The sequence below is a fragment of the Hippichthys cyanospilos genome, chromosome 18 (genome assembly GCF_059441005.1).
Source record: "Hippichthys cyanospilos isolate Australia breed blue-spotted pipefish chromosome 18, RoL_Hcya_1.0, whole genome shotgun sequence".
Taxonomy (NCBI): domain Eukaryota; kingdom Metazoa; phylum Chordata; class Actinopteri; order Syngnathiformes; family Syngnathidae; genus Hippichthys; species Hippichthys cyanospilos.
In genome coordinates, this window is record NC_142386.1 from 15,190,184 (window position 1) to 15,248,698 (window position 58,515).

Sequence of the window (58,515 nt, forward strand, 5' to 3'; positions counted from 1 at the left end):
ATATAATAAATTATTTCATTGTTTCCCATAACACAGAAGCTTTATTAATCTGGAAAAAAAAATCAAGTCGTTCGGAGACAAAATGAACAAAGATATCATCTAGTAATAAATAAGCAGCAAGGCGCCAATGGGGCCTAGCATTGATATAATGAATGAATATTCATAGAAACCGAAGCATGAGCCAATACTACAATAGAGTCATATTTACAGCCTGAAACTAATTTCAACAATTTGTTTTCAATTAAAAAGAAATCGATACGAGTATATGTATGATGAATATTTGAAAAAAAATGAGTATGTTCTTTCACTTGGATTGAAGAAATGCCACGGATAAACAACATATTCACTCATAAAAGCATGAATAATCTTGGCTGACTTGGACAGGGTAGCTGGGGTTGAGGACGATCGACCCAAAAAAGGGTCCATCCAACAGTTAAAATCCCCTCTCATAATAAGATAATATTCGGACAGGTCTGATAGCTTTGCAAAAAAAAAAAAACGCATAAAAAATGATTCGTTGTCCCAGTTAGGAGCATAAACATTTGCAAGAGCCACCTTAACATTGCAAATGTGCCCTAAGACAATTAAGAATCTGCCAGAAGGGTCAGTAATTGCCTTTAAATGAGCAAATGGAAGACCCCTATGCAGCAGAATAGCTACACCTCTCGACTTACTCGAAAAAGAAGAAAAAAATACTTCACCAATCCAGCTTTTCTTCAGTTTAACACTGTCTGTCTCTCAAGTGCGTTTCCTGCCTTCAGCAAGTCAAGAGGTAATTAAGCGTATGTATCCATGACACACTGAGGAAGAGAAAAATAAGAAACAAGAACGTTTTTGACTCTGGAGGAGGTGCCATCCATGACCAAAGTAAAACACAACTCCCCCATGTCCCTCCTCCCCTAGCATAAGCATCGGAAGACCAATGTGCGCTACCGCCCCTGGGCCTCGAGCAAACCCCACCTTGTCGCTACATGTAGCATTTCCAAAGTACAAGTCCTAAGTGGTCCAATATATAAGCACAAATCAAGCGTTCGGTGAAATAGAACAGAGTTAACATAAGACCCAAACAAGCAATATTTAGGACGAAATAAGGTCATCAAACTTGGCGCCAAAACCTATTAGCTAAACACCTGGTCCAAACAAATAAAGTCCACAGCTGACTCAAGATAATATCCATACCTGAGAACGCAAGTAAACTAGAGCATTGCTGTGACGGCGTCGCCTTGAAAGTTACTAGTCTCAATATCACGAACCAGTCCAGCAGATTTCCATAGACGATTAGTCCGCGTCCGGTGCAGGGATCTTCTTGAGTTTCTTGCGTGCAAAGTCCAAAGCCAAATCCAGATCTTAAAACTTATGGGTCTGGCCTGAAGCCGTTGTAATTTGCAACGTAGCTGAATACCACAAGCCTAATTTAACATCAGCGCAGCTGTGGAGGACCCTCTTTACCAGGATGAAAGCCGCCCTCTGCTTTGCCGGCATAAAGTCCGGTAAAATATGAATCCTCTTCCTATTGTGGAGCAAGGGGAAAACCTCCCCAGCCGGGTGAAGAATCAAACTCCGAGACTGAAACCGCTTCACCCTGATGACCATCAGACGCGGCGGCTCACCCGCCTTCGGTTTCGATAGTAATGTGCGGTGGGCCCTCTCCAGCGCGGGTTTCTCATCCAGAGCCAATAAATCCTTTCGGAATTCAGTGATGAATTCTGTTGGTCTCGGTCCTTCTGATCCTTCAGGCAGGCCCTCTAACTGAATGTTGTTCCACCGGGAGCAAGCCTCCAAGTCCTCGCACTTTTTATTTAGCAAGTTGACCGCGGCCGTCAGACTAGCTACATCAGCTTGTACGTTCGCAATGTTGTCACTGTGTTTATTAGCCAAGTGCTTCAAATCACGAATTGCAACAGCCTGCAGAGCAAGTGCTTCTTCCAGTGGTTTCAGAGAGGCCGAAACAGCCTTCTTGACGGACTCACATATTATAGCGTTGAATTTGCAGACAATCTCCTCTCGTTGCTCATCCATCATGACTTTGATGCCGCGAAGCATGTCGTCATTGTTAGCCTCCGGCTTCCTGGGGGACTCAGGTTGCTGGTGCGGTCTACCACGGCCAGATTTAGTGGACTCGGACTTTGCGCTAAGACTCGACATATCTGAAATTTCGGTCCGGGTGTTATACGGAAACGAGTCAGTATCCAAAAACTCAAAAAAGGAAAGTTGTGAACCGGGTCTTAAATATCAACAAACATATATTATAACCACGCGCCTTACGTTAGCCACGCCTGGAGGCGGAGTCCCAAGGACACATTTTTTTTAAGAGTCCAGACATTCAAACCCAGATACTTGATTCATTCAATCACAGGAGTGTATTTTATCTCATTTATTATCTTATTTTTATTTATTGATTTATTTATTTTTTAGGGATCTAGGTTTGAATGTCTGCACTCTTAAAAAATCTGTCCTTGGCATTGAAGGAGTTAAGTACAGTCGGCCCCCGGTTTACGAACCCCCTCTTTTACGAACATTTCGGCTTACGAGCGTGGTCCGCGGAGTTTTTTGTCCCCCACTTACGCACAGACCGTTCGCCTTACGAGCAATCTGACATGCCGGCCATTGTATTTGTTCATATATTTTCGCCTTGCCACGTCTCCAAAATCAGTAATTAAATCTTGTCACATCAACGAAGAACGATATTGCTCTTACAATGTCACAGTCACTGTCTCAGTCACGGTGTCAGTCACGGTCGCACTCACGGAGATGCTATTGGCCGGCGTCACGTCAGTCACAGAAATGCCGATATGCTATTGGCCGAACGCCTTTATCTAGCTTGATGGCACAGCTGGTCGGGATGGAAGGAAGGAGAGAAAAAGAGTCAAAAACGGAAGGAAGGAATGTTGTTAAGACTTTGCAAACTTTATCTGTTAGACACGGCTTCTAAAATTGCTAGTGGCGGTAAAGGAAGAAGTAAGAGGATGATGACAATAGAAACCAAGCAGGAGATAATTAAAAAAAAAATAAATAAATATGAAGGAGGCGCACGCATGGCTCGTGAGTATGGCCGTAACCGCTCGGCAATCTTCTAAGGGCAAGACTCTCCTTGCCGGGGGATGGACCTCGATCGACAACAAAATTGAGAGGCTGCTACTATTATGGATTAAAGAGAAGGAAATCGCCGGTGATATGTTCTAGTTTTGAGATAAGTTCCCGTTCAAGAAAATAAATCAATAAATTCTGCGGGTTGGTCTCTGCTCCCCTCCGCCTCCACCCAGCTCAAGTCACGTCGCCCCAAAGGTAAATGTCATTTTTCCTTTGTATATTTATGTTATTTAATTTACCTGTACAGTAGATTATGTTACTCATTTTTAATATGTGTATAAAGTCGTGATGTTTTTACCTAAGGTTTTTGCACGTGTTGCACGCATTCACGAATTAACATAGGTTTGGATTGCCCGTCATACGAGCAGTTCGAGTTACGAGCGTAGCCGTTGAACGGATTAAGTTCGTAACACGGGGGCCCACTGTATATGGGTATGAATGTCTGAACCCTTAAAAAAAAAAGTGAAAACACATCCCTGACATTGAATGAGTTACAAATAAAAGACATCAACATAATCCCCCATAAGTTCACTTTTCAATTATCAAAAAGTGAAAATAATGAAAGCCCCCCCCCCCCCCAGTAAAATAAATCTTTGAGCACTTGCCCACTTCTGACCATGAACATGTGACAAAAGACATCCAAATAGATTAAATGACAGCTAGATGAAGTAAGCAATTGTTTTTTTTTTCCCTCTCCAGCTGCTCTGGATGTGAGGAAACAAAAAGATCTGAGTGGTTTTTACAGACATCTTCTCAACCAGACGATCGGAGAGGAAGCCATACCGGATCGCTTGGCCAACAAGTACGTCTGTGTGTCTTCAAAATCACACTCGTCACTTAATACGCTTACTGACATTCATTAATGTTTGGGCTTTTGAACAGAGATAAAAAATCAGAAGAGGGAAGGTTTCCAGAAACCTCTCAAAGTAGTCGTGACATCACGTCAAGTCCCACAAGTGACGGGGAAGACGCACGCCACAAGAAGCGTGGAAGCAGCCTGTCGCCCCCCTCGTCCTCCAAACATCATTACAGACATAGGTCACAGTCTTCAGGCAGCGACAGCGAGCAGGAGAGAGAGACGCTAAGGAAGAAAGAGCCGGAGACAGGCAAGCCTCGCGACAGGAGGAGCGACCACCATGGAGAGAGCCAGAGGGAAGGAAACGAACGCTGCAACAGACTGCCAGAAAAAGATGGCGGGAGGCAGTTAAACAAAGACAAAGAAGTGCATGAAGTGGTCGGAGAGGAGGATATTGGTGAGGAGGAAGGTAGGGCGGAGAAGAATGAAGGCCAAACGGAGGAGGCTAAAGTCAACAAGTTCGCTAAACGCTCCAACGAGCAGACTCTGAGCTCGGCCAGAGAGCGATACCTCGCCCGCCAAATGGTTCGTTCGGCCTCAAAGAGCCACATCGAGCGTGACGAGGACTGAGATGTGACACGTGCACCTTCTCAGCAAAACCTACAAACACATGATTTATTTTGACAGTAAAATGGGCAAGTATTTGAATGTGGCACTCATCAACATTATGAAGACTGCAACGTCATTACAATTGAACGGCAAGTTCTTAAAAAGGGACATCAAGTTCACTTCTACTAGTGTAAGGATAGCTTCTAAATTTCTGGAGCATGAATGAAACTGCAAAATACACACGTTTGGCGACCAGGCGGGTAGAATGTCGTTTGAACTGGGTGATTGGGGAGAGGAACATCCGCATAAAAAACACATATGGTATGCATTCACTCATACTGTTTCTGATTAAATTGTGATTCATTTCATAACACACGAAATAAAAAAATGTTTGCCAATTGGTGGTTAAATGGTAAATGGTCATTCACATGCTTCTGGGTGTTGGTTCAGTGTCTTGCTCAAAAATGCTTCGACATGATCACAGTGGTCAGGGAATTTGAACCCACAACTTCTCAGTTGGGAACTAATTACTACACTACCATTTAACCATGTTGTCCCCAACAAAATATTGTGACATGACAATCATGGACAATGCGCTTCAGAAATTTAATCGCGGAATGCTTGAAAAAAAGAAAAGGACAAGAACAAGAAAAATGAAGGTACTATGGCAACACATAGTAACTATTTCTGATATCTTTAATGGTGTTTCAATAAATGTCTTATTTCTTCAGATGAATGCTGGCAATTTGAAGATGAGTGGGGGTCCCCTTAAAGCAGTGACAGGGAAGTCACTTCCACCTGAGATTCAGCCTCACTGGTCACCGCAACAGATTTTGGCAGCTGCTGTAAAAAAATAGATTAATAGTGCCTTCTTATCAAGATAATATTTGGATTTCTACATCAAACCCACAATCGTAGCGATTTTGGTTTTAACTTTATTGCTGTGAGATAACCAAGACATTTTATCTTCAAAAATGTGTGTACATGGACTCTTTCAATTTCAACGTCCTTGATCATAGTATGTGATTATAAAGTAATGTTTTCCTCACCTTACCAAAGAACATAATCTTGGTTTTTAATGTGTTTAGTGACAATTTATTTCAGAAAACCAATTTTGTAGCTTGCATAATTCATTTGTGGTTTCTGTAATAAGTTTTTCAACATTTTCACCTGAGTGCATGATTGTAGTATTGTCTGCAAACAAGATACATTTTAGTTTTTCAGACGCCAAATATATATCATTAATATATAAGTTACCTGCTGTTAGATGTTATTATGTAATACTGTGAACGACGAAAGCGAAGTGTTTAAACAGATTCAAAGCAAAGCGTACCTTTTCTTTCTAAAAGAGCCGGTTAATGAAAACACTTTGCACCGAAGATCTGGTCCCACTATGGCTTTCGTAGTGACCTCTGGTGCATTTCCATTTTGTGAATCGCAACCTGCAGTTGTTTTTCACCCGGTGTGTGTTTGTTGTGGCATTTGCAGCGCATTTTCACCCTGTGTGTGTGTTTCGTTTTGGTAAATGTATATCCGGTTTGTAGCGCATTTCCGTTTTAGTAAATGTGTTTCCGTTGTGGCATTTGCTGCGCATTTCTGTGTTTCCGTTGTGGCATTTGCTGCACGTTTCTGTTTCCGTTGTGGCATTTGCTGCGAATTTCCGTTTTGCTGCGCGTTTCCGGTCTGCAGCGCGTTTCCGTTTTGGTAATGTGTTTCAGTTTTGGGAAGTGGAAAAAAAGAAGATGGCGGATGGGACAAGTCAAAGTCTACAAGTCCTAGCGTCAAAGCCCTGAAATCTACTAAGGAATTTTGCAGTATAAAACCAGGCTTGGATTGATATTGATGTGAGTGTTTGTGTCAACATTTACTTCATCAGGAATCGCGTGAGAATTTTTAATTATCTTTTGAGCCGACACGCCCTCTGGAAAGCTTCAAGCTAAGCTAATGGAAACTACAGCCTTGGATAAAACCAAGTTGAGAGACCACGATTACTTGGAGATGGAGGGTACAGCCGCAGGTGCAGGGAAAAGAAAAGAATCTCCTGGTACCCCGACCAAAAGTCACCAACCTCTTGCTAAATTAAATTTCTCCCAAGAGTTGTCTGCCGTATCAAATGAAGCTCTTCTTAAGGCTATAGAAAAGTTGACAGATAAGATGGATATCTTTGGGGTTCAGCGAAAAGAAAACTCCATCATGGTGGCCAACATCTCCAGAGCTCTTGAAATAAATGCAGCTGAAATTAAAGAGTGCAAAGAAACTATTCAAACCGTACAAGAAGTTATGCCACGTCTCATTAAAGAAAATGAGGAACTGAAAGATCATGTGTTGGATTTAGAAAGGTATAAGAGAAGATGGAATCTTAAAATACATGAGCTGAAAGAAAAGGATGACGAACGCCTCCGAGACATTATCATGGAGGTCCTGTCCAAGATTGCACCACAGTGGGTGCCTTTGATTCAGACTGTAGTTGACTCCGTTCATTGCCTTCAATCAATCAATCAAATTTTATTTATATAGCCCTAAAGGGCTGTGAAGCCTCAAAGGGCTTCACAGAATGAAAAGAGGTCGTACAGAGACATCTTTTCAGTATAAGGTACACAACAGCATCCCTTGTCAAAGCTCCCGGAAGGGGAAGGAAAAACTCAAAAAATCCCAATTTGGGAAAAATCAGAAACCTCCAGAAGGGACCACAGGTGGGAGGAGCCCCCTTCCAGGCCCACAGGTTGAAGTGGATGCTGCATGTACCAGACACAGAAACAATATAAATTACAGAAAACATATTGTGCTATATAGTGCAGTGATGTCTTGACAGCAGGCAAAGCCATTGGGCAGGAACCATCCCACATTCCAGCCAGGTGGACCGCAGACGGCCAAACTCCTAACCCGTGATGGTCGACCAGCGCAGGACCCAATGGAGGCGGTCAAGTCAACCCTCACCATCTAGCTAGCCCCCTCTCCCAGCCGGAAGAGGGGGGCAGGAAAAAAGAAGAAAAAGAAGGCTGCAGACAGGCTACATTAACTAAATGCTTTTGAGTATAGATGTGTTTTTAGTCGAGATTTAAAGATTTCTACTGAGGTGGCTGCGCGAACTTCCATAGGTAGGGCATTCCATAGTACTGGCGCGCGAATGGAAAAAGCCCTTGATCCCGCAGACTTCTTTTTAGCCCGTGGGGTCGATAGCAAACCGGCATTTTGTGATCGAAGTTGTCGGGACGGAACATAAGGTGATACTAAGTCGACGAGATAGGAAGGAGCTAAACCGTGTAAAATTTTATAAGTTATTAACAGCACCTTAAAATCACATCTCACGTGTATTGGAAGCCAATGCAGATCAGCTAGAATCGGAGTAATATGATCAAACTTCCTCGTCCTTGTCAATAGTCTCGTTGCTGCATTCTGTACACACTGCAGGCTTTTAATGTGGGACACGGGAAGTCCAGAAAACAAAATGTTGCAATAGTCTAAGCGCGACGTAACAAATGCATGAATTAATGTTTCTGCATCGCTAAGAGAAAGAATAGGGCGAATTTTAGCTATATTGCGGAGGTGAAAAAACGCCGTTCTTGTCATGTTATTAATATGTGTTCGAAAGGAGAGAGTTGAGTCAAATATCACGCCGAGATTTTTTGCAGAACTACTTTGGGAAATAATACAGTTTTCTAGGTTCAGCGTGGTATTCTTAAGCAAGTGCTGATGATGAGCAGGGCCAATAAAAAACATCTCAGTTTTATTAGTGTTGAGAAGCAGAAAGCCTTGGAAGAAAAGAGGAGGTGAAACACCGTCAAGTCATCATGCAATGCTCAATGAGGCACTACAGGGATACCGTCTGCTGTCTTAAGAACTATCAAGTCTGCAAAGACATGGGAATCCACTTCAAGCAAGATTTCTGCAAAGCTGACCGGGAGGCTCGGGCCGCTGCATGGCCAAAGATGGAACAAGCCAGGGCAACAGGAAAGGATGTATATTTCAGAGGTCATGTGGGCTACATTAATGGCATCAGGGTTGCAATAGACTAAAATTCTACAAAATGCTACAGGGTATGTGCGCTCTCTTTTTCTCCCGGGTAGTTGAACCTTTTCGAGGTGAATTCATTTGAACACTGTGCAGGTTATTTGAGGACCATTTTATACACAAGAGTGTTTGTATTGGAATTGGAACAAACAGATCGGCTGGTGTGGCGATATTGCTGAATAACTTCCCAGGGAAAATCTTGTACACACAGAGGGATCCTTTAGGTCACTGGATAATTTGTGTTTTGGAGTCGAATGAGGATTTTCTCATTCTGGGGAACATATATGGATACAATAGCCTTAACAAGTTTTTGGTGGTGATTTTAATATGGTTATGGGTGAGTGGCTAGATAGGTATCCCTCCAAGTACTCCAAGTCATTTTTATAATTCTACTTTACTTGAATTTTGTGAGGCGTTCAATCTGAAAGACAAGTGGTGTGTCGATAATCCAGACTCTCAAATGTTTACGTGGTACAAACCTAATGGATCAAGTAAATCTAGAATTGATATTTGGTTGGTATCCGATGTTAGCCAGGGGCTTGAATCCAAGGTTTCCATGTCGGCAGCACCTTTGACGGATCATCGTATGGTTCAGCTCAGCTTTAGGTCATCACGTACGGGTTTCAAAAAGGGGTATTGGAAATTTAATTCATGTTTACTGGAAAATGAACCTTTCTGCCAGGATGTAATTGCTATGATACGCAATGTGATATCTGACACTAGCATTGAATCTTATAGTGGAAAATGGGAATATTTGAAGTATAAAGTACGTCAGATTTCTATCTCAAAAAGTAAATCGCTTAGTAAAAAGAGTAAAGTCAAGCAGCTTGAAATCATCAAAGAAATTAATAGAATTTGCAATACACCTTCGATCAGTGAGGATAACAGACAAAAACGTTTACTTTTGCAATCTTCGTCAGATAATATCAACCTTTGTAAGGCTAATGGGGGGGGGGTTGTCTTAACTTCGTATTTACTTTTTATGATATGCGTAGACAGCAAAATAAGAATTTCATTGTATGGTGAAACTTGTTTCTACTGTGCACACTTTTTTGCATGTGTCAAAATAGCCGCCGATATGGATTTTGATACTTCATATTCCACAGCCACAGTACTACTCAATCGTTTAGTACAAGCACATAACATATTGATACCATATCACACAACACATGGGTGACCTGCCCTTTTAACACGTTTTTGTGACACTCAGATGATGGCACATCACCAAGCTCCACAAGTTTGCTCTCTTCATTTGCAATGTCGTCACAACAGATGTTTTCCCAATAACATTTATTCTAAAGCAAAACTTAAGAGGAAAAAAAAACACAAACCCTGCAGAAAATTGGCATATAATGTTGACTAATGCATTGCTGAAATGCTGAAATTATGATACAGTAATCCCTCGCTGTATCGCGGTTCATCTTTCACGGGTTCGCTGCTTCACAGATTTTTTACAGTGTGGAGATACACACATATATATATATATATATATATATATATATATAATATATATATATATATATATATATATATATATATATATATATATTTTTTTTTTTATTTTTTACAGCGCATTGTGCTCTGAATCCTGAATGGCTCAGGGGCTTTACTGTTGTCTCAAAATAAAATATAGACGCTGTACTGTATTGGTTTTTCACTTGTAAATTTATTACAAAAGGCAAGAGGATCCAAAAGCTTGCTTTCGTCTCTCCTCTGCCATGTGTGAACGTGCTCGTAAACACATTGACAGCTTGGTCTCTGGGAGCCGATCACGTGACTCGTAGGCTTGCCGAGAGCAAACGCACACACTATGTAGACACACAGACAGTAACTGAGAAATGCGCAGCTTTGGAAATCTGACATTTAATAATAAACTGAAATTTCAAGTGTATTGTTATGATAAAGGAGGCTTCACTTTAATTCAATGTCCGGGCATATCAGTTTATAAAAATCTTCTTGCTCAGAAAAAGAGCTTAAAACTACTCATAACAATGTGCGGGTACAGGACAAAAAGGCTTAGCTGGGACTGTGAAATACCTGAGTGACAATGTTTCCAACTTTGTATTACTATATTAAAATGGTCGTTTTAAACAAATTTGGGGCTTTAAAACAGGTTTGATTTTATTCTTTAGTAATGCATTGTAAAATAGAAAAAATAAAGCTGGCTACTTAAATGATTTCACTTTGCGCGTGTTATTTTTGGAACGTAACCCCCGCAATAAACGAGGGATTACTGTACTTTGTTGCTGGAGACCAGATTGTTCTGATTCATGCTAAAATTAAAACCTAGCGAAAGAAAGTGTGGGATGAAGAAAAGTCTTGAGTATATTTTTTTTTAAAGTTTTTATTAATTTGCACAAGCTGGGAACATGTGTACACCGAGAAACGCATGCAAGGGTTTGCATCAGTGTCTTCACCGCATTACAAATTAAAAAAAATAAATAAATCTGAAGAAAAATCAGTCACAGTTCAAGCAAAAAAAAAAATCTGAAGAAAAATCAGTCACAGTTCAAGCAGTCTATATTGAATGTGAGTAGGAACTATATAAACCATCCAGCTCTGCTTAATTACAACAACAGTAATATGCATCCAAAGTAAAGCAAATGTATACCTCCTACAGACTCTCATAACATGAATCACATTTTTAGAGTACTTTAGGTTGGTTATTTGATTTTGAAAACCACTTCCAAGTTTTAAAGCGTAAACTTCAATAATTCTTGGATATTAACATTTGAGTTAACATTAGGCCTTACACTTTTGTGCCATTTTGAATGCAACGAAGGCACAGTGAGAAAAAAAAAAAAAACATGTTGGTTCTATGCATTCTGAACAGTCTATTCATGTGAACCATTTTAGTAGCAGCAAGACTTAAGAATATTTCTTTAGGCATTTTTCATGAACTTTTTTCAATTTCAATTGTCAAAATAGTTCAATTCCAAACCAAAGATAACATTTGTGTCAAACAATTTAGAGCGGTGTTGTAGGACATAGCCAAGGGACCCGTGAATATTAAACTGCACATACAGATTTATACCTTTTTTATACCTATTAATACAATTTAAAAAATGATTTTTATTACTATGAAAATACTTACTGTAAAATCTTATCTTTATTTGAAATATTAGTCTGTAATTAGTCAAGAGGATGCTTCTCTCCACTTCAGTTTTCACTGGGGACCATTGTCACAGGTTGGCCCTCCGCAACCTGCACATGGGAGAAAAGGCACCATTAGTCTCATGAAATTTTGCAGTCTGACAACCTTTAAAGCATATTTCAGTGTTCAGAAAAGCAAGTGTCACCACTCAATATCTGACGGTAATTCCAGCTATTTCACTTTAGTTTTCATCACAACACACCAATTGCCATTCAAACATAATCTGAGACACTAACCTAACATCTCTCACTCCAGGACTTCAGAGAATCGGCACATGCACCAAGAGAAGTGTGAGTGTGTCAAAGCATCTCAAACTCTACAGTCTTCGCAGCTGATGTCTGCTTAACCTGAGCAACAAAGGTGGAGATTACTTCAGGCTTCAGGAAACTGTACCAAAAAATAAATAAATATGAATAAATACACATACATACGCAGAGTTCAATATAATCCAGGTAGGGACTGGTAGTGCCACAAAGACAAATGGCGAGTTCGTGGAAAGGTTTCCATCAGGACACGTGATCTATTTTGAAAGTCAATACGACATTTTACTCAAAAACTAAATCTTACTAACGCCGCGTACAAGTTGCTGGAACGGCGACTCAGAACAGTGATTTTTTTAAGTCGTCAGTTATCGCATCGGACGGCACTTCCTATTCACAGTTTTCATCATTGCCACGTGCGTCTCACTCGATCGAAGACAAAAAAAAAGTCGTCTCACCTTTCAACTTCGGTCGCTCGTCGTTGAAAACGAAAAAAGGCATCCTAGAAAATAAACGCTATCAGACAACAATATTGAAATGGCCACGATAAGTACGCGTCTACAGAAATAAAGAAAAATGTAAGTTTTAGGTAAGAAAAAAAACCGCTCACCAATAGGTCAACGTTTTCCAAACAATCAACTTCGGCAAGCAAAGTTGAACATTCATCTCGCTCAACCAATCGGAACATTGGAAGAACATTTTTCTTCCGTGTAGGTTACTTTTAGTAAGTTAGATTTTTCTCCCTGCCTCGTGTGTGAGAGCAAGACTCACCAAATGGAAAAGAGAGACTGACGGACTTCGGGGCATTTTATATAGCGCAAGTCGCATGCAAATGACGTCACACTAGTGTTCAGGTCTTGCGGCTTCAACCAAATAAACCCATTTTGTTATGGGTGGTATAATACTACCATCTATTGGATGTTTGGTGAAACTGCACTTTATGTTAGGGTGGCAACCTCCCAACATGCTCTGTACTAGCGCCATTGTTATTGTACTGTGATCTGAGCCGCAGCAGTAAACTGGCACACAAACAAGCTATAAGTGTGTCGTGCATCATTAATACTTCACGCACCCAAACACCCTTAATCGAAACTAAAATTTGGGATTACATATTTACTCACATACATACACGTTTATTTAAAAAAAGGGGATGGCAGCCATCTCTGAACTCAGTCTTCATTGAAGAATAATTGAAGCTTTGTGAACCAAGCGTCTCCATCGGAATGCTGCACTTTGCAGGGCATCATTGCAATGCATTCCATTCCAGTTCCGCTGCACATGCACATGTGCTTGAGTGCAGTTCGTCAAGTGGATCAACGTGGGATTATATTAAAAGGGACCCTGTGGCGGGTGTCTGGACCTAGCCGCACACCCAGTAGGCAAGTTGAAAGAGATTGTGAAGCTTTGAATCTTGAGTTTTATTTCTTTAATGACGTGAACAATGGTTGTCCAGTTTTCTGTTGACAAGTGATGGATGACATTCTGGTGGCTAGTCCTACACCCTAGGTACATCTGTCGCACTTGACGCAATTTTTTTTAAGCGCCTCGATTCACACGGCCTCATCGTAAACCCAGCGAAATGCCAATTTGGTCTGTCTGTGATCAATTTCTTGGGCCACCGGATTTCAGCACAGGGCGCGGTTCCCTTGCCTTCCAAAGTGCAGGCAGTGGTGGACTTTCCTCGTCCTGCCTCAGTCAAGGCGCTGCAGGAGATTCTAGGCATGGTACATTTTAATAACCGTTTCCTACCCCATGCATATACATACACATCTCGCCATATACATACACATCTCGCCATATATATATATATATATATATATATATATATATATATATATATATATATATATATATATATATATATATATATATATATATATCACACACCACGTATCTCACACATATACACACAGTATGGTAGTAATAGTGGCCAATTAATGGTGTGTCATTAAAGCCACCACGAAAATAGTTTAAGAAAAAACGGCGCCAAAAAGTTCCGAGAATTCCCGTCTTGGGTGGAATCAAACGCTTACGTCCACCCAACGACTGGCCACGACTCCAATTGCGCTCTGCGGCACTCATGGTAGTACTGAGGAAGACCACACAGCGGTGCTGTTGTTTTTCAGTTGCAAAAAATGAATTGATTCGATTGCCGCGGTGAGTCTGCTGACTTGATTTTGTGCCGTCAGTCGCCCTTCAGTTTTCTCGACAGTTTTTCTAAATACCATCTCGAAGACTTTTTCATCTTCTTTATCGGCCGCCGGTTTCAGGTAAACGTTTTCATGTTCATTTTTTTCTTGTGCTTTATCTTTGCGTAACTGTTGAATACTGTTTTAAAAGTCTAGTTGAAAACTGTTTAAACATTCTTTGCGCCAAGTTGACTATGGGCCCAAGAAGAGGTGTGTGTTTCCATCAAAAAAAAAAAAAAAAGCAAAAACCTGTCGCTTTATCAAATTTTTAACCAAAGTGGCCGCGACTGTGTCCATCGTGGACGTGCAGGAGTTAGTGGGTGGATCTGCTGCAGCGTCGCTATCATGTTGCCTCCAGCCAAGACCGACAGGATTATAACACACCTGCCCAAGGTGACATGCACACTGACACCGGAATAACAACAAAACAAAAATACAACAATGGAATAGCAATGTAATAATGTTGTGACATTAATGTATTAACAAGACGGCAACAAGGTAAGAACAAGGTAACGTGACAGCAACGTAACTGGTCCGTGAGGTTGTTGCAACTCAACAATTGAATTGTTGATGTTGGTGTGGCGCGATGCCGTCACATTAGTGTTTCAGTTCCAAAGCGGCGCTGCAGACCAAAGGAGGTTTCCATCCTCAGGTGAAGGCAGCGTTTCAGATGTACAAGGAAGATGCCCTTAGGTGAGTTCAACGGTAACGGGCCTTAGGGAATTCTCACGTGCTTTGCATACCCGCCTTTCATTCAGACATTTCTCAAAATGGCCAATTTGGCAAGGGGATTTGCTTCTAATTAGATCTGCCGACTTGCAGTCTGCAGCCCAAAACAGAATTTTATTTGGCTGGCAAGAAAGAGGACGAAACTGGCCTATTCTCTGCATTCACGTTCCTTCCTGCTCTTTCCTAGCTTCAATGTGGCTAAAGTCATTGTCGTGGGCGATGTCTCAGTGGGGAAGACGTGTCTGGTCAACAGGTAAGTGGCTGTTTGCCATTCCGCAATGCACGTCAGTATGTCAACAACACTAGGCTACGATCCCATCAACGCAGTGAAAGAAGGCAAAAGAACAGTACCTTTGCCTCGGAACATGTGAATAACATAAAAAATGAAGTAAAATACATCATCCCTCAGTGATGCTGATTAAAAGGCATGTTTTTGGAGTCCCAAGTTGGCTGGAACAAGTTTGGCACTGGCCAACCAGAGGACATAAGAATGTTGTCAGCTTATTTCAAATTGATTGGTTATTTGGATCCACTAGAAAAAATGTCCTGTTGCCAACAGCGTGCACAGGCCAAGGCAGCATGACACCAAGCATCCATGGCAGGCAAAGCAGAAAGCGGCTATATCTTGACTGACGTATGCCATCTGCACTGTCATTCTTTTGCAAGGACCAACTGATGTCTTTTGATACTTGTGTTGGACATTGCACAAGCCCTGGGCAGACTGGACCCGAATGCTAACACACAGGCCAAACTTGCTGGAAGCAGTGCAGCCAATAAACAAATATGACTTTCCAAAACAAATAGCACTCTTGCCATTGCTCCAGACAATAACGTAGTTCCCATCAAAAGGTTCTGCAGGGGAGCCTTTGAAAAGAACTACAAAGCCACCATCGGCGTGGACTTTGACATGGAACGCTTTGAGGTGCTTGGCGTCCCCTTCAGCTTGCAGCTGTGAGTATGTCGCACATCACCACTAGTGACACTGGAGAGGAACTGGCCAAGCGCGACTTTTCAGAGAAGTGGTGCCGTGCGTTGCAGGTGGGACACAGCGGGCCAGGAGCGCTTCAAGTGCATCGCGTCCACGTACTATCGAGGAGCACAAGGTGGGTGGGTGAGTGAGTGAATGCGTGTGTGTGTGTGTGTGTGTGTGTGTGTGTGTGGGGGGGGGGGGGGGGGCTCTACCTGCAAATCAAACGTTTGTCTTGTGTCCACAGCCATCATCGTGGTGTTCGACCTGAGCAGAGGAAGCTCCTTAGCACACGCCAGGTGAGGAATGAGTAGACCTTTTCAAGTTCATCTTCTCTTGCTATCAGGGGCAAACAACAGGTCATGTTGTCCTGTCACACTCACACGCAACTGCTTCTTCCAAACCAAATTCACTATATGTGGGCTGATTTGAATGGATTTTTAATGTTTCATTTTCAATCATAATGGCAGCAAGCCTGTTGACTGTGTAACTTTTTTTTTTTGCGTCAACACGAAAAATAGCTTGCAAATGAGTATACACGAGTCGACCCATTAAGCCAAGATGCCTCAAATTCTGTCCCATGACTCCAGAAAACAAGTGGACTGTGTGCGGGTTTGCAGGCAGTGGCTGGAGGACGCCATGAAGGAGAACGACCCCTCAAGTGTTCTTCTCTTCCTGGTGGGCACCAAGAAGGACCTCAGCGTGGGTGACAACAAACCAAGAAAATGGCCATTCACACAAGCGATATGGCAAGTTTAGTCCTCAGCTGTTGTTTTTGTTGCATCAGTCCCCCGAACACCTTGCACAGGTGGAACAGGAAGCCATCCGAATGTCGGAGGAGATCCGAGCTGAGTACTGGGCCGTGTCAGCCAAGTCAGGTGCGACCCACTACAGTTCATACTTTACTTACTTAACCCTAAACTTGATGCATGGCCGCTGTCTGACAAATTTGGATGTGGGTCGCAGGTGAGGGTGTGAGAGACTTCTTCATGCGCGTAGCTTCTTTGACATTCGAAGCCAATGTCCTCTCCGAACTACAGAAGAACACTGCCAGAAACACTGATGTCGTCAGTAAGTCAAGTCACGTGACGCTTCTTCCACCATGACTTCGCATGTGCGTATTTGAACTCCTTTTTTCTTTTTCTGTACCGATTTGTTGTCAGAGATCACAAAACAACCAACAAACCGGCGCAAACCAGCCAACAGGAAGTCCGACTGTTGCTGACATGACCACGGTGAAGCCCAGTCAGGCATTAAATGGCCTGGTAATAAAACATTGCCAAAGATGCTTACCGCATTCCCGTGTGGCTTGTTGACTTCCCGCGCACATCATGTGGCTGAGTGTGACTAATGTGGCATCTCATGACCGGCATGACATCACGCATCCCATTTTTTTTGGGGGGGGGGGGGGGGGGGGGGGGGGGGGGGCAGAGAGAGAGAGAGAGGGAAAAAAGGATGTATTGTTTGCCAGCGGAGCTGAGGCTTTGGCTTTACAAACAATTTGAACTTTCAAGTGAGACACATTGGCTTCAAGGCCACTCATGTGATCCAGACTGGCATGCAAGTCATCTTCGGTGGACCTTAAAGACGCAATGCTGGCCGTCCACCTTATGGACACATAGGCTCGATGGTGTCCAAGAGGGGATGGCGTACGCTTGTGGCAAACAGGTGCACAGTGGAGGCTTCTAAGATTCCAACAGAAAAAAAAAAAAAATCCAAGTTGTCTTTATTTGTTCCATACAGATGTATGGTCTCCTGATGGGCGTGGCCAGGAGCCGTTTCTATAGAGTGCAGTTTTTTTTTGTTTTTTTTTTACCGAATACATCCATCCACCCGATTTCCGCCCAGCGCAAACTAAAACTGACGCAAATCGCAGAGTAGCCCGCCTTGACAGCAGGTCCATCTTGTATACGCGGAGAACACTGCAGCATGCCAACAGGCAGAAGAGGATGAGTCATGGTTGTGGATGGGAGTCACAGGGTAACATACAGGTATGAGGACGCCCTCGTCGGCATCCTACCGGTCCATCTCGTCCAGCAGTGGCGTGGCGTCCCCAGCCACAGACATGGGTGTGCTTTCAATCATGGGGCTGGGCGAAGGTCGCGGGGTCATCCTCTGAGCCTTCTTGCGTCCTTCTGCTTCTTTCTCCTTGAGCCACTGCTCGGCCATCTTGCCCCAGTCCACAGCTGCCGTGGAACCCCCGACACCTCCGCTACTGCTTGGTCTGCAGGGGGGAGGAAAAAACAATATATAAATAAACAATCATTTTAAATAAAGACCTATAGAATTTTCCCTTACATTTCATGAAATTAATGGCAATTTTCTTATTCTTCTAATTTGTTCTTTCTACGGCTGTGTGGCGGACACTAGGACCATGTCTCTCACCCAGTAGGCATGTCACTATGATCCTTTGATGCTTTGAACCTGTTGGCTTTGTCTTTGCTGTTTTGGACTTTGTTGTATCAGTTTTGTGACGGCATGCGAAGAGTAAAGATCTCCACGAGCACAGCAACGTGTGGTTTCCTCGCCCCTTGAATACACTTTCTTCGCCTCGCCACATTACGCTGTGATAATGCTCCAAAAGGGTGACCGAGATTAATATTGCCTGCCTTGACATGTACAGATACGGCGATTTATCGACGTGATGCAGATGGGTAACTGTGCTTACCCATCCTTTAAATTTTAAAGGATGGGTAAGCTCCGAACTCCAGTCCTCGAGGGCCGGCATCCTGCATGTTTTCCAGTTTTCTTTCCTAACACACCTGATTCAAATGATTAGCTCATTAGCAGGCTCTGCAAGAGCTTTAAAATGATCCCAATCATTTGAATCAGGTGTTTTTGAGGGAAAAGATTTGAAAACCTGTAGGATACCGGCCCTCGAGGACTGGAGTTCGACACCTGTGCTTTAAAAGAACAATCCAGAAAGCAACAGGTGAGCTCCTTAAAAGTTGAATTTTAAGGGAAAATAATTTTATTTTTTTCACTTGTTTCAAGGTTCAACGTGAGTTTATGTATCACTTCACCACATGAAGAATAATTCAAGTGTTAATGTCCTTGTATAATTTTAATGATTATAGATTATAGACAGATTATGATTATAGACAGGAAGCAGAAAAAGAAAGAAGAAGAAGAAGAAGAAGAAGAAAAAAAGACTGTTTGGCCAAATTTGAATATTATGACCAGGTAAAAACTGGGCTCTATGTCAGGTTACTATGTCAGGTAATGAATGTACACTACCGAGCAGGGATTTTCCTCAAACCTCGAAAATGTCTCAGTCTGGTTTATGAGGTGTCAGAATCAAAGGGAAGACTGCCTGTAAATAACCATACGCTTAGAATTTATGGTCATGTTTTCCTCTAAGAATTTGATGCCTGAAAGGCATCTTCCGGATTGAACTTACTGAATATAAACCAATGAAAAAAATTAGCCTAGAGCCAAGCACACTATTTACTTTTAAGCTAAATTTCATCAATTAGCAGTCAAAATGTAACACAATGTACACTACCGAGCAGGGATTTTCCTCAAACCTCGAAAATGTCTCAGTCTGGTTTATGAGGTGTCAGAATCAAAGGGAAGACTGCCTGTAAATAACCATACGCTTAGAATTTATGGTCATGTTTTCCTCTAAGAATTTGATGCCTGAAAGGCATCTTCCGGATTGAACTTACTGAATATAAACCAATGAAAAAAATTAGCCTAGAGCCAAGCACACTATTTACTTTTAAGCTAAATTTCATCAATTAGCAGTCAAAATGTAATTTACGATCATTTCAAACCAAATTTAATTTAATTTTTTGCCAATCGGATTTTTCAAAATGGGTCTCAATTGACAGCTAGCACTGTAAATATTAGGAATCAGGTGAGAAACTTAGCACCATTTCACACTGGCAAATAATACATTAGTGTGAGACAATAAGAAGCTTTTGTCAAGCAAACATGTGGGAGACATGGCCCCCTGGTAGTAGTGCTTGATTTGACTTGTAATAAGAAAAAGTGCTTGACTTTTTAAATGTTAATATCACCGGATCAGATTAATTAATCATGGCTGCCAATATCGTGATTGCGATTGAAACTCGATTCATTGTGCATCCCTACCAACACCAAGAGTGTCCAAACTCAATCCTCCGAAGGCTGCTGTTCTGTGTGTTTTCCAACTTTCCTTCCCTGACAGACCTGATTCTAATGATCCGACTCGTTATCAGGCTTTTGCTGAGCTGATGAGCTTATCATATGAATAAGCTGTGTTGGGAGGGGACCTGGAAAACATGCAGGATACCGAACCGGGTTTGGACATTCCTGTTCCTGCAGACTGGTCTGACTTGATGCAAATTAAAAATACATTGGGCTGTTGTCGAGAGGAATGTGGGGAAAGAGAAAGGCCGAAAGCCGGGCATCTGAGGGCCAACTGGGACTGATTGGACACCTGAACTAATCAGCTCCATGCGCTCATAACTATAACAGGTGGCCCAACAGTAGTGAGGGCAGGTAACTTGAATACACTTTTTACTAGATCAGCGCTTCTCAATTACATTTTGCAAAACCCCCCCTTGTAAAGAGAAAACATTTTGCACCCCCACTCACTCCCTGTGTTGACTATAAATAAGATTATTGTCGATAAAAATTGTAAAGGTATACCTAATATTGTATCCTTTCAACATTATCAAAAGTAAAAAGCAATCTAAAACGAATTTCAACTGTTCATTTTTTTTTTCAGCATTTATACAGGTTACAAGTTAGCCTAAAACGGAAAAAAAAACAACCAAGTGTATCAAAGGGCCTGAAATAATGATAAAAATGATGCCAATCCTTATTTTATTGTAAATACACTTCACATAGCCACTATTTAAGAAAGACTGCGCTAAATCAAAATTTCTGTGTTGAAAATTGATCTAACATCCAAGTTTTACTTTTTGAAACAAAATACGGACATCAGAGGACTTTTCCGCAATCATGTCATCATATAATTTTGAATAATTTTTGGCAGCCACCCATATTTTCATTGGATTGCTTAACAGCAAGTCCATATTTCAAGTTGCACGCTTGTGTGGTACCAAGTCGTGCCACACACAACATGGGCGAGGTGGGCAGGACTGAAAAACATAATCACCAGCAAGAAAAGGGGGCAGAGAAGGTCCCCGACACAATTAGTAGACCCCCCCCCTTTCACTCAAAGAATCCAAGACTGCAAGCATTGTGGTGTATATTCTATCTGTGTCCAATGTTAACAATTGCATTAGTATCCTGTAATTTCCAGGAGCCTTTCTATGATGTGTACACTCTCTGACAAGAGATTTGGAAGCTAAACTAAAAGTTTTCACCCAGTTAAATCAAGGAAATAAAACTTTAAATAAAGACGGTTTCATTTTGAAGACCATTTTACTACTTTTGTTTTATGTCTAAGGTGGAGAGGACAATAAGTGTCCGACGCAAGACAATTTGTTGCGAGGAAAATGCTAGCGTGACTCACTTTGGCTGCTGCTGCGGTGTTCGGCCTCGCGATGATGACACGGACGAGGCAGGAGTGCCTGAGGCGTGCCCGTGGTGACCAGCATGATGGTTGTGGTGCGTTGACTGGGGCGTGGAGCCTGGGTACTGCGGTGTGCCCATCGCTTGCTGGCTAGGCGTCGTGTAAGAGTAGCTAGGTGTCATCATGGGCGTGGCCATTGGCTGCTGGGGTGTCGCGAACACCTGCGAAGGTGGACATATGTCAGTCGAAACGCACGCACAAACACACACACAAAGACCAGGTATGCGCACTGACATGATAGGCTGAGGAGCTGCCGCCTCCTCCAGTGCTGCCTCCGTATCCATACTGGCTGGATCCCCACTGGGCTGGCGTGGTGTTGGGGTTCTGGTTCTGGCCCTGACCCGTGACAGCGGCGATAGCATTAAACATCTGCGAGGTCATGTTTCGTGGAAGCGCATTGACAGCTCGCGTCAGGTCTGTAAAGAGAAGCGAGAAGGTGGCAGCGTGATGGGAGCGTCACGGGCTGAAGAGAGCAAAGGCAAGAGACTCACCAGCAATGTTGAGGTTGGCAGGCGTGGCGTTGAGGGAGGCGGGTGTTCGCGTGCGGCTGCTGCTGCTGTTTGTGGGTGTGATGCCTTGGAAAAAGAACAAGTGTGGTGAGCACTTGACAAATCAGTTGGCCACATTCATTTTGATTGGGTAGGGTGTGAAAGTATGAAGGTTTTCCTCATCAACTATCACAACATCTGCAAGAATTGTTTTCCCAAAATAAATAAGTACAAGTGTAACACGAATTCGCCGTATGGCGGGCAATCCAAACCTATGTTAATTAGCTAATGCATGTAAAACCCAAAAGGTGAAGACATCAAAATTGTAGATACATTCTAAAATTCAAAATATATCAAAATAGTATGGTAAGTGCTACTTATATATAATACTGAATTTTTCTGACTATGAGACTTTTTCCTCATGTTTTGAGCCCTGCGTCTTATATTCCAGTGCGGCTTATCTGTGTGTGTGTGTTTTTGTTTTTTGTTTGGCTAGCCACCAGCAAGCAAATGTGTGTATCTGTGTTGCCTTTACGGCTAAGTTAACGAAATGTTTGTTTAATGTTATTGTTTTGTTGGGGAGTAAAGTTAATCCCGACAAGTACTTCCGGTTTATGATGACGCACCTCCGGGTTGCGATGTTATTTCCGTTTCCGGTGTGGGTCGCGCGTGAAAGGGAAGATGACCGTGCCCTGACCGTGCCCATCGTGCGGCATTGAGTTCATCCGACGCCATCCGGGTTGAATTTATCAGGCAGGAACGCCGTAAGTCTTATTTTTTTATAGTTTACTTATGTAAGAGTCAATGTTTATATATATTTTGTCGGGTTGTTTTTTGTAAAACGATCGATGCACCTTTTGTTTGTTATTTCAGTTTTCACCACAAATGCAAGGATTCAAAAACTCACAATAAACGAGGCAACGTGAAAGAAGGATTCTTTTTGTGGTTTAACTTGGTGTCATCAACAATCAACGTTGAAAACACTACAGTATCTGTTAGCGGTGCCAATTTATGGAACAACTATCAAATAGAACTGGAAAGATGTGAATCAATGGCTGTGCTCAAAAGAAGTTAAAACAATATATTATTAAAAAAACAACATGTCTAAAATGAAGAAGAGAATGTATAACATTTGGGGTAAATTTGTGGTGTAAATTTTATATACAGTACACAGTATATGTGATTTTATTTATGTATTTATGATTGTATATGAATTATGTAGAATGTATTATGGTCACTAAAATAAGCTATCAAACAAAGGGAGACAGAAAAGATGCTATTGAAGTATTGATTTCGATTTTGAACTGCTATTCAACTAACAGATATCCATCCACCCATGCTTTTTCTATAAATACGTTGGGACTAAACAAGAGTAAGAGTACACCTGGGGTTGATAGGTATGACCGGCTTGTTTGTTAGTGTCGCGTGTCGCGTGTGAGCTCTTCCAAACACCTTTCGTAAGATGGGAAGGAAACACAGCACTTGAACTACTTTGGCCGTATGCATGCCACAAAATGACCTAGCTCTTACTGCCTTTGGGAGCAGAATAGCCGTACATTCACATGCTCTTTTTATATTTGTCAAATAAAGGATGACTGAAAATTAGCTGGACATGTGAGCGGTAAATCTTGCACCATATTTAAGTGTGCTTCAAGCCATGGCACATCTTGGATGAAAATACAGTAGGTACGTACGCAAATGCGCGCAGTGAACCATGCGATGTTACACATCCGTGATTTCTGTCGCGCAAGTGTACCACTTAGGTGCACTGCTGGCAATGGACCTGTTCTTCCACACATCAGCCCCAGGACAAGATTCTTTCCCCACCTGGTACAGGCTCCTGGTAGTGGTCCTTGAACCAGCGAAACAAACCGTTGACTGAGGGAAAGATCTGCGAGCGGTATCTGAAGCCATCCGGGGTGATGGTCACGTACTCGACCCTGTGGACAGTCCAAGACTGACTACCTCAGTGCCGTTCACACATTAACAATACCTTGTTCAGATGGTCACTGACCGTGGCTTTCCTCGAGGTTGGTACCCCAACAGGAACTTTCCAGGTAAAGTTTTACAAGCAGACACAAAGTACGGAATGAAAGTGGGCTTTTCCCTCTTGGTCCTGACCAGCAGTTCCTCCATTTTCTGCCATGAAAAAAACAAGAACAGAGCAGCTGAGAGTTGCCAGGTTTCCATTCATCACATAACAGATACTAGTGTAGCCAAAAATCATTATTTTACTAGTCAACTTATCAGCAACAATAGTCACAATTAGTCCACTAATGGCATTGGCAAACCAAACCAGCAAGCACAAACATGCCAAGCTTGAGGTATGGAAAATCAAGAGATTCATTCATTGACATGGGGGCTGGGTGCGAAATCGGGAGTAAAAAGCATGCAAGCAGCTGCTCTTACAGTATATAAACATCACTGTCTCACAGCTGGAATTCTTTAAAATGTGTACAAATTAATGATAATACAATAATCTAGAAATAGAATGGATGCAATTTAAATTGAAGGCTATAACATTTTTTTGTGATAAATGTTTAAACAACTTAATTTTATTATGTGCAGAGTTATACTAAAACTATTAAACTATCTCTGAATACAAACAGAAATATCTGCAAACATATTTCAATCTTCTTTGGCACCAAGCATTTTCTTTAATGTATGTAGAAAGTAGGAGTACATTTCAGAAAACGCACTATGCTAAAAGACCTTAAAAAAAAATTGGTTTTAATTGTTTTCATTTAAACTTTATTTAAAATGATGTTTTCTTTCACTAGCAAGCATATTTTAAAATGAGGAAATTTATCCACACAATAAAAAATTGCTGTGCAACTGAAACTGGGGGAAGACAAATATCACAAAACTAGGAGGAATGTATATTTTATAGCACTATGAATTTGTATATTGTAACATAATAGTCATTATTTTATTAAGGTATGTGAGCAAATATTTGCATTTTATTTTGATTTTTTTTTTATTTTGAGTATTCAGAATTCCCAGCCCATACTGTATGATTCAAATGCACAGCAGTGCTTCTCGCAACAGTCGGGGAATGCAGACACACGGTGAGGTACCATGTGTGCTTCAACATCAACCATGAGCATACAAAAACATTGTTGTTATTGTTAGCTTAGCAATGGCAATGCTTTACTCACAATGCTTCTGTTTACATCATGAAGTGACCTGGGTCACTACTACTGTGTGAGTGTGTCACAAACAAGGCAGTCATGGTTTGATCTTGAGCCAGAGCGGGAAGTGTCAGAAAAAGAAGCTTTGTGATGAAAATTAGACAAATATATAAATAAAAAAGTAGTCGACTATTAATAATTGCAAAGGATTTTGATTGGCGACATTGTCGTGACTAGTTGACTAAATCACCGCAGCCGTAACCGACACAAAGAAAAAAAATGGAACACCAAGAGACGACGGAAGAAGAACTTGCCTCTTTGTTTCCGCCATTACACTCTTGGAAATATTTGTGGGTGAGGAGGTCACGGGCAAACGATGCCATGGGTTGAATGAAGCGTGCTGCAATTTCATCCAGGTCTTCAAACTCCTGTAAAAATCCAGTTGCTCTTGAGTAAAACAAGATTATATGCACACCTTGACTGCATTTAAAAGCAAAATTACTCAGACACAATGAAGGCCATTGGTGCCTTGTCTTGTCTTGACTGACTGAATTCAGTTGCAAGGTGCTGACTTTCATAATTAGCTTCGACTCTAATGCCATTTCATTTTATGGTTCTCAAGTACCACTTTGCAGCACATGGGCATGTTTAGAGAAATACTAAACAGTAGTGACCTTATTGATTGTTATAAACTCATGCTCCATCTATCTTTGCCAGTGACATCAAATGACAGGCAGAACACTTGGATAATCTTTGAAAACATAGCACGCTTTTTGCCATTCAACAGAAGAACAGCTAAGGCTGCCACTATTTCCACTGATAAAGACAGGATAATCCTAATTTCAGGAAGCATTTTTTTTTTGCCATGTCTAATATGTGTCTGGACATAGTCCCTGCTTCGTGCTCAATGAAGCATGGCAAAGACTGTAGAAAAAGAAGGAGTTGGAGGGGGAGCTTGGCACCTCATTATTGATCCAAAGTGTGTGTCCCAAGCTGAAGGCGTTCTCTTTGCCTTCTTCTCTCACATCCACATGTTGGTATATACCATCAGCCACCTGGCAAAAGGAAAAAGGTTTGCTTAATAGGAGTGTGTATCAATGCGAGCGGATCCTTCCTTCCTCTTTTTGCTCTTACTTTCCAGGTGACGGTGAGGTGGTTCTCCCCCTTACTGCTGGGCCTGATGATCAGGTCCCCCTGGTCCAGTGTCTCCATCATCTTCTCAGCCTGGTTGAAGCTGATGTTGTGGAAGTTTGGGTGAGCGATGACACGCTTGATGTACGCTGCAGAGATTAAACTAAAGAGTTAGCTCAGCGCAAATAGCAATGAGCAGAGACCACTCCTGCCCGCCAACTAACGTGTGCGCTGCTGTTTCTTTTTGAGCTCTTCCTCCAGCTTGAGGTCTTCGGCTTCGGCGTCAAAGTCATAGTAGGTGTCCTTGGGAAGCTTCCACTCATTGGCCTTGTCCAACAAGTCGGAAGTGCGACATGTGAGGTCCACGCTGAACTTCTCGATGTCTATCTTCATTATGCGGCAGTGAACTGTCATGCCCACCTGAAGAAGAAGACGCACCTGAGAGATGAGCCGCAAAGGCAGGGACAAGCAAACATCACACCTCACCTTCACACGTTCCTCGGGGTGTTTCACCACTTTGTCGCTCAGGAACTTAGTGGGAATAAATCCCTGTACACCGTTATCCAGTCGGCTGCGCACTCCGATGGCTTGTCCGGGACAGGAGCCGCTGTCAAAGTGATTCCACACCTGCGGAGGCAAGGACAAGAAATGACAGGGGACAGGAAGGAAACGGCTTTACAATGCATCAGAGACGGCACCGCTCACTACCTCGCTGAGTTCAGGGAAATTGTCCTGCTGGCAGAAGGGACACTGCCACAGGCCTGTAGCATCGTTCCGGATGGCCTGGTCATAGCTCTCCCCCTGTGGGCGCCTGTGAGCAATGCCCGTCACCACGCTGGTGATCAGCTTACCTGGACCACGAGACGGGACATCCAGAAATGAGCTATCGGGACAGGTGAAATTTATATCCTTAAAGTTAACGGGTGTCTAAAAGTGATGCCAGAGCACAGAACCCTAAAAACTACAGTACTTTACACACTGTCCACTTTCACCACCGAAATGTAAACAATGACAAGACTTTTGATTGTCTGCTAACGTAACTGACATTGAATTTCAATGCAAACACTTGACCGTTTTGTTTTGATAAAAACATGGTGACATTCATTTGAAAGAAAAATGGAGTGAGAGCGATTGGATCTTCAAGCATCTCACCAATGTAGAAGGTCTCCGGTGTCTCCTTTGTGAGCAGGTTGAAAACCTCCTCTGTGTTGGGGACTCTGTAGGGGACTCGCAGGTCTTTGTACCTGCAGCTCAGCTCCGCCCTGATGTCATATAGCGTGATGCCTTTGTTGCCGTAACCCTGCATATGAGAGTATGCGTGAGGACCCGAGCTATCGAAAATGCTTGGAGGCCAGCCAGGAACCATGCGCTGACCTGTCTCTCCAGCTCCTCGGCGAAAGCGTCCAGGTCCAAATCTTTGAGTCTTTCTGGATTCTCTAAGATCTCTTCCAGGGCGCCGGCTGGGTTGGCGTCCTCGGCTGACTCGTCGTATTCCAGTGCGTCCACGGCCATCTTGCGAGCCCACTCGTATGTCTCCGGGTGGACACGAGAGCCATCCAGAACCTCAACGTAGGAATCAGTGCTATGCAAAAAAAGCTGTATGAGTAGCGCAGATGCGCTTGGCAGCGTGAGAACATAGAGCACGCACAGACCTATCTCCAAGTGACGCCGTGTCAATCTTGATGAAGCCAGCACAGTTGATGAAGACCTTAGGGCCCATGTGACACATTGTGACCAGCTGGGTTCTGTTCTCCAGACGCGTGTTGTTCTGCTTTAGGATCTGTCCAGAAGAACAGGACTCTGGTTAAGGCTGAGCGCAGCCAGCGATCACCCTTAAGATCTAAACAAACCTTGAGCAGATGTGAGCCCTTCCTTGGGCCCAGGCCGCACACGTACTGGACCAGACTCTGAGTGTGAGGGTGTGCGATGGCCCGGTTTACATCCACACCAACCTCGTTGACCCGATTGATGAATTCGCAATAGAGAGCTGTGAGCAGATCCTCCTTCACCACGTGTTCCTGAAACCAAAGCAGACTTTTACTGACCAGTGGATTGTTTCCGTCACCTGAGATATTATATTTGCAATGACAAGCCAGGTCAAGTCACATCCACTTTGCGCATTTGCCATCAAGAAAAGTCCATCTAAGGAAGGGGTGTCCAAATCCAGGCCTGGAGGAGGGCTATTTCTCCTCTTCGAATTGTTACCCTACTACAAACGATCAAGACGGTTATCAAAGCTTGCGGATGTGCTGAACATTTGAAGCAGGGAAGCATCTCAAAGATGCAGGGCCCAGTTGGACATCCCCCAAGAACGGTGAGTTTGCCAAAACTTGTTACAGATATATTGTCTTTCTTACGAGAACGTAGACACCTCTTTCCTTCACAAAAAGGAAGCACCAGGAGTGGGTGATATGAAGCCATCCAAATTTGGAATCTGGAGGAAAATCTACCTCCTGGTCTAGCCCTGCCTCACCTGCAGGGGGTGTAGCTTGAGGCAGAGGATGTCTTCATCAGAGCTGCAGACCTGTGCGTACTCCACCAGAGGGTCTTGGATCTTCCTGGCGATGGACACAGCCTGGCGCAGCAAGGGGGGGTAGTCCCGGAAGTCTGTCTGCGTGGGATGAAAGCGCCGCATTAAGCTTGAGTCACTCTGCCGGGACGGGAAACTTACTTCTGACTTTCTGCTGTTCATGTAGAGTGTGGCCAGCTCGTTGTCAACGAGTTCCACACCGACAGAAGGCAGTGACGACTCTTGCTCCAGCTCGCCAATTGTCCTCTTCATGTCCTCCATGATCATCTGAGCGTCCCTGCATGCATCACACACTCACAGTTTATATGTGCACATTGAATTGCTGATTATTCTGTAGAAATGTTTCCAGGTCACGTGACGGAAAGCAAATTGAATTTGTTGACAGAATGAGCTCCTGACACATCATACTTGGACATAAAATTTCTATTCCCAACTAAGATCAAATGAAACAACAACTTTATTGAAAAATTACAAACAGTATGACAGAATATCAAGACATAAACTGGCGAAGTTGAATCAACACTTTTTAATGTGTGATTTTAAAGGCCTGTGCGAGAATAATACCAGGACCAGCAGTCAAGTTGGGTTTGCGGCGTTCCGCGTTTCTCATTTGTTCTCAAGGGGTGGAAATCGCATTGGTGGTCTTGGCTTTTCATTATTTTTTTCCCACTTCACATGAGCAGCAGCAGAAGTGAAGCTGGCGCATAACTACCATTTGACTGGCAAGTGGGGACAGCTTGTGAGGTGGCCCCGTATCGGATAAAGCTTCAAAGTCTGTTCATTGTTAAAGACATGCGTTCCAAAGTAGAGTCAAAGAACAAGAGAGAATAAGGTCTTACCGGTTCTCACCGGCCACAGCAACAACATGAGGCTTCTTGCTGGACATAAATCTCTTGAGGTTTTCAATGTCGTGGGCCTGAAGTTGACAAAATTGGTGAGTGAGCCTCTAACACATCTGTTAGGAAGTGGATTTGCTGTGTATGCACACACCTTCTTCTCTCGCTCATCCTCCCTGAAGGCGTTCCTTCTCTTCAAGAAATAGGGCAAGCGCAGGAAGTCCACAACCTCTCCTTCACCATTGATCAGCGCACAGAAGACGGGTGTGTCTCTGTCACAGGAAAACCACTTCACACATAAACGCGACTCCAGCTTTTGGCTACTGGTTAGAGGTTTGAGAACATAAAACGTGCAAAATAATATTCAAATGGCCAAAATGAATACAAAAATTTGAACACCTAATTTCTCCAGAACCGTGAGCATAAGGTCGAGAAACTATGGTTCCTCAAGAGCAGTACCCTGCCTCTTTTCAATGTCTCCCTGATATCACTGACATCGACACCTGATTCAAAACATTAGGATCGTTATGGGGCTTCCACAGAGCTTGCTATTGAGCTTTCCACTGAGCTTGCGAGTGAGGTGATTCATTTGAATCAGGTATGATGTGAAAGGGAGACATAAAAAACAAGCGGGATATGGTCATTTATGAACTGAAGTTCTCAAATCAGATTAACTTAACTGTTACTATTGGGCTGTGTAGAAGGAATAACTGTGAAAAATCAATGCCTGCATTCGTATCTCAGTTTTGCGTTCACATTTTTCAGGCCGGTATGTCATGTATGTCTTGTATAGTTGGGTGCATGAATCGTCCATGCATCCATCTATTTTCTATAGCCGCTTATCTTGACAAGGGTTGCTGGCTTGCTGGTGCCTATCCCAGCTGACTTTGGATAGTAGGTGAGGGACTCCATGAACTGGTCACCAGTCAAATCGCAGGGTACAGAGGGACATACAGCCATTCATGCAGGACAATTTATTGTGTCCAATGCACCTGCCATGCTTGTTTTTGGGAGTGTGGGAGGAAGCCAGAGTGCCCAGAGAGAAACCACGCGGGCTCGGGGAGAACAAGCAAACTCCACACCAGCTAGCTGAAATTGGACTCAAGGTCGTCCTTGGCTCCCCTGAATGAAATCAAAATGAGTGCGGTTTCGACATGGTCTCTGTCATACAGCTTTTCACTAAACCATTGGTTTCATTGTGGGGTCCGTGGCCTGAGTACAAGGGTCCGTGAAATCATTTGGGTTATCAACAAAAAAAAATTACATTTGCGTTAATTTTATTTTGTATTTGAATTTTGTATTATTTTATATTAAATTGGGAACGTTTTTTATGAGTCTTCAATAAAGCAGTCAATTCAACCAGTTTAATATAGTTTTTTAAGTTTTTTAAAAGTAATAATTTTGAAATTTGTCAAAATGCACTTTGAGTCTACAATTGCTTGCTATCGAGGCGAGCGGCAAAACTGTGGCATTTTATTTTATGATGCTGTTTTTGACTAAGTAATTGGCAGCAACCTGTTTGGGAGAAATTGATCCAATTTTGTCATTTTCTAACCTCCAGCATGGCTGAAAAATAACAAATACACTCGGTGTCAAATTGAATCTTTTGATGAAAAAAAAGGTCTTAGCTTAAATGACTTTTTTGTTTCCGCAAACATTTGCAAAAGGGGCCCTTGGAAAATTAGTTTTCCTAAAAGGTGTCCCTCACTCCAAAAAGTTTGAGAACCCCTGCACTAAACGCATCCTTCAGGATAAAAGGTGGAACGTTCAGTGTACCTGCTGGGAGCGTAGGCCACCCCGAGGACCCTGATGCCTTTGCCCTGACTCTCGTCCATCAGGTCATCATCTTCCTCCAGCTGCTGGTCTGGCCTATAAGGAGACACCTTCAACCAGTTGTACAGTCGACGGCAGCATGACTGCGGGGAAAAGGAAATGAGTGTCATTGGACCTGTCTGGAACATTGTTTCCCTATCACCTGTTAAAAGTCCTTTCTGGCACGAAAAATAGCATACCCGTACAATACTCTCTTTGGCTTCTGCAACGAGCTTGCTCTTGAGCTCCTTTGCCATCTGAGGGTAGAGGAACTGGTTGAGGGCTCTCTCGATGGCCAATGTGCGTTGCCGGTTCCACTCCTGCACCTGATGGCTGAACTCATCTCGGTAGTAGAACTGCTTGATCTCGTCAAAGTAGGTCTGGTCCCCTGCGTAGCTAAAAGATTAGCAGAGCAAGTAAGCCGGTCAGAGAGCCTTGTCGCCTTTGACCAAAGTTCAGAACATTCATTTTACCCTTTGACTCCAATCAGATCGATGGAAATGTCAATGGACAGCAGGCCCTCGTCCTCGGCCAAGCGCATCTTCAGGAACTGGTCTCCATTCAGCTCTTTCACAGCCTTGTTCTTCAGGTACTTGAAGGAGTAGGCAAAGTGGGCCTCGTCCACTTCCTTGAATAAAAAAACATGAGCGCTGGCCACACCTTGCTACTGTGCATGCAAGTGAGTGTGACGGACCTTCTTGCCCTTCTTGGTGGGCTTGATGTTTATTTTGGCCCTCTCCTGAAAGGTCTGGCGCAGCACATGTCGAACCAGAGGCTCACGGGAAATCTGCATGGCCACCATATAGCGCGTGCCCTCCAGAACAGCCTCAGGGCTGGGGAACTGGCTGCACACATAGTCCTTGGCCAGCTCCACGGGCTCGGCGGGGAATTGCTCGGTCTCATGCCGCTGGTAGCTGTCTCGCAAGTTCTCACCAAACTGCTCAGGCGTCAGGCCAAACTTCTTGGCGAGGCCATCTTCAAGGAGGACATCCAACCATAAATCATTATCTCAAAGCTAAACAAAAGGAAAAGCAGACGCACCAAGTCCGACACTCTGACAAATGCTGTACATGTCCCTGCGGGATGCCAGCTTGAGGTCGGGACCCTTCTGCTCCTCTTCTTCTTCCACCTCCACTTCCTCCTCATGGCCTACAACAACAGCACACAATCTAGTCAGAACAGACAAGCCCCACCTGCTTGTTTAAACTCTTCTCTTTCCTACCATCTTCTGTGACTTCCTTTATCTTGCGCAGCCTCTTCTTGCTGGCCTTGGCAGCATTCTGCATTTTGGGTATGTCTCGGCCGTAGTAGAGCAGGAAGTGATTGTACACGTCGGCCAGCTCTTCCAGTGTCTGGACATCCTTCAGTCTGTGGAAATGACGGAGACGTATGTGGTTACCATTCACAATGCAAGATGGAGCAGTGGCATCTGAAGGTTTATGTTGTTGCCATGCCACAATTTCTACATACATGCAGTACATACACACAATGCCATGGTAAAAACCTGCAATAGTTGGAAGCTTAGCAACTTCACATTTGTTTTACTTGTATAAATTACAAATACTATATTGATTGGAATGTAATTGAGCAAACAAAAAACATGGTTTGATTAGCTTTTAACACTTTAGAACATGTTTTCCACAATCCTAATAATTGTATTTCAACATATTTGGGCAGCAAAAGCAATGTCATTAAGAATCTCAGCATTTGTCCAGTATAAACTATCATTAACTATTTTACATTTGCTGTCCTCAACACTAATAGAGTGGGCCCCCGGTTTACAAGATTAATCCATTCCGTGGTTGGGATCGTAACGCGAATTCGCCGTATGGCTGGCAATCCAAACCTATGTAAATAGCAAATGCGTGTAAAACCCCTAGTAAAAACATAAAAATTGTACATACATATCAGAAACAGGTATTAAAATAGTATAATGAGTGCTGCTTATGTTCAATATACATGTATAAAATTAAATAACATAAATAAAAAATAAAGGATTCATTTACGTTTGAGCGCTGCTTGTTATGGCCATATTCCCTGATAAGGCTAATCTCCAGCACCGTTTCCACATAAATCATCTTCTTACTTCTCTCTTTAACATCACAAGCAATCTTGGGACCCATGGGTAACCCTTTCAACTTTGAACTAAGCAGTAAAATGCACTGTAAATACGGTTTTGTAACCTCACAATTGAACAAAGCTTTACCATTTCGCCATTTTGAGTGAGGCTGACCAATAGCAGACCAGGATCTCCGTGAGGAGACAACAACAAACAGCAGAACTGTAGTGACACATTTTCAGTTGCTGTCCCTGCAACAAGTGTAATTACCTAAAAAAGCCTTCAGATGGAGACAAAACAACAGAAATACAGCCAAGCTCCTAGGGTCATGACAGTTACAAAACCGGGAAAATGTCTTATAGAGGGGATGAAAACAACTCAGTATTCCACATCACAAAATGGAAATAACCTAAGTCAGGGATGTTGTAACACAGGTTTCCACTGTACGTTTTGGTAAGCACTCACAGGCGAACAAAGCTTTAACGTTCCGCCCTTCCAGAAACCGAGACGCCGATCAATAACAGACCATCATCTTAGTGCTTCCGGGACGCCGACCAATAGCAGACCAGTATCTTAGGGCAGACATGTCCAAAGTCTGGCCATTCCAGTAAATGCTAAAATGGTAAATGGACTTTCACTCATATAGAGCTTTTCTACTTAGAGTAATTTACACTAACTAGTCATTTACCTACTGATGACGCATCATCGGGAGCAAGTGGGGGTTCAGTGTCTTCGACATGGTCTTGATGGTCGGGGGATCAAACCCACAGCCTCTCAGCTGGGAGACGACCACTCTACCACCGAGCCATGCCGCCCCATGGGTCAAACCTGGCAGACCCAAACGTATTGTGAGGGTCTGCTGGGAATGTCTGGCAAAATCTCCTGTCAGAAGGACTTTCAACTCCCAGCTCTGGCAGAATTTCTCCCACGTCCTGGGGGATGTGGGGGACGTTGTGTCCGAGTGGACCATGTTCCTTGCCTATATTGTTGAGGCGGCTGGTCAGAGTTGTGGCCATAAGGTGGTCAGTGCCTGTCGTAGCGGAAATTCCTATTCGACACCAGCAGTGAGGGATGCCGTCTAGCTGAAGAAGTCATGTTGGGCTTTTTGTCGGTGAAGTCACCGAGGTGGTCAAAAAACTCCTTGGTGGCAAGAGATCCACCTGGAGTTCCTGAAGGCTCTGCATGTTGCAGGATGTCCTGGCTGACACGCCTCTGCAACATTGTGTGGACATCAGGGACAGCACCTCTGTATTGGCAGACTGATTGAGGTGGACCACCACCACAACCTCAAATTCACGAGGAGCAGTGTGGTTTTCATCCCAACCGTGGAACAGTAGACCAGCTCTACACCCTCGGCAGGATCCTCGAAGGTGCATGAGAGTTCGCCCAACCAGTCTACACCAGTCTGTGCTTTGTGGACTTGGAGAAATTGTTCGACCGTGTCCCTGTGTGCGGAGTGATTTGGGAGTATACGGCACCAGACGCCCTGAAATGGGCTGTTTGGGCCCTGTACAATCGATGTCAGAGTTTGGTCTGCATTTCCGACAGTAAGTCGAATTTGTTTATAGTGAGGGTTGGACTCCACCAAGGCTGCCCTTTGTCACCCATTCTGTTCATTACCTTTATAGACAGCCTTTCTAGGTACAGCCGAAGCGTTGAAGGAATCCAGTTTGGGGCTCTTAGGATTTCATCTCTGCTATTTGCGTATGATGCGGTACTTTTGGCCTCGTCACGTCGTGACCTCAAGGTCTCACTGGAGCGGTTCGCAGCTGAGTGTGAAGCGGCTGGGATGAAAATCAGCACCTCCAAATCTGAGACCATGGTCCTCAGTCGGAAAAAGGTGGAGTGCCCTCTCCAGACCGGGGATGAGGTCCTGCCCCAAGTGGAGGAGTTTAAGTATCTATGGGTCTTGTTCACGAGTGACGGTATGATGAAGCGGGAGATCGATCTGCTGTGGTAAAGTTCTCAATTTACCGGTCGATCTACACTCCTGCCTTATAGTCACGGATATGGATTGTGACCGAAAGAATGAGATCCTGGATACAAGCAGCTCAAATGAGGCTGTAGGGTCTCCGGGCTCTCCCTTAGAGATAGGGTGAGAATTTCAGGAGGGGCTCAGCGTGGAGCCGCTGGCTTGGGCATCTGGTTAGGATGCCTCCCGGACGTTTCCCCTGGTGAGGTCTTCTGGGCATGTCCAACAGGGAAGAGGCTCCGAGGATGACCGAGGAAGGAATGACACACTGGAAGGACTATGTCTCTTGGGTGGCCTATGAACCCCTGGTGATCCTCCCGGAGGAGCTGGACGTTACCGGGTAAAATTGATGGTACCATACCGGGTCTGTACTTTGCACAAAAAAGCGCACACACACACACACACACACACACACACACACACACACACACACACCTCTCCATGTCTGCAGTATCCAGCGGGCGTATTCCGTCAGCCAAAGGTTTGTCAGGGTCAGCGGAGATCTGCTCAAACTGGTACGACTGCATCTTCTGAAACAGTCGCGTCAGATTCTGCTTGCGGGTCTTCAGCTGTGTCCACTGATAGACAAAAACGTGTGCGTCAATCAAAGATGCAAGGCATTACACACTTGATTCACTCAGACCTGGAAACTGCAACTTGGGGCTCATTTGATCTTCAATCAATTTGAAGAGCACAACTAGGTTACCTTTTCGTCCCACTGCCACACCTTCCACAGGTCATTGATGTTCAGTTCAGGTTCCACATACTCTTTTCTGTAGAAGGCAATGAAAGGCACCTGGGGGGGGGGGTTAACACTGATGTTAAGCCACTCAGCAGCTGAGGCTTCTTCAGACAAAGCAGAGAGGCCATGTGTTTGAGGGCATAACACTAAAGAATGTGTGTCTGTCAGTGTCTCCAAGCACACCTCAAACTGTTGATTCCTCATGAAGTTGAGTGCCTCTTTGATTTTGGCAATGGTGCTGGGCCCTTGGCGGCTGAAGTTGGTGGACGTCCCACGCTCCAAATAGTCGGCGCTCTCCTGCTGGCCGACGAACATGTTGGTGGCCAACGCTGGGTGGTGTTAAATGCTAAGGTCACAAACCTGAATGGAGATGGTGAGCGTGGAGAAGCCATGTCGGAAGATCCACTCAGCTTCTTCCTCTAGCTCTTCATCTTCGGCCGGTTTGACAGGGATGGATCGCAGCTGCCATAAAAACAAAATGTTTTCAGGATTCTACGTTAAGCCTCTTTGGATGGTGGCCCGATGAGCCAATTTTCGGTGGCCCTATCCCAACCAGGCCTACAGTATATAATGTTGGCCTTGGGTCGATTATATATTTAGTGATCCCTCCTACTTCGCTGTCTCAGATATTGCGGTCTCAGTACTTCGCGGGTTTTTCCAGGAAAAATAAAAAATATTTCAAAATAAAAAAATAATTTAAAAAACCCCAAAGATGGAAAAAACTATGAAAAAAGCAAAAATTTTACAAATTGTACATTATACAGTACTGTATTCATCAAATAACTAAGTAATATTAGTTAATAACTATGTTAAGAGCTTCAAGCGTTAGAGTTCGTGACGTTTTTTTATCTTATTTTGAAATGCATGCTTTTAATTTGTCGGGTCGCGTTGCATTTCCGTTTCCTATTTTACGTTCTCTGTGAGTCATTCGGCTCGTTACAGTGACGTAGTGAATGACAACGTACGCTCATATTTATAGTTTATTATCATTTATGTTGATAACGCACGCTACTGCCTACGTTTAGTAAGCGATGAGTGTTTATTCTGTTTATGTGTTCATTTGATTAGAGGTTGCACTTTATAGTAAGTAGTTGTTGTTAGTTGTTGCTAACCCGTTGATGCCGGCTAAAAATACATTAAATTAAATTTACATTAAAAATAAATTAATTGATTAAAGTTCGGCAAGTGTTTATATGTTAGTTGACTGACTTTAACATTGTTGTTGATTTATTATTTAACAGATACTACATGATACACCATACATGAGCCAAAATAAATGTGAAGTTCAACGTGATGACTTGCGTACTCTTTCACCGGAGTCTTGGTGCAGATAACCAGCCTTGAGAACAAATTCTCAACAAACTAAGTAATATTGGTTATTTAATGAATACTCAATAATGTTAATAATGTTAATAAGGATAATGTAATGTTAAATAATTAGAGAAAGGAAATAAGCAAAAAATACAAAAAAAAAAAAAAAAAGGATTGTTTATGGTTACTGCGGCTATTTTGGGGCGTACATAGAAATCTAGGAACTGATACCCTACTTCGCGGGTTTCAGACTTCGCGGCGGGTTGACACGCCCCATTAACCGACATCCCTGCCTTACCTTTTTTTTGGGCTTACAATGTGATCTGCAACGTTTTTTGTCCCCTCTTTAGGATTTGTACTGAAATAACTTCGGGACAGCCATTTTGGGTGAGTTACTATGTTTTTGTCATTTTATGTCATCCATATTCATATTGGTTAAGTTTGGTTGTTGTGAGTTTGTGGGGTTTTGTTCTAGTTTCTGTTCCACTCACTTCTGCCTTTATTGTTTGCGTTTGATTTGGTCCACCTGTCTGGTGATACTTTGTCCAGTTTTGCGCCTGGTTCGGTCCTGCCTTATTTCAGATAATTAGTGATAGCCACAATCGCAACTGTTGTTCTTTGTTTTTGATGAGTGGAAGCTCAAGAATCTACACAACAAATGTAAATCTAGCGCCATCATCATGTTTGCATTCACAACAGATCACAGCTAGATTTTAAAACCGAGACGTTTTCCAATCTAAAACGACGGCAAAAAGAAAAAAGAAAGGCACCTGAAACCTCTCAGGCATGTCAGTGGAGCGGATCTCGTTGTCCTGGTCAGTCATGTGACTGCTCTCCAACTCGCTGGGCTCGTAGAGCTCAAAGATGCTCTTGCGGCCCTGCCGCCTCTTGGTCTGCTTCTTAGGCCGGTCCCAGCCTTCCTCGTCTTGTTCCTCTTCCTCCTCCTCGCCCTGGTCGTAAGCATCAGGGTCAAATTCTGCAAAGTCAAAGTCCCCGCCAAAGATCTCCTGCGCCTCCTGCAGGGCTCTGTGGTAACGTCCATTCAACCAGGGAACAAAAAAAAAAAGCAAACGTCTGTTCTTGCTTTCATTATGAATCTCACTGTTGATGTATGACAAAGACAGAAACCAGAACATATACTCACGCATCGGTGTAGCCAGAGAATTTCTTGCCTCGTTTTTTGGTGATTGGTTGTCCATCATCATCCACAATAAAGTCATCAATATCTGTGGAATTCCATACAAAGAAGACATTATAGCTGCAAATGACAATGACTTGTATCCAGATTAGACCTTTTGGTCTTGTCAACCTTGATATACATTTCCAATGGCCGTAACCTATCTTACATGAACTTTATTTGGATTTAATACCATGCATTTTTTGGAGCAATACGTTTTTAGACATTGTTAAAAAAAAGAAGTGGAAAATATTTAACAAATAGCTTAATAGCGAGTATATTAATAGGTATTTTCTACACTGGTAAGGGCGTTTTTACTGATTCAGTCCATAGAGCACAATGGAACTTGAATTTGCAGAATGAAAGGTCTGAATTTGAATGGGACTGAAACCTCAATAACAATTACTTGCATCCAGACTAGGGTTTTTGGTCTTTTCAACCTTGAAAAACTTCATATATTTCAGGTGGCCCGAACCTGTCTAAAGTGATGTTTATTTGGATTTGATAACATGCTTTTTTGGGCAATATGTTTTTCGACATTATAAAACAAAAATAAGTGTGAAACAGATTTAATAAATGAATGTAGCTAAATATATATTTTCTACACTGGAAAATATGTTTTTTCTGATTCAGTGCATGGAGCACAACGGGACTTGAATTTGTAGACTGAAGGACTAAGCGTGTCAGAATTTGAATTGGACTCAAGCTTTACCAGACTCCTCCTCTTCTCCTTCCTCGTCATCGTCTCCCTGCTGGAGCGGCTCATGGACGGCCTCGCCCTCCTCCAGTTCGCCATCTCCATCACCATGAAAGATCTCATCGGCGATCAGGTCCTTCTCGTCATCATCGTCATCATCCAGTGTTTTCACACGGTCATATTTTTTTTTCTGTGGTTCGACAATGGCAGTGTGTTAAGCTCTGGAGCAGCTGGCAAGGACAAGACAAGTGGGGGCAAATAGATGCTTACCCTTCGCTTGACTTTGACACCCAGGTTTTCCTCAATGAGGTCCAGATCGTCCTCGTCCAGGTCGTTGTAACCTATGAGGTGTGAAAGGGTCAGAAGAAGCTGACAAAGTGAAAGCGGATAAAAATAATTATGATGTCATGCTCACACATTCCTAGGCTACCTTAGCGTTTTTTTATAGGGCTGCACAATTATGTCCAATGTAAAAAAACAAAACAAAACAAAAGAAGACGAAGAAAGGTGTTGTCGGAGAAAACATTGGCTCTGCTACATCCCAGAAAAGTGAAAGTTCTCAGCGGTGTTCTCCTTTTCAGATCCACTGTAAAGTGCACAAGAAGTTCACTCCCCCACCCCTCAAGCGAATATTTGAAAAAGCTAAATGCCAGCAGTTAACACTGAAACGACCAAAACCCTACCAAATAAGCGGAGAGAAACAATTTTTTGTGTGTCCGGTGTGAACATAGCATAGGCTTGGTTTATGCTTAATGCGTGAACTCCGTGCAGAAAGAAGACGAGCGGAATCTCACCAGCACGTGTTTTGCAGCACTTTATACTCGCTGCGGCTTTCCCCCACAGACAGCTGATATTCACCCATATCGGTGGCAGTAAATGGAGTCTACGGCATACACACAACACTCCTCTCTAACAAAGGTAGGGAATTCTAGTAGATCCAAATGATCGAAATTCTTCAAAGCTTTTTTTTTTAACTGACTCCTCATCTCTCCCCAGTATGCCTGCTCGTCTTGCTATTTCTAAAGTTTATTGAAGTAACCTTACATTTGCCCCCTTGTGGAAGGATGACTGAAAGTGCTTGATTTGACATGTACAAAAACAGCTTTTTAAATGTTAAAATCACAGAGGATCCGTTTATTTAATCGTGGTAGCCAATATCGTGATCACGATTAAAATTTGATTCATTGTGCAGCCCTTGTTTTTTATATTAATGGGTGTAAAGACTAGAGTGCTCATGAGAATATTTTGTTGTTGCCACGTTTCTCAATGTGTTTTGTTTAGTTTTTTTTCTAGATTCAATTATAAAGAACAGCACCAAGGGTACCAAGAAATGGGAGTAATACCGATTTTGGGCAGGTGCCCCTTTTCAGGCCAGTTGACTTGATAAACCAAAATCTGCTTGAGATTTACCCTTTTCTCCCACTCCTAACCAGTCCTGAAGCGTAACAAACTTACTTCTCTTCTTGCGGCGATGCCGGACTTCTTCCTCGGAGTCGCTGCCCCCTCCACTCACACTTTTTTGACCTCCCGCATCCTCGTCTTCTTCTTCCTCCTCATCACCATCATCAATGAGCCCACGCAAGTTGCCCCGCTCATCCTGGTCCTCCGTGTTCTCCTCTTCCTCCTCATCTGCAGGGATATGTCATGTGAGCGTACTGCAAACGCAAGCCCAATGGTGGAGGTGTCTCACCGTCCTCCTCCATGAACCTCTGTGTCTTCTTGGGCTTCAGGTCTTTCTCTTCAAATTCCTCCTCAGACTCCTCAGCCTCGCTCTCAATGAAGTCTGACATGACTGCTGCTTCTGTCCCTATGTTCACAAACCCAGCATAGAGATATCGCCAACCTCACTAAGTACACATTGAAACAGAATTTAAGTCCATTTAAAGAGAAAATATTACTCAAACTGGGCGATACAAGGCGAGGGGGGGGGCATTTTTACTGAATATTAAATCAGAGGAGCAACCTTTCCTGGTGTGTGCGAAAATTCAAAATAAGTGGGAGGCGCGCAATCGCGAAATCGCAATGCGGTCAACACCGCCCACAAGACACACTATAATGTTCTAACCCTTAGGGCGAAGTAATCGTCGAGATCCTGAGATGATTAGAAGTGTAACAGGTTTCCGCCGAATTGCCTCAAATGATTTGAACCAAGCAACCATGAACACACAACGTTGTTTACTTGTGCATCAGCTAGCTAGGGCGCTGGCATTGCTGAGCTAGCATGGATCTACTTTTAACGCCATGGAGGCACTTATTGTCAACAATTTAGGTCAGGACAGCGAATGGCACGTTTGGACACACGAGAAAAGAAAACTCGATTGAGAAAGAAAGAAGTCCCCAGAATGAAATTCGCACACCCAAGGCGCTTTGCTAAGATAGCATTAGCATGAGCGCCAAGCACAACAAAAAGCGTCGCCTAGCGGGAAGCAGTCACGCCAACATTGACAACTCGATTAATTTCCTCACAACACCAACGGGAACGCAAACACGACTTACCCGTCTGCCACCCGATGGGATGCGTTTCGTGAAAGAGAAAGGGGGTCTGTTAAATGGATTTTGTGTGCGCTTGGGAAGAAAATGGCGGAGAACGCGATAACTTCCGGCATGCCCGGAAAGGAACTAACCGGCCTTTTCCCCTAAACGCTACTGACTCCTGCAGGTTAATCCTTACTTTGCAATTCAATGCAAAATTCGAACAAAATACTTAATAGTCCCACTCAGAAAATAATAAACTGAACCAACTAAAGTGGATTACAAACAAAAGTTCAGTATGAAATATGTCTGAAATTAAAACAGCTCTAAAAAGGCAAACACTACGGTGGCCGACTGGGGAAAACGCGCTGCAAATGACAGAACACGAACAAAACAGGAATGAACTAAACAAGCGAAGGAAAAATCGGGAAACAACCGCAAAACCGAAAACACAACTGCAAATAAAAATGAAACTAATTAAAAGAAACACGCAGCAAAATTATAAATCTCAGAACACTTACAATCAGAAACACACACAGTTTGGAAAACAACTACGAATACGGCAGTAATAAACCGTGTTTCTCATAACGGAAATGCGCCAAGCCATTAGGAGACGCTATTGGACCAGAAAAATCTAGTCCATGGGCTAGAGGAGAAATTGGGACTACCTTAGGTGGCAAAATCTGTCATTGATTTTTGTCATCCTCTATACCTGAGGGACATGATTTGATTTGATTTGATAGCCCTCTCTAAGCGAATACGAATACGGCAGTAATAAACCGTGTTTCTCATAACGGAAATGCGCCAAGCCATTAGGAGACGCTATTGGACCAGAAAAATCTAGTCCATGGGCTCTAGCCGCTAGAGGAGAAATTGGGACTACCTTAGGTGGCAAAATCTGTCATTGATTTTTGTCATCCTCTATACCTGAGGGACATGATTTGATTTGATTTGATAGCCCTCTCTAAGCGGTAGATTTCTTATATTTTTGCAGACTTTTATACCCATACCCACTACCGTTCACAATGCATGCCTATGTGTAGGTATTGGTGTATGGAAATGTGTGGGATGATGGGATATCTCTTAATCTATTTTACATCATATGTTGATAGCATAGGCATTCAGAAAAAAATGCAGTTTAGATGAATAGTCTAGTTTCTCATACATTAAACAGCCCAAAATGTATCAGTCATACACATTTTCACTCATATTACAAAGGATTAGATTGAGGCAGAAGTTTAAAGGAGTGTGGGTCAAATTCCAACTTTTGCAAAATCACATCTAGGGAGTATGGCCCTTCAGAAAATATATAGGTTTGATAGTTGAATACACTTAACACTGTCAATGTAGACCAAAATAACTAATAACATTCGTCTATTGAAAATCAATGCGTTTCAATGTAATGGAAAATTCATTGCAGAACTAATGAATGGAGGAACTTCAGAGATGTCTCAATGCATGTCACATCTAGAATTAAACTTTATTGCAGCAGAAAATATCACACATCTTTTTAGCAGAGCATGTCACACATTTCAATCTTCATCACGATCATCATATTCATCCAGAACAGCATTTATGTGGTCCTCCACCACCTATTTCTCCATCTTATTGCTACAAGTCTGTAACCTACACTATGCTGTGCATTTTAACTTGTTTGAAAGGCAAGAGCAGTAAGGAAGTTTGCAGATCCATAAAAATTTGCAGGCCAAAATTTCCAGGACAGCCAATGGGGCTGGTGGTCCTTGCATCCGGTCTATAAGTTCCTGTAAAATAAGTAAACATTTATTCAATTACTCATTCATAAAAACAATTACAGCAGGATAAATTAAATTTCAGGTCATGGGTTGTATTTTAAGTACCTTTGTCATTGGTTGTCCATCTATGTCCTCTTGGGTCAGATATGTGTGGCTGTCCTTCCAGACAATGCCTCCAGACCCCAGCCTGATAACTGGCACGCTGTATATGCAGCTTTACTGCAAGGAGAGAGTAACTGGAGTCTACTTCACCCCCTTTTGCACAGAATTGCCTGTAACGCACATCATTGATGTCACATATGCTGAATGATGGTGCATACTGTACATCCTGCAGACAAATTATTCCATGTAGCTGTGTAGTTCCTCTGACACAGTCCAGGATGTTCCCAATGATTTGAAAAAGTCTTAGAATGTCTTGCTTCCTTAAAGCTCTGAGTTTTCCTTGACCTGCAAAAGCATCATCTGAACAATATATTAAACACACCTCTTGAGTACTACTTGTACTTCCTTCTGCCATGTTTCTTTATCCTGGAATGTGCAACAACCTGAAATTAACAGATATGTATCTTGAATGATGAGCATGAAAGATGGGCTAATGTGTGTGTATATGTGCGCAAGAAGATGCGAATAGACAGTGATTTGAATGTAAGCTTAAATCAGTGTTCTGACACTCTATTGATCACTCTTCTGATTCAAAAATTCAGTTAGCCCACTAACTGCACTCTACATTCCAGATTCTAAATTCAGTTACTAACGGAAACTACTGTCTCACACATAGGCCAATAAGCTATATTATATTATAGGCTAATACCTCAATTATTTTTTTTCTTCTTTTGTGGAAATCCACAGCTTAGAGGTTATTGACAATACTTTACAGCAGACAAACGGATTGATGTTGGTAGTCATAGCCGTATGTGGGCAGCTTGGTTTATCTAATTCTTTCACAAAAGTAGTCACAAGTAGCAAGTGGTAGTAGTTTTAATTAGTCATGTCCTTATTAATTCTCACACATCTGAGTCATAAAACAAATAAAATCAATCAAGACTCACTTCATTTCCCAGCCGTACAGCAAAATATCATGGTGTTATTTGTTTTTGGTACAACGGCCATTGTTGCACTGCTGTCTTCCTAGTATATAGCACAACACGACAGGACCAATGGGTAGTCAAGTCTCTTTTATTTTTTTTCCTTCACGTCAGTCTCGCTCGGCCACGCCACTCCCTCTCTTTCTTGCACGTCACTCAAATGCATTAACTAAGAACACATCCATTCAAAATAGAAAACACGCAAATAAATGAAAATGGCATACATATTAAATAGCGTGTTAACCAGGAGTTTGGTGAGGTTATGGAAAACAACTTCCGGGCGGCTTCGAGGAAATTCTGGTCCACCATCTGGCGTCTCAGGAGGGGGAAGCAGTGCACCATCAACACTGTGTATAGTGGGGATGTTGTGAACCGGTGGGCAAAATACTTCGAAGTCCTCTTCAATTCCACCAACACGTCTTCCCCTGAGGAAGCAGAGTCTGGAGGCCCCGAGGTGGTCTCTCTGATCTCTGGGGCTGAAGTCACTGAGGTGGTAAACAAAACTCCTTGGTGGCAAGGATGAGATCTACCCAGAGTTTCTAAAGGCTCTGGATGTTGTAGGGCTGCCCTGGCAACATCGTGTTGTAATCAGGGTCAGCACCTCTGGATTGGCAGACGTCCTTCTTAAAATGGGGGACCAGAGGGGGGTATTCCAATAATAGAGTGATCATAATCCTCAGCCTTCCCGGTTAATTCTATTCAGGGGTGCTGGAGAGGAGGGTTCGTCTGGAAGTCGAACCTCTGATTCAGGAGGAGCAGTGTGGTTGTGAAGCGTTGAGGGGCTCCAGTTTAGAAGTCTCAGCATTGCATCTCAGCTATTTGCCGACGATGTAGTGCTGTTGGCTTCTTCAGACCATGATCTCCAACTCTCATTGGAGCGGTTCGCAGCCAACTGTGAAGTGGCTGGGATGAAGATCAGCACCCCCAAATCTGAGACCATGGTCCTCAGTTGGAAAAGGGTGAAGTGCCCTCTCTGGGTCACGGATGAGGTCCTGTCCCAAGTGGAGGAGTTCAAGTTTCTTATGGTCTTGTTCACGAGCGAAAGTGAGGGTAGAGTTATCGAGGTTGAGGTCCTTTTAATAACTTACACATTTTCACTACATATTTTTTGTTCATCATACATTTCAAGAATGAAAAATAATGACATAATTCTTTATGAAAAATAATTAAAGTATGTCTGGACTTAAAGTATATAATGTAATTAATAATATATATACACATGTCCGAGTTAATTAAATGCAAAATCCTTTCAAATCAACAGGTTTCAAGTCAAGTAACGATACTGCTCTTTCATAAAAGTAAAACATAAAGTCCTAAAGTTTAAACAGGGTCAAAGAAAAGCATTCCTTTTCTTTCTCCAAGAGCAGTCAATGAAAACACTTCCACCGAGGAGCTGGTCTCACGATGTTTCTGGTCCAATGGTGTCTCCTAGTGGCGCGGCGCATTTCCGATGTGACAATCTCAATTTACATGCTACCTGCTACCTTAATTGCAGTTGTGTTTGATTGTGTGTTTCTTTTTTTGTAAGTGTTCTGACATTTATAATTTTGCAGTGTGTTTCTTTTAACGGGTTTGTATTTTTATTTGCAGTTCCTTTTTCGTATTTGCACTTCTTTTTTGGTTCTTTTGTTTGCTTCATTCCTGTTTTGTTCGTGCTCTGCCATTTGCATCACTTTTGCCCCAGCCAGCCACCGTAAAACATCTCTAAAAGATGCGGTGCACTGCAGTGGATTTGAGTTGAAGCCGCTATAACGTTACCCCAGTAGTACATTAGTGGTTTATATATATGTTGTTGTATATACTGATAGTGTTGTAGTTTAGTTATTTTTTGGCATACCACTAGAGAGTGCCCGGGTACAGTGTGTGGTATTCAAACCCCACTTTGAGAAGAACCACTGATCGAGAGTTAATGCATGCTGTGAGCGGAATGACATGTCACTCTATACCAGCGTCATAAAAATGATAGATGCTCGCTTGGTCCCACGACCATGCCCGCGGATATAAAAGAACAAAATCAGAGTGCTCATTGGAGCCACATTTTACAAAGAAGATTTCAAATCAGTGTATCACGAAGTAAATTTTTGTGTAATTTGACACGATTAGATTAGATCATCAGTACTAATGACATTTGCTGTATGTTTTTGTGTTCTACCAAATGTTGGGAAACAGTGACGTCTTTCACAAAACCAAAATTTAACACCCCTAATGTACTTCTTGAATACCCCGTACCAGGATAGTATCTATATATAGCGTCAACAATGTGTACCAAAACTTGTTTGTAGTCCAACCAAATATGCACCGTCGTCATTTGCAAATGGTCGCAATCCATTGACATTGGCAATGGTGTAGTTTGCCTCCACGCCACCCGGTATGCTGTGACACCCGTTTGTTTAACGTCTTCACAGTGATGACGCAGACAAGTGCAGAGGAAGGCAAAAAAAAAAATGACAAGGATGGATTCTAACAGTCTTCTTCTTTCTCGTCTTTGCTTTTGTCTTGTTGTGTTTGCGGCTATTTTGTTGCGGAGCTCCTTCTGCTCGGAGTTGACGTTTGTCACTTGCGGTTCTGTGCTCAAACTTCTGAACGTCAAACACAACGTGAGACTTCATTCGCATGACGTTCGCTACGGCTCAGGTCAGTCGCTAAAACCAACTGCACTCTATTTTCATCTTTCTTGTTGTTAGTCACTTTTCTCACAAAGCTTCAGTTTTTCCGAACTCACCTCTTCGGATTCGTCTTTTCGGTGCTGTCTCAATGACACTTTGATCACCCTTTGACGTCAGAAAGCGTTTGAATCACTTGTCCTTTTACTAGTGATCACATGTCTCGGCCTATTTGTTTAGTCACCGGTGTAACATTTTGACGTACCTTAAATTTTTTGTATTGCTTTTGGACTTAATTCTATCATCAGTCCAAACCGACATTTTGCTGCCCAGATGTTAGCGTCCGCAAAAATAAAACTGATAAAATTGCTGTAGTCTGCTTATTTACAAGTCATGGCATTTCTCAGGATACAAGAAAAGCACAAAAACCAATAACCAACTGTGAAATGTACGCAATTGCAAATGTAAAAATTAATTTTTACTCAAATATATACACCACTAATTTTTGACTTGGCACAACAAAATATTTTGTCCTTAAACAAGTTCCCATCTTGAGCGCATTATCAAAATTCACTGACACGTCTTTGCGAGCATAAAAGCTAAATTAGCTCATAGTAACTGTGTTTTACATGTTTTTATTTGCAGATAAAGACAAATCATTTTTAAACGTCAGAAGCTGGCTTGTTTTTTGTTGTTGTTTTTTTTTTTTACGAATGAGGCAATGCATTCTGGAATAAGGCCGGAAATGCACTAGACAAGTAGCCATCCAACCTCCCTCCTACTTATCTGCGTATCCTCAAAAGGGTCGCAGGCTTGCCGGTGCCTTTCCCAGCTATCTTTTGGCAGTAGGTGGGGGGACATCCTGAACCGGTTGCCAGCCTATCGCAAGGCATATAGAGATGACAACGACCATACACATACCCTAGGTAATTTGGAGTGTCCCAATATACTTACCATGTATGTTTTTTGTGATTGCGGGAGGAAACCAGAGTAGCCAGAGAAAACCCACACAGGCACGGGGGGAACATGCAAACACCAACGCAAAAAACCTAGAGCTGGAAATGGAATAGGAACCTTAAAACTGTGAGGCGCTCACCATGCCGCCCACAAGTAGCTACTCCTGACCCTCAGCAGCACGCCCTAATCCACCGTATCATAATAATGGCTATCATAATAATGTAGGTCTGACGTGTCAACATGTTTGTATGAGCCAGGAAGTGGTCAACAATCGGTGACAGGCGTGACCAGCGTGGAGGACAGCAACAGCTACTGGAGCGTGCGCGGCACCCGCGACGCCACCTGCTTTCGAGGGAATGCCATCAAGTGTGGGCAAAATATCCGTCTGACACACGTCAACACGGGACGCAACCTGCACAGCCATTACTTCAGCTCGCCATTGTCCTCCAACCAGGTGGGGGCGTCCTCTTTAGCCACACTTTACACCTGAAGAAGAGGGCTTGATCAAAAAGGATTATTTTGGGCCAGTGGTGAAAATAGTGTGTTTGTAGCATCTAACATGTTTTTTTGTTTGTTTGTTTTTTTTGTGGAATGTGGGCGTGTCCCAACAGGAAGTGAGCGCGTTTGGCGAAGAGGGTGAAGGTGACCACCTGGATGAGTGGACAGTGGAGTGTGGCGGGGAGGTGTGGAAGCGCGCCGAGGCTGTGCGCCTGCGCCACAAAGCCACTGAGGCGGCACTGGCGGTGACGGGCGAGCAGTACGGACGGCCCATCAGTGGCCAGAGGGAGGTCCACGCCATGGCTGGTCACGGACAGCACAGCCTGTGGAAGGCCATGGAGGGCATCTTTATCAAGCCTGCTGATGAGCCACCCCTGGCTCAGCGGGACCACATGCACACCGAGTTCTGAATGCTCTTGTAAACTTTACAAAACACCAAACTTCTTGGTCATTCAGAGGCAACGCCTTGGTGGACTTGTTGCTGCATGTGACATGGCAACTTCCATCTGGAGGACATATGCCTTTTTACGCTGTTCTGCAGTACAAAACTTTTGGGTCATTCCGGACCTGCAACAAATAAAGTAGAATTCATTCATCACTTGGATTCCAACTCACACAAACACCCTGAGGTTATTTCTTGTCATCACAACTTGCAATATATACCTCAAATTCAAATGCCAACTTTTTGATTTGGAACAGCTTTCATTTTTATTCTGTGAATGATGTGATCTGCAAATAAAGGGAACCTGAGAGTGGAAAAGTCCCATGTCGGGTTAAACAGCTCCCATGCACTGTCTGTATGAGGTCAACACTTAACAGGGAGCTATCAAAGACTGATAATGATGTGTAAAAGTTGACAGATTTGTTGTTTTATTTATCACATCACACAGTAAATATGTCTGTAGCATTACCCCCCCCAAAAAAAAAAAAAAAAAACTCAATGCGGTGACTATAAATGGGATGATAAAAATTGTGTTCATATACCTACAATAATATCCTTGACATTACTAAAAGAAGAAAAAAACATGTAAACCTACTTAGAGGATTACAGGGTTTAAACTAGTTACATCTTATTCTGAATCTGAAAAAAAGCTTCAAGTGCATCAAAGTGCCAGAAAAAAAAGTCCTTATTCAAAATAGGAACATTTTTGACCAACATCAGTTTGAATTTGAAAAATACATAAAAATAAATTGTTCTGGGACGTGAACAGCAGTATCCTTAACATTTTAACAATGCAGAAAATGGTATGAAACTGCTTTTTTCTGAATCACAAATTATTAATTTGGATTAGGAAAAAAATGTTGACAGCAATTGGAAAGTTTAGAACTCTCACACTTTTTATAATGTGAAAGCAAAGCCCGTTTCCCTACAACCGGCCCCCCCCCCATCCCTCCATCGTCGCATCTCAGGCCTCATCTACACTTAGACAGGGTTTTGCAAACGGGCAGTAAATGTCTCCATTTTGCCCTATTTGCTATGCATGGCGGGCCTTTTTTTTCATCAAAGCCGAATGTTTCAAAACCTCCGGTGGAGATTTGACCTTGAATCAATTAATGACACTTTCTTAGGTTTCTACTCAGACCTTTATAAATCAGAGAGCGTACCAAGAGTCTGGCAGGGTTATAGAAAAGCTTGCTTGCTCAAAAGTTGATGCTGGTTTTGCTAAACAGATGGGCACTCCTACTGTGTTGATGGAGGTTCGTGAAGCGATTAGGCAGTTGCAGGCAGGTAAATCCCCAGGCCCTGGCAGCTTTGGAGTAGAGTTCTATAAGACATTTGTGGACTCCTTTGCTCCACACCTGGTGAACACTTATAACGAGGCTTTTTCCACTGGTAGGTTTCCTTCAACTCTTTACAAGGCTAATATTTCTCCTCTTCTGAAGAAAGATAAAGGCCCCCTGGAATGCGGTAGCTATGACCCATTAATCTTTCAAACATTGACCAGAAGATTCTGGCCAAACACTGGCTGAAGAATAATAATGAGACTTTTTCCACTGGTAGGCTTCCTTCAACTCTTTGCGAGACTAATATTTCTCCTTTTCTGAAGAAAGATAAAGACCTCCTGGAATGCGGTGGCTATAGACCCATTAGTCTTTCGAACATTGACCAGAAGATCCTGGCCAAAGTTTTGGCAATGAGAAATACAACAAGCTTTTCCCACACTGATCTCCGCTGGCCAGACAGGTTTTATGCCTAGACAGAGTTCGTCGTCCAATACAAGGCAAATTCTTAATATCATTGGCTCTACCGGATCTGGTCCACCTAAGCTAATGGTCTCCTTGGACACGGAGAAGGCGTTTGACAGGGTTGAGTGGCAATACTTGTTTTATCTTCTGGCAAAATTTGGTTTTGGCACAGATTTTATTTCATGCTTTATGAGTCCCCAACTGCACGCATCATCACAGTTTGAGTTTTTCCCCCTTTACTTTGCATCAAGATACCAGGCACACCTGCCCACTTTACCCCCTCTTATTTGCTTTGGCTGTGGAACCATTGGCCATTTAGCTTTGATCTGAGGAGAGGATTGAGGGTATCTCAAGATGCGGCATCACTCATAAGCTGTCCCTTTATGCTGACGATTTGCTGCTTTATTTGTCGAATCCCTCTTCGTCTGTCCCCATTGTCACAGACATATTGACTCGATATGGTAAATATTCCGGTTACAAGCTGAATTATGGTAAAAGTGAACTGCTTCCGCTCAACCACCTGTCTAGTACATCAGAATCATTGTAGATATAGTGATTATACATTAGCTACAAAATATCAATGCTTGCAATGAAGAAATGCTTTGCTGTGTGAATGATGTGGTTAGGATTATAATTATTATAGTGACTATGAATTTACTATAAAATATAAACTGCTGTGGTATGTTGGTGGTATGGTGTGAGAATGAGTGCACTGCTTGTGGGGAAAAAAAACTGCCTTGGTATTGTTTTGTCTCAAGCAGAAGGAAGGTCGCTCAAGCCTGCCAGTTGGAGCGGTCCCGCAGCTGTGACTCTTATCGATGTCTCGTGACGCATATTTCATCAGAATGTGTCACTATGCAAAATATTTTATCAGAATGACTTGCTACGTATACTATTTTATCATACATGCATTAGTTTCTCACCCACATGCTCACACGTAGAAGGACAAGTACACAAGGTTCCAGCCAAAGACTTGCATTTTTTCCTGCCCCTTGAGGGCTGGGACCTTCATGAAGTTAGGGATCTCTGTATCAAATAAAAGTGAGAGGGGTCGGAGAGACTGGCAGAGTGCAGTAGAATTGTCCTTGGCCAGTTCCTCTTCGCTCCCCTCATGCATGAGTTGGGAAGCTTGCCTTGTCTCCTTTTTTGTGAACAGTTTCTTACAAATGTCTGACAAATGAACCTGACAGCCACCCTCTAGTTCAAGGTTACACCGCGATGGTTTCGTTATCTAGGTGTGTTCATCACCCCAGCCTTTGATAACCTCTTTTATGCAAATTTCTGTCCTTTAACGTATAAATGCAAGCAGGCCTTGGCCCGCTGGTCGGCTCTTCCTCTTTCATTGTCGGGCAGGGTCATCCTTGTTAAAATGTCAAAATGGTCCTTAAGTTTCTTTATTTGTTTAAACACATCCTCGTTTTTATAAGAAAACGTTTCTTCTGTCAGCTAGATCGTTTTTGTGGTCGGCCAAGCCCCCTCACATTAAAAACAATTACCAAAATATCAAGGTGGCCTTGCGCTACCTAGTTTTATTCGATATTACTGAGCATGCAATATCGTCAAACTTACCTGCTGGTTGGACAGAGGTCTCGACATACGTCCCTCGTGGAATGAAATTGAGTTGAGATCCTCGAGGCTTCCGTGACATTCCTTTCTTACTGCACGGTTGCCACTCAAAATGAACAACGTTTCTCAGAAGGTTGTCCTCAGCTCTCTGAAAATTTGGACCCAATTTCCAAAAATTATGTTCTAATTGAACCATCGACTCTTGACCTGATTGTCCACAACCATCTATACATACCGGCCAATTCTGACCCAACCTTTGCCAGCTTGCGATGCAAGGGCCTAGTGCAGATCCAGGATTTCTATGTAGATGACCATTTTGCCAACTTCGGGAGTTGTCTGGCAGGTTTCAGTTCCCCCAGGCTCACTTTTTCTATTTTTTTACAAATCAGGCATTTTGTCTAATCGCCCAATTCAGATTTTCCCAACAAATCGCCTGAATCCTTGGTCGACCAGGTGCTCACAATAGATGTAGACCAAAGGCATGCAATATCCATCATCGATAATTTAATGGGATCCTTTAGCCCTCAATAATGATATATTATAAAACAAAGATGGGAGGAGTTGTGCTGATATTAGCTGATCAATGGGTAGTAATTTGCACACTTGTACATTCTTCCTTGACCTGTGCAAGGCATGGTCTACTTCAAAGCAAGGTTCTCTTCATGGTGCATTACACAAATGAGAGGCTTACCAAAATTTACACTGGGGTTAGCAATAATTGCAATTGGTGTAAACAATCGCTGGCCAATCACGCAAATATGTTTTTTTTTCTGCCTCAGCAGCTTTTGGCATCAGATTTTCCTTACCTTATTAGTGGTACTCTGGGTCGACCCATGCACTGCTCTTCCCCCCTTCGGTACCGAACCTTCTGGTCACGAAGCGGCGCGTACTGGCCTTCACTAACCTGCTAGCAAGGCACCTAATTTTATTTAAGCGGAAGCACATTCTCCCCTGACACACAATAGATGGCTTCGAGAGGTTCTGACCCACATCAAGTGGGAAAACAAGAGGTTTTCACCCTCAGGTTCAAGCCCCAGCTTCAGTGAGACATGGAAACCCTTCTACAAATACTTAGAAAATGTTGTGATTTGTTCAGACAGCAAGTAGATGCGCCCCCCTTGGGGAGGTATTTGTTTATTTTTTTGCACAAATTTTTATTTTATTCTTTTTTTCCCCCCATTTACCTTTTGGCTACAATCATACTTGATAATAAGGTGTGTTTTGGGGTATTTATTTTATGTTACACCTGAATGCATGGAGTGGAATGAATGGGGGCTTGATGTTGTTTAAAATGGTTGCTGAATAATGCCCACGTACCAAATGTTGGTTCATCATGCAATGCCTGTTATTGCCCCCAGGTACTCTTTAAATTTGTTAATTTGTTTATCGGATATACGTGTATGAGGTCTTGTTGAATGCTGTTTGCAAAGCACCATTGTTGGTCAAAATTTTTTAATAAAAAGATTTAAAATAAAAAAAGAAAAGTTGCAGCTGAACTCTTTCATAGTTGAGCATGACCAAAATAAAAATAAATTGTTTAAAGTGTCAAATAGTAAACTAAAGACCAGTAATGCAAATCGTAACTACAATCGTGATTTACTTCTGGGCATGACAAAAAGTCATTCGTGGTGCAGCAAACGAACATTTGTCTAATCTTTAATAGTCATGTTCTTTTTTAGAAATACAAGCATGTCCACATTGTAAGGGTCCAACTGTGCTCTTTGGGCAGTAACTATACCACCTGCAGTGAACAAGACACACGCACTAGCATCTGATAAAACGCTTAGTGAAAGTAGCGTAAACATATTTAACCACATTAGCCACGTTAATTAGCTGCATTTACTACAGCTGTACTGAAACCAGGAAGTGGATGTCATTGGCTGTGGCAGCCAAAGTATGAGTCACATTGAGAGGAGGCTCACCCCAGCAGATAAATTTGGATGATTTTAAATAACCACGACTTTCAAAATCGTGATATATTGCCATCACGGTTCTCGGCCCATGCCTAGTTGGAACTACTGTGTGACTAAAGTGATGTGACATCACATACCCCGTCTCAAGGTGGTGCATACTGCCACCTACTGTATGAGAGTGTAGCACTCATGCCTATCCATTATCCTCGCCGCCCTCCATTGCACTTTTGTCTCAATAAGCCCTACCCTCCAAAAAAGTGAGATGGAAATGAATCTCGGGACATGTGGGAACAATAAATCTTGCGGCGTTTGATCTCACAAGTTCTAGTCTCGTGAGATCTCGTCCCATCCCTACTCATTAGTGTAGCCCACTTGGTCCTTTTTATAGTAGACTAATATATCGTAATTCACCAAATATAAGACACACTTTTTTTTCCCCAATGGCCAAAAGCACGGGTCCATCCTATAGGTGGTAACTTAAACATAAATTTTTTCTTTCAATGACGTTTGAGTATAATTGCAGCCAACAGCCATATACCAGGTTTTGACGTAAAGACGCACATTAAAAAAAAAAAAAAAAAAAAAAAAAAAAAAAAAAATATATATATATATATATATATATATATATATATATATATATATATACATATATATATATATATATATATATATATATATATATATATATATATATATATATATATATATATATATATATATATATATATATATATTGTGATTTGAACTTTATTGGATTTGATAATTTTCCAACAAAAAATTACAAATAGAACAGATATATTACAATAGTACAAAGTAAGCAAAACTACATAATAAGAAAAACACGGATTGGTAGAACTCCTTCTGCAAACATAAAATTCTAAAGAACAACAAACCAAAATAAAATAAAATAAAATAAGGTAAAACACTCTAACAACGACCATAATGTCAACAATAATAGTCACCAGTAAATTTGAGTCACCCAGTGAAGAACATAACGTAAATGTCTGGTCTCAACCTTCCAAACCCCATGAGTTTAAATGAAAGCTCCTCAAATGCCGCTTAGGTGTGATGCCAGGTTCTGACAAGAGGAGCAGATGAAGATTTCCAAATGGATGAGATGATTTTGCGACCTGTCATCACGGCAGTCTGTACCCATTCCGCCCTAAAGCAGGGAAGTGTGTCTAGAAGGGGATGGATCTTCTAATATTAACAACCTTTTTGAAAAGGGTACATCTTGTTTTATGACCCGCCAGACAAACTGGTGAATTTCACACCAAAAGTCTCGAATCACCAGACAGGTCCAGAGCATGTGGACAAGTGTGCCCTCCTCCAGCCCACACTTCATAACATAATTGTGACTGTGATATTTTGACTCTATACAATTTATATGGTGTCCAATAAATTCTATTAAGTAACTTAAATTGTACAAGGCGTGTTCTCGCTCCCTTGATAGTTTAACATTTCGCAAAATGCTTTCCCACTCTGGATCAGTAAAGTTTATGTTGAGGTCTTTTTCCCCACACCAATTTTAGAGCCAGTGGGTCCTTCTCCGAGCCCTTAAGAAACATACTGTAAAACAGAGAGGCCTTGCAAATTCTCCCCAAGACCTGCCACGACCGAGAAAACCAGTCCAAATTAATGGGGGGGGGGGGGGGGGGGGGGGGGGGGGGGCAAAGAGCAAAATACATGGCCCAGCAAATGTCAAAGTTGAAGAAATCTCCAGGATTGGCTTTGAAGCAATCCAAACTGTGACTGTAAGTGGGTGAAATATTTAAGGGCACCCACCTCATATAGGTCCCGCAACTTCAAGATCCCCCTTTCTACCCAGAGATCCCAACAAAATGGAGACTTGTCGATACACAAGCTTGGATTGTTCCAAAAAGGGGCTGATATATGAAGGTTGGGATCAAAACCTAGTAATGATGCGAGCCACATATTGCAAAAAAGACCATGGGATGAGTCTTACATACAACAGGAAGTTGCATGACAGTCAAGTGCCACGAGGGAAGTGGGCTGAAGATGAAGCTCTCAAGTGCATGCCAAGGGGGAGCTCTTTCAGGAGAGAGGGCCCAGTGCAGCAGATGTCTCAGGCCAAAGGTATAGTGATATATGAGCAGAAAAGGAACACCTAGTCCCCCCTGGTCTGTACACTTCTGCAGACACCGCAACTTGATCCTGGGACGTTTACCATTCCATATGAATTTATTACAAACCTTGTCATATTGGCGAAAATAACTATGTGAAATCTTACAAGGAGTGTCTGCAGAAGGTAATTGAACCTTGGAGTGCAAATCGTTTTAACAACATTAACCTTACCCCAGAGAGACAGGAACAAAGGAGTCCACCGTTCCACATCTGTTTTGAAAGAATCCAGTAGTGTTTCAATATTGACCTGGACTAAGTCTGAAAGACAATGAGGAAACAGAACACCAAGATACATTATGACCGACTGTGGCCATGTAAAGTCGTCAGGTCTAAACAGTTTCACAGGGCAGCAAGGTGTCAGTGGAAGGGCCTCAGATTTACTCCAATTCACTTTATAACTTGACATGCGAGAAAACTAGTTAATTACTCGTAGAAGTGCAGGTATGGACCATTGCGGCTGTGTAACCAGCACTAGGGCATCAGCAGCATATAGCATTACTTGTAACATACATCAGCTAGTGATGCAACCTGGACACCTGATGACACCTGGGATCTCAGAGCGTTTTGGGTCTTTCGAGCATCATACGCTCTCCTCCAGGCAACCCAGCCAGGGTTGATCAGGCCCCAGCTTGTGTCCAGGAAGCGCTACCCTACCTCTGGATCTCCTCTCCTGATCCACAGCCACCGTGAGGCACCCTCTGCTGCCTCCGTGGCTTCCTTAATTTCCCTTCTCTTACTGGCTCCTGTGATGCCAAGCATGCTGTACACCCTTCAGAGGGACTGTCCTGCGAACCCTCTGCATCCCACCTCAATGGGCTCGCATCTTGCTCGCTACCCATTGAGCCGGCGCTCCTCCACCAGCCCCTGGTATTTAGTTCTCTTCCTCTCTTTGGCTTCCTCAATGCGATCTTCCCACGGGACGGTGAGCTCCAGGAGCAAGAGCTGCTTGGAGGACGCTGACATCAGTACCACGTCTGGCCTTAGCAATGTTTTAGCCACATTCTCTGGGAACTTTAGTTGCTTCCCCAAATCAACTTTCAGGGTTAGAGTTAGGGTCCTTCTCTTCTGGCACAGAGCGCCAGCTGGAGAATTCACCTTCCCCCAACAGAATAGGTTAGATGGGCTTGGCAGTACATCATAGACAGCATGGATCAGAAATTTTATACGCTGGGGCTCGGCTTTCCCTTCAAGATCCACCTGCTCCCTGGGACATTTGGTGTAGTCACAGTTAGGTCATCCATGAAGGCCCTTATAGGTGGCTGTCCGACACCGGACTTGGTTAGGGGCCCTCTGCACTGAACCTCGGCAGATTTTGCCAGCATGTTCATGGCAAATGCGAAGAGGATCACTGAAATAGTGCATCCGGTGATGATTCCCTTCTCCAGCTTGTGCCAGTTTGATGTTGTGGCCCCTGAGGAGAACCTCAGACTGAACCTGTTGTAGTAGTCTAGAATGAGGTCTCTGAACTTGTCTGGGACATGGTGCCGACGAAGAGCCTCTTCGACCAACTTGTGAGGTATGGACCTGTGGTGTATTGATTAATAACCACATACGATTTGTAAAGTGTTTATTTAGACGTTGGAATTTCTATCATCCATTTCTATTTGGACTCAAAGAAAAATGTTGTAGCGCACATGCGCATTAAGTGGAGGCAGTTGAATGGAGTAAAAGTGAAAGTAAGCAACCTGCTATTGTCTCCGTTACACACATAAAATACATCACATTGGCGACAAGGATTAAGTTATATCTTCTTGACGGGGAAGGAGAGACACATTGTGTTGGCACTAGTGAGTACAACGGTCCTTTGGAGTAATGCGAGAATTTAAGCCAGAAAACGAGCCATGGTCAGCATTATGTGGAGTGGCTAGGACAGTTTTTCGAAGCTAACGAAATAGCCGAAAGGAAACGAGTCACTACGCTACTAAGTGTAATGGGTGCAACTACTTACGGACTTTTAAGAAACTTAGTGCAGCCCGACAAGCCGAAAGACAAGACGTTTGTGGAGATAGTGACTGTTTTAAAGGGACATTTTGAGCCAAAACCGCTGTTGGTGGCAGAAAGATTCCGCTTCAACCACTGCAATCAAAAGGCAAACCAGCCAGTTGCACAATACGTCG

General features: G+C 42.9%; 4 protein-coding genes, 2 long non-coding RNA genes and 2 other non-coding genes across 16 annotated transcripts in view; 3 read left to right on the plus strand and 5 right to left on the minus strand.

Annotated features, from left to right (window-relative positions):
* The window catches only part of nsrp1 (nuclear speckle splicing regulatory protein 1), a 13,330-nt gene extending 8,437 nt beyond the window's left edge, over positions 1-4,893 (plus strand). For all 3 annotated transcript variants that reach the window (XM_088441800.1, XM_088441801.1, XM_088441799.1), the window contains exons 6-7: positions 3,790-3,892; positions 3,973-4,893. In XM_088441800.1, coding sequence (XP_088297926.1) covers positions 3,790-3,892; positions 3,973-4,516 — 647 coding nt within the window. In that variant the 3' untranslated portion in view covers positions 4,517-4,893. The remainder of the gene's footprint in view (positions 1-3,789; positions 3,893-3,972) is intronic.
* A 5,939-nt stretch (positions 4,894-10,832) lies between these two features.
* LOC148409123 (uncharacterized) lies at positions 10,833-13,010 on the minus strand. 4 transcript variants are annotated; one of them, XR_015868512.1, is made up of 5 exons: positions 12,531-13,010; positions 12,379-12,422; positions 12,092-12,180; positions 11,897-12,007; positions 10,833-11,710 (listed from the first exon to the last, which is right to left on the minus strand). It is a non-coding gene; the product is annotated as an uncharacterized LOC148409123 (long non-coding RNA). The 4 variants fall into 4 exon arrangements; XR_015868510.1 differs by having other exon boundaries at positions 12,088-12,180; positions 12,531-13,006; XR_015868511.1 differs by having other exon boundaries at positions 12,092-12,922.
* On the minus strand, positions 11,785-11,857 carry LOC148409124 (small nucleolar RNA SNORD65). Its single transcript, XR_015868671.1, has one exon. It is a non-coding gene; the product is annotated as a small nucleolar RNA SNORD65 (small nucleolar RNA).
* Positions 12,263-12,334, minus strand: LOC148409125 (small nucleolar RNA SNORD49). The gene has a single exon (XR_015868670.1). It is a non-coding gene; the product is annotated as a small nucleolar RNA SNORD49 (small nucleolar RNA).
* Positions 13,011-13,831: 821 nt separating the features above from the next.
* Positions 13,832-17,102, plus strand: rab34b (RAB34, member RAS oncogene family b). Of its 3 annotated transcripts, none has more exons than XM_088440345.1 (11): positions 13,832-14,190; positions 14,388-14,502; positions 14,711-14,802; positions 15,026-15,091; positions 15,688-15,789; positions 15,877-15,941; positions 16,053-16,104; positions 16,396-16,507; positions 16,593-16,683; positions 16,772-16,876; positions 16,969-17,102. In XM_088440345.1, exons 2-11 carry the CDS (start codon positions 14,455-14,457, stop codon positions 17,028-17,030), a joined length of 795 nt encoding a protein of 264 aa, XP_088296471.1. In that variant the 5' UTR covers positions 13,832-14,190; positions 14,388-14,454; the 3' UTR covers positions 17,031-17,102. The 3 variants fall into 3 exon arrangements, with proteins under 3 accessions (XP_088296471.1, XP_088296473.1, XP_088296472.1); XM_088440346.1 differs by having other exon boundaries at positions 13,834-14,190; positions 16,426-16,507; XM_088440347.1 differs by lacking the exon at positions 14,388-14,502.
* A 412-nt stretch (positions 17,103-17,514) lies between these two features.
* On the minus strand, positions 17,515-41,821 carry supt6h (SPT6 homolog, histone chaperone and transcription elongation factor). The gene is made up of 37 exons (XM_088440344.1): positions 41,715-41,821; positions 40,909-41,025; positions 40,674-40,847; positions 39,489-39,559; positions 39,234-39,408; positions 38,489-38,570; positions 38,115-38,370; positions 36,394-36,495; positions 36,217-36,330; positions 35,998-36,087; positions 35,727-35,869; positions 32,483-32,628; positions 32,302-32,409; positions 31,955-32,235; positions 31,734-31,888; positions 31,461-31,656; positions 31,225-31,364; positions 29,603-29,720; positions 29,452-29,528; positions 28,754-28,889; positions 28,556-28,693; positions 27,933-28,100; positions 27,735-27,862; positions 27,457-27,664; positions 27,235-27,382; positions 26,791-26,933; positions 26,569-26,709; positions 26,307-26,502; positions 26,086-26,231; positions 25,914-26,006; positions 25,266-25,379; positions 23,835-23,959; positions 23,648-23,760; positions 21,824-21,907; positions 21,567-21,748; positions 21,273-21,493; positions 17,515-18,029 (listed from the first exon to the last, which is right to left on the minus strand). The coding sequence occupies exons 2-37, from the start codon at positions 41,006-41,008 to the stop codon at positions 17,822-17,824; spliced, it is 5,220 nt and encodes a 1,739-aa protein (XP_088296470.1). The 5' UTR covers positions 41,009-41,025; positions 41,715-41,821; the 3' UTR covers positions 17,515-17,821.
* Positions 41,822-43,151: 1,330 nt separating this feature from the next.
* LOC148409128 (uncharacterized) lies at positions 43,152-44,603 on the minus strand. Of its 2 annotated transcripts, XR_015868627.1 has the most exons (4): positions 44,494-44,594; positions 43,929-43,989; positions 43,550-43,716; positions 43,152-43,453 (listed from the first exon to the last, which is right to left on the minus strand). It is a non-coding gene; the product is annotated as an uncharacterized LOC148409128 (long non-coding RNA). The 2 variants fall into 2 exon arrangements; XR_015868628.1 differs by lacking the exon at positions 43,929-43,989 and having other exon boundaries at positions 44,494-44,603.
* Positions 44,604-46,919: 2,316 nt separating this feature from the next.
* On the plus strand, positions 46,920-49,370 carry sdf2 (stromal cell-derived factor 2). Its single transcript, XM_088441461.1, has 3 exons — positions 46,920-47,163; positions 48,347-48,543; positions 48,701-49,370. The coding sequence occupies exons 1-3, from the start codon at positions 46,974-46,976 to the stop codon at positions 48,995-48,997; spliced, it is 684 nt and encodes a 227-aa protein (XP_088297587.1). The 5' UTR covers positions 46,920-46,973; the 3' UTR covers positions 48,998-49,370.
* Positions 49,371-58,515: the final 9,145 nt, after the last annotated feature.

What these genes read in the sequence shown, in the direction of transcription:
- rab34b (XM_088440345.1), top strand. Translation starts at nt 14,455, where the DNA reads ATGTTGCCTCCAGCCAAGACCGACAGGATTATAACACACCTGCCCAAG. An exon ending in TACAAGGAAGATGCCCTTAG is followed by an intron (nt 14,803 to 15,025) that starts GTGAGTTCAACG and finishes GCTCTTTCCTAG; the next exon opens with CTTCAATGTGGCTAAAGTCA. An exon ending in GCACCAAGAAGGACCTCAGC is followed by an intron (nt 16,508 to 16,592) that starts GTGGGTGACAAC and finishes TTGTTGCATCAG; the next exon opens with TCCCCCGAACACCTTGCACA.
- supt6h (XM_088440344.1), bottom strand. Translation starts at nt 41,008, where the DNA reads ATGTCAGACTTCATTGAGAGCGAGGCTGAGGAGTCTGAGGAGGAATTT. An exon ending in AAAGGAAGTCACAGAAGATG is followed by an intron (nt 32,410 to 32,482) that starts GTAGGAAAGAGA and finishes CTGTTGTTGTAG; the next exon opens with GCCATGAGGAGGAAGTGGAG. An exon ending in AGGATGAGCGAGAGAAGAAG is followed by an intron (nt 29,529 to 29,602) that starts GTGTGTGCATAC and finishes TGTCAACTTCAG; the next exon opens with GCCCACGACATTGAAAACCT.
- sdf2 (XM_088441461.1), top strand. Translation starts at nt 46,974, where the DNA reads ATGACAAGGATGGATTCTAACAGTCTTCTTCTTTCTCGTCTTTGCTTT. An exon ending in TGACGTTCGCTACGGCTCAG is followed by an intron (nt 47,164 to 48,346) that starts GTCAGTCGCTAA and finishes TGTATGAGCCAG; the next exon opens with GAAGTGGTCAACAATCGGTG. An exon ending in CGCCATTGTCCTCCAACCAG is followed by an intron (nt 48,544 to 48,700) that starts GTGGGGGCGTCC and finishes GTGTCCCAACAG; the next exon opens with GAAGTGAGCGCGTTTGGCGA.